The 69,975-nt window shown below is 43.1% G+C and overlaps 6 protein-coding genes across 6 annotated transcripts; all 6 read right to left on the bottom strand.

Moving 5' to 3' along the window:
* Positions 1 to 5,696: 5,696 nt before the first annotated feature.
* Positions 5,697 to 14,774, bottom strand: trim45 (tripartite motif containing 45). The gene is made up of 8 exons (XM_069663413.1): positions 14,296 to 14,774; positions 13,587 to 13,875; positions 13,131 to 13,276; positions 12,459 to 12,775; positions 9,143 to 9,272; positions 7,359 to 7,473; positions 6,912 to 7,038; positions 5,697 to 6,513 (listed from the first exon to the last, which is right to left on the bottom strand). Exons 1-8 carry the CDS (start codon positions 14,772 to 14,774, stop codon positions 6,359 to 6,361), a joined length of 1,758 nt encoding a protein of 585 aa, XP_069519514.1. The 3' UTR covers positions 5,697 to 6,358.
* A 991-nt stretch (positions 14,775 to 15,765) lies between these two features.
* On the bottom strand, positions 15,766 to 20,216 carry vtcn1 (V-set domain containing T cell activation inhibitor 1). The gene is made up of 5 exons (XM_069663730.1): positions 20,050 to 20,216; positions 18,535 to 18,599; positions 17,853 to 18,212; positions 16,903 to 17,154; positions 15,766 to 15,965 (listed from the first exon to the last, which is right to left on the bottom strand). The coding sequence occupies exons 1-5, from the start codon at positions 20,079 to 20,081 to the stop codon at positions 15,853 to 15,855; spliced, it is 822 nt and encodes a 273-aa protein (XP_069519831.1). The 5' UTR covers positions 20,082 to 20,216; the 3' UTR covers positions 15,766 to 15,852.
* Positions 20,217 to 25,890: 5,674 nt separating this feature from the next.
* On the bottom strand, positions 25,891 to 30,587 carry LOC138592746 (C-type lectin domain family 4 member E-like). Its single transcript, XM_069663617.1, has 6 exons — positions 30,214 to 30,587; positions 30,028 to 30,126; positions 29,046 to 29,201; positions 28,500 to 28,642; positions 27,400 to 27,503; positions 25,891 to 27,095 (listed from the first exon to the last, which is right to left on the bottom strand). The coding sequence occupies exons 1-6, from the start codon at positions 30,281 to 30,283 to the stop codon at positions 26,945 to 26,947; spliced, it is 723 nt and encodes a 240-aa protein (XP_069519718.1). The 5' UTR covers positions 30,284 to 30,587; the 3' UTR covers positions 25,891 to 26,944.
* A 2,823-nt stretch (positions 30,588 to 33,410) lies between these two features.
* LOC138592728 (C-type lectin domain family 4 member E-like) lies at positions 33,411 to 38,273 on the bottom strand. The gene is made up of 6 exons (XM_069663593.1): positions 38,167 to 38,273; positions 37,981 to 38,079; positions 36,942 to 37,097; positions 36,396 to 36,538; positions 35,301 to 35,404; positions 33,411 to 35,005 (listed from the first exon to the last, which is right to left on the bottom strand). Exons 1-6 carry the CDS (start codon positions 38,234 to 38,236, stop codon positions 34,855 to 34,857), a joined length of 723 nt encoding a protein of 240 aa, XP_069519694.1. The 5' UTR covers positions 38,237 to 38,273; the 3' UTR covers positions 33,411 to 34,854.
* Positions 38,274 to 41,421: 3,148 nt separating this feature from the next.
* On the bottom strand, positions 41,422 to 46,204 carry LOC138592516 (CD209 antigen-like protein C). The gene is made up of 6 exons (XM_069663344.1): positions 46,101 to 46,204; positions 45,915 to 46,013; positions 44,926 to 45,081; positions 44,380 to 44,522; positions 43,280 to 43,383; positions 41,422 to 42,957 (listed from the first exon to the last, which is right to left on the bottom strand). The coding sequence occupies exons 1-6, from the start codon at positions 46,168 to 46,170 to the stop codon at positions 42,810 to 42,812; spliced, it is 720 nt and encodes a 239-aa protein (XP_069519445.1). The 5' UTR covers positions 46,171 to 46,204; the 3' UTR covers positions 41,422 to 42,809.
* Positions 46,205 to 57,262: 11,058 nt separating this feature from the next.
* Positions 57,263 to 60,092, bottom strand: LOC138592580 (C-type lectin domain family 4 member E-like). Its single transcript, XM_069663412.1, has 5 exons — positions 60,077 to 60,092; positions 59,680 to 59,835; positions 59,112 to 59,254; positions 58,012 to 58,115; positions 57,263 to 57,719 (listed from the first exon to the last, which is right to left on the bottom strand). The coding sequence occupies exons 1-5, from the start codon at positions 60,090 to 60,092 to the stop codon at positions 57,557 to 57,559; spliced, it is 582 nt and encodes a 193-aa protein (XP_069519513.1). The 3' UTR covers positions 57,263 to 57,556.
* Between the last annotated feature and the right edge of the window lie 9,883 nt (positions 60,093 to 69,975).

Below are 69,975 nucleotides of genomic sequence, written 5' to 3'. Positions count from 1 at the left end.
GCAGCCGATCTGTTCCTGAGTAGCAGAGTAGAGGAGGAACGGCGAGAGGAGACGTAACTAAAACAATCACTACAGTCATTGAAGTTTCCATATCTGTGAACGTTAACCTCAGACCAACACAAGAAGCTGTTCTGCTGTTAAACACGCTGGCGTGCGGGATCCTTGCTGTTTTTTTTGGTAAGTTAAGTGCATGTTTTGGTTAGCGGAAGTGGTTACGGCTGCTTCACTCGCCGATGTCTACTGCGCAACTCATCGCAAGATGGCAGCGCCTGTCACAGGGGCTATTTTGGCTTCATTTTCGTACAATGAGAGCAGATGGAGACGCGTCATCCATCTTTATAAACAGACATTGGTTTTTAGGGAAGAAAAAAAGTGTCTCTCGGTCCATAGAAGACAAAAATACAAGAGCATAAAAGAGACAAACTTTAAAATATAGCATCCATATAAAATCTTAACGTCGCTATCAGTCATCCATTTTCAAAAAAGACAGCAAAGTCGCACTCTGCATCCACAAAAGGAGACTATAAGTGACGATAAATGTATTCTTTCACAACAATCATATATCAAAGTGACATTTTACATTCAGAATTTATAGTCGGGGAAAGGTTATTACTGACGCTGAGTGAGTGGATCGTAGTAAATGGTTCAGTAACTTTTTAAAGTAACAAAGAAAATGTGTTGCAGTTTTTCACATGTAGCTTCTCCCACCATTGTTACCATCCCTTACAAAGCATCCTCACTGATTTCATGTGTCTGTAATCAGTTTAAACGTCCTCTCTGAAAAGCGAGCTCCTCATATTGCTCCATCAGCAGCGTGCCCGTCAACTCCGACTCCAAACAAACAAGCTTCACCGGCTTTTAACAACTGCTCCACTTTCCAGTGGGAGCTGGTTAGCCTCCATTTAGAGCCCAGTAAGTATATTACTGCCATGACTGTGGCCTAACCTCTTTGTCTATAATCAGGTTACACTGTGTTCAACCTGAACGACCTGCAGACTCTGAGCCTGATGATCGCACAGAAACTTCCTCTGAAGAGCGATGTGATCTTAAAGGACACAAACACTCATATTCTTCTGATTTTAAAAGCTTTTCTGTGTCAGCAGCTGCAGGATCGAGACCCGACCGTGAAGAAGGATAACAATGGAGTGGCCTTTTGTCAGAGCTTCGATGCTCCGGGTGACTAAAGTCTTAAGTGCTGGAGGGTTTCGCCTCATGTGTTACATAACTCACTCTGCAAACTAGAATATATGTGATGAATTATTGACGCTAATTTTAACAAATCAACATGAATTATTCACAAATCGACACACAGAGGATTCTGTAACAGTGAGCTTATAGAGACATCTTTAGCAGAGTGCACTTAGGGTGACCTTCAATGTACAGTATGAGTGTGTGTGTGTGTGTGTGTGTGTGTGTGTGTGTCCTGTCTTGACAATGATAGAGTCTGTTCTGTTCTCTTGCAGCGTGGAGATAAAGTGTCTCTCAGAGACGGATGTCAGGTGGTGTCACAACACTGGTTTTGAGGTGACACGATGCTGTAGGGCTGCAGGGTGGCACAGTGGTTAGCTTACAGCTAGAAGGCTCCAGGTTGGAATCCCGGTTTGGACGTAGTGGGCCTTTCTGTGTGGAGTTTGCAGGTTCTCAACGAGCATGCGTGGGTTCCCTCCGGGTACTCCGGCTTCCTCCCGCAGTCCAAAGACATGCTTGTTAGGCTCGTTGGGGACTCTAAAATGCCCGTAGGTGTGAGTGTGAGCGTGAAAGGTTGTCTGTCTCTATGTGTCACCCCTGTGATCGACTGCTGACCTGTCCAGGTGTAACCCTGCCTCTCACCCAATGACAGCTGGGATAGGCTCCAGCCCCCCCGCGACCCTGAACAGGATAAGCGGTATAGATAATAGATGGATGGATGATGCTGTGGTAGGTTACAGCATCTTCGCCGTCTCTGTGTTTTTGTCTGGGTTTGAGGATCTTTCTTTATTATTTTCTAATGATAGGAAGAAAGCACTTCTAAGTTTTACCTTATGTTTAAATTATCTTTGGATTTTTTTCAGGGAACGTTTGAGAGAAAATCAATACTTCGTCACTTTATTTAAGTTAAAGGGTCAGTTCGCCGATTTCCAACCTCAGTCCTATCATGCTGTTATGTGGAGCTAATACCATTACGGTAGAAAAAAATGCAGTTTCGCTCTGTGCCTTTGGAGGACGCAAACCGCTTCTCCATTGGGCCCTGGAAAACCTCCGCCAGACAACGTAGAACATGTCATCTGGTGGAGGCCAGGGAGACCGTGAAACGACACTTCCTCAATCTAGGACGCCCGCCTCCGATGTCATGTCTCGTTCAGAATCGTCAGGTTTGACATGTAGACTGCAGACCTGAAGAATTTCTAGACGATCCACCGGAATATTCTCGACGTAATTCGGATTCTGTACCGCTCTGAGCCGTTGCCTGCAGCAGAAACGTTAGTATTTCACTCCAGCGTCTCTCGCCGGGCTGTTCCTTTCAGAGGGAGGGGCGCAATGCACGCTGGGTATTGTATGAATGTAGAATGGGTGAAACCACGAGCTGTTTGTACAACTTTCTCCACAGCTATGGCGCCAATTTCAAATATTATTGCTTCTATCGATTACAGAGAACACCAGCTTTGACTGACAGGGGCTTTTTCCAGGGATGAATTGCTCCTTTTTCCACCACATGTTCATGTCACCTTACCTTGCTCCTGATATGTTACTATTATGATCATACTCATATACATACTCTACTTGTGTCGTCTGTAATCCCCTCAACATGTTTTGTCAGTGCAAATTGAAAACTGTAAATAAAACACATAAAACTTGAAGATGAAATGTTGTCACCTGGTTTGAATCCTCTCCCCTCCTTCCTCTCTCTTCCCTGTTGGGACGATGTGAGCCCAATTCAGGCTCCGCTGCAGCTGAACTTTCTATAACTCTCTGTGGACAATCGTGACAGACAAACCGTGAAAACATAAAAAGCACCAAATGTGAAAGATTAAACGTTAGGAAAGACGTCTCCGGCTTGTGAGACAATATTGTATCGTGATCGTTGCTTCTCTCAATTACAAGCTACATTGGTCGAGGGCTCAATGGCGGGTGAAGGAGGTTTATGAGGTCTGGCATAAGTCCCCCTCTCTGGGGTGAGCATCCTGCCATTTGCAGTGAGCAGTCATTGTTCAATTTGGCGTGTGTGTGCGTGTGTGTGTGTGTGTGTGCGTGTGTGTTAGGGGGCTTAGTTCTTACAGGATTGAGTTCACTGAGGGAAGAGAGGGAAGTGAGAAATCAATAATAAAGGCAGGTTTTGAACCACTCCATCATCTTTAACCCACATCTGCCCTCACGTAATGGACGTTAGAAGTGTGTGTGTGTGTTTGTGTGTGTGTCTTTTCCTATACTGACCTCCGATTCCCGACGTACCCGAACGACGGAGTGCAAATCACTCACTTCTAATTAGCTGTAACTGAACAATCACTGTGTTTGATTAAGCCCCGTCACCACGCTCACACCGCTGATGTCACTTCCTCTTCTGACGGCTTTAAGTGGAACACGTCCCCATCCATCAAACATTCATATGAAGGGAGTCAATCCTACACCGCTTAAGACGTTCTCCATCACGATGCAGTATTCATCAGGAGGCTCTTAGCAGGGGACGGCTGCGGTAAAGACGGCTGATGATGAACGATTTGTAGGAACAAGCAGGGAGAACGTGATGCTACAGGCAGAGCGGGCATGATCATGAGTGGAGGGGGAGAACACAGGAAGAAAGAAGCTCTCTCCTGCCACCTGGTGGTCTGGAGAGGCTTGTTGCCGTGTGCTTGGAGAGTTCACTTCACTGAGAATCTTAGAAGAGGAAAAAAGGCAACTATAAACATTCAAGGTAAGAGGCTCTGAGATTAAGTGTGTTTATTGTGATTGTACAGGCTTTAAAGATTATTCATCAGTACACTTGGTGAGTAGAAACAGCAGCAACAATCTCACAGTGTTAGAAAAGACATCCTGAAGATATTGGACCACAAAATAATTAGATCAGTCCTCGTGTCAAGTATTTGCATAGGCCTGTTTAACAATCAATCTAACATAGTAAATAAAATGCATAAAATGGCTCATTGCGAGTTCTATATTTGTAGTTTTAAATCAGCGCTCTTAGAGGAGGCCGACTGCACCTGTTGGGTCACTGTGGTAAAGGCCGTGACACCAGCAGGCGTTGCTGAATAAACAGTAAAAAGCACTGATGAGTTGAGTCTTTACGTGTGCAGAACAAAACAATAATATTTTTCACATTATAAACAATTTTAAAATAGTCCAGTGTGAATTTACGGTCAGTGTTTTCTACCAGAACTAATCTCTCTTGGATCTGGTAATATTCAGGATTGGCTGTGTGAACGCACCTCCATATCGTCAGTGTAACTATGGAAACACAAGTGTTGACAAACAGCTTTTGTCCTGAATAATTGATATTGATTGCTTTTGAATCATTAACAGCAAACTGTACCTTTATTCAGGTATGACCATGAGAAGAATCATCTACAGCAAATATGCAGTATTTATGTGTTAGTATGGAGTAATTCTAAGTGGAGAATTATTAATAGTTTGTTAATTATTACATACAGACAAATTGTTTTTAATACTTCTATAAACACAAAAATGATCGAGTTTCAGTTACGTGTTAATATAAAGTGATTATTTTGTTTTTAAAAAGTAATAACCTACAGTGAACAAAAAGAGGAGACGTGATGCGTTATGATAAAGTAATGATCAGCGTGGACTGGTTACAAAGATTGTTCAGCATCACGATTGTTTTTGAGGCACGATACAGTATATTTCCAAAACATTTTCCATGATCGAAGCATTGAAAAAAAAACAAAAAGTTCATCAGTGTTATGACTCTTCTTGTTTTGCATTCAGGATAAACTGTGGAACGCAGGTTTCAGCACTTTTGACATTAAAAGCAGCTTTAAGGTTGGAGGATGGCTGGTGAATAAAAAGTGTAAAAATTAAGACGTGGACATCGCCACTGTGACGACATCCGTTGGGTTTTGGACGTCTGTTATGAAGCCTTGAGTTTATCACTTCCGACTGCGCTATCTGGGTTAATGGGAGCAGGAAGTGACCAGATTTCGACAGGAGGGTGGAGCTTAAGGGGAGCGAGGTTTGTTGTCATTTGTAAGGACGCAGGCTACGAAGGATGCATCTTTAGTAGCCTGACGTCTGGACTACTCAGGATTTCCTGTTTGCGTCACCAGCTGTTCCCGCACTTCCTCTTGCATCCACAAACACCGCTCCTGTCGCCTAGCAACAGCTTGCTAGCCGGCTAACTAGCTAGCATAACCAATGTCACTTAACCTAACCTTATATTTTAGATATAAGGTAAGATAATATGTTTCAAGGCCTCTTTCATTTTGTTTAACATTTGTATCTCTAGCTATTTGATTGAGTTGAAACCAAAAACGTACGTTTAACGTGCTTTCCTCGGCCGCTATCTCGTTTGAATAGGACGTTAGGTGACACAAAGATGCACCCGATGGCTCCTGCGTGGCCCAGGAAAAGGAGGACGCATTTGTAGGAACCTTCGGACCTTCAACACGCCGCTGTGACACAATCAGTCCTCAAATACATCCTTCGAAGGATGCAGCCTGTGTTATTAAATTGGTTGCTAATTTCGGCTTTCAAAAAAAGGTAAAAAAAAAAAACTGAGTGAAAAGATTAAGAGCTGACCTCTCACAGAGTGTTTTAGTTCAATTCAAACACTAACATTTTCAGGTCTCTGTGGTAGCACGTTAGCAGACCCAGCTGTCGTCTATTTTACTTTAAATTAAACCATAATTAACAAATTGAACATCACACTGTATTGAATAAGACTTAAAACTAGAGATTGAGACTATAAACGGACTAAGAAAATGTTTACAGAGGCCATTTTTGCTTTTGATTCCAAACAATCGGACTTATTTTTGCAACCAGTGGAGCTGCCCCCTGCTGGCCATAAGAGAGAGTGCAGGTTTAAGGCAATGAGGTTTTGTCTTTTTGCATAAAAAACAGTAAACTGGGCCACATAATATTTAGCCCAAACTTCTGTGTATGTCTTGTATTTATTTCAGTCTCTTATCAGGCTCAAACTAACCCGACAGTTACCTGAACATCCGGCGGAGTTGAAGTGAGACAGAGACTTTGATGACCTGCTTCAGTCACTCCGTCCTCAGAGCTTCTCTTTCCTCGTCTGACCTTTTCAAGTCTGTCTGAGATTTACACCAAAAATCTCCAGCTTATCCTCCCCCGCTGCTCTAACCTTTCTGTTGCTGTCATCTGTGTCTGACTTGCACCATCCTCTCAGCCTCGTGTGTGTGTCACCTCACAGCTCCACGGTCCGCAGGTGACCGCGAGGCGAGACTGCAGCCAACACGCTCTGAGGCAAACACTCGGACTGCTCCACGGTGTTGCCACAACACGACCAGTGGGGCTTCCCCGGGTGTCCTTTATGACCGTGACCGCAGCCTTTGAATCCTCCTGCAGACAGACAGACAGGAGAGAGACAGACAGGCAGAGCTCAGGAACAACTCTGGGGTTTTAAAGTCCTTCCTTCCTTTCCGTCGTGATTTTTTATCCTGGGCTAAGAAAAGCTCTCTCTCTCTCTCTCTCTCTGTGTTCTTCTCATGAACATGAGCTTAAATATGACTGCACATACAGAGTAAAGAGATTGTACTCCTGCACAATATCAATCTATTTCTCTCAATCCACCTAAAAAACAAAGAATAAAGTGTTTTTCCTGGATCCAAATTGTTCCTCCACCTGTTCCCTGCCACTACCCTCTTGAAGACAAAGCCTTCCCTGTTTGTTGTTTGTTCCCTGTGATAAACTGAATGAAAACTGTCTGAGCAGACATTTGTGAGACGTCTTCTGTGTACCTGGCATGGTTCCCGCGCAGCCACAGCGAGCCTCTTTGGCTCCTCCACTGGAGCAGAAGGAGCAGCAGTGAAACGTCCCGCTGTGACGCCTCAGCTTCCTCTTCACAGTCAGAGTAAACGGAGAACCCTGCAGGAGCGAGTCAGACAGACACACACAGGCCTACATTCAATAAAAACAGAGAGGTCATTACTCCGGATGTCAGTCTTTACTCAGCGGGCATCCCTGTAGTTAAATCAGAGCTGTCGTAGAAAGCCTGTTTAATTTGTTTTTGCCTGCAGTTAATCTGGTTTTTGATATCAGGATGATGATAGCAGCCCTGAGGCGCTACGCTGTGAGCTGCTAGCAACACCACGGCTCAGTCCTACATCACATTTAACTCTCTAATCATGCTTAGCTGCAGAACATGATTTATGCATCTTAAAATATTTTGCTGGTTGGTTTTGTACCTTGACATGTTGGGCTTTGACACAAACCCACACTGAGTAGACTCCTGCCTCTTCAGGTGTGTATGAGACGCTGTACGATCCATCGCTGTTGTCAACCACCGTCGTCACTACCGTGCTAAATGTACACAGAACAAACTAATATCTTACCTCTCACAAAAATACCAGTTCATGTTAGAGCATTTATTTCTTGCATTTTTAATCAAATTTCCTTCACACAACTCATCGCACACTCTGCGAATCACTTAAACAAACAAGTCTTCCTGCAGTTTCTTTTTGTCATCATCACTTTCTGATTCTGAATCAGCTGATTCTTAGTTTGAGGAGGATTTATCCAGAGATTCAAAACCAGAGACAACCAGAGATCCAAGCTCAACTCCTTTCGCTTTACTGGCAGAAAAACAATATGCATAATACACATATTTTCAGGCATTAACATGCGATCAGTCTCTCCAATGCTGATCACTTTCAGAGTCTGAGAGTCTGAGTTTGGAATGCTAAATTAAAACACTTTTCAGGTTGAAGAACAATCAATCTCAGAACCCGTCAGCTATAGTCTGACGATAAAGCCTCTGGGAACAACGGCGAACATGTCGGGTGTGTCCGGTTTAGCCAGCGTTTAGCGATAAGGACTTCCAGTCAAGATGTCCTTCTCGGTGCGCTGCATTGTTTACAGTCCAGTTAGCAGCTCGAGAAGCGACCGCGTGTTCAGATCAAAGTGAAGTGAAATTCTCCCTCCAGATATGTCTGCTAAATAAACGCTGTCATCTCTCGGTTCGTCCCATCCCCTGGAGGAGCGCCCGTTCATCTGTCTGTGCTGAGTCTCAGTCTCACTGTAAACAGTAAGTTACACAGAGGCTGCACTCTGGCTTACTGCAGCGGGATGAAGCCCAAACAGAAACAGATTTTCTTGTGATCGACTTTAATTAACGGCTCTTCAGTTTGCTGAAAGAACAACATCATGATGCAGATTAGGAACAACATGAAGCTTTGTCAGGTCTGTCCTCAAGAGGAGAAAACTACATTAACGTGAGACGTTTGTTGAACGGAGGGCGGAGCCCTCGGATGCATTCGAGGAAGTCAGGAAATCTAAACGCTGAATGGCTTTTGTGACACCGCATCAAGAGAATTTATCTCAAGTTCAACGGATTGTTAGCTGTTAGCATGCAGATGTCCGTTTATAGAGATTAATAAGAAGCTCAATCGTTGTCAGATGACGCTGATGGGAGCCGGGATGTCTGCTTTCGCTCTCCACACTGACAGTTGTTTCTGCATAAGCCGCAGCCAGCTGATACGCGATTGGTCAATACTACTCAGACTACAAACCACAAACAGAAACCTGAACACTTCCAGTACTAAAAATCCGGTCGCGTGCCGACAGATTCTACATTTCTATGTAAAGACAGATTAAATAATACTAAATCAAAGTTGAAGGGAAAACAAAACATGACAATAATTTATTTATGTGTTCAACAATGTCTATAAAAGGTTCCGGCTCCTTCAGTTAGAGAGACAGAAATATCTCAGTCCCCAGCTGCTGAGTGTTCTGTGACCCGCCCTGAACAGCTGTGAGGCTGACGGTGAAATAAACTGACTCTCACTTTCAGAACCTAAAACAGGATCAACCCTCACTGTGACCCCTGAATATAGCACAAACAGAGCCATCACTTCCTTCTCCATGACACTTCCTCAAAACGAGACCTGGCCTGCTGCCCGTTCCTTCCTGCTCGGTGAACCAGAGTAACCTCAGGAAGCTTAAATATGGACGCAGAAGGCCAAACACTCACCTGTTCTTCTTCTCCTTGTGAACGATGCTGACCAGGACGTTCTCTCCTCCTCGGGCCAGCTGCTCCCCGGCTGAGTCTCTGCACACCAGGGTGAAGTGGCCCCGCTGACCCTCCCTGCCCTTCTGCAGACCTGTGAGCAGAGGGTTAGAGGTCACAATGATGCACCAACAAAGACATATACAGAGAAGCCCTTACTATATTTGTCGACCTATATTTTTGGGCCTATCACAGATATATTAGTTTTCCAACATGTGCCGATATGAAAGCTGTTATTACAGTTAAATATGCAGAAAACAATGCTTGACATGATTTAGAAATTGTGTTAGCACGTACAGAGTGCTCTGCCTGCATAGCATACCATATTCTCAGCACTGTCTGCACATGTAGCAGAGCACCAAATGGTAGCTTACACTAGAAAGGGTTTACAATGTGTTCTATAATGTTAAAAAAAAGCAGCATTCCAAGTACCTTTATATATTTTTGTGCAAAATCGATGGACAATCGTCCCAGAAAAGTTCTATTTTTATTCCAGTTCAAAAATTAAATATATCAGCTGCTAACAGGAAATCTGTGAGCGTTTACCTTCTAAAATCTGCATCAAACTGGTGTCAAAAATCCTATATCAGTTAATACATCAATGCACAAGAAACTCACACACATGCACAAAACACATTTTAAAGTGCTAATCTCGCGGATCTCAGTTTCATTCTCTTTGGCGCCACCTATGGCGATAAACGGTAATTGCAGGAGCACACTTCCCAGATATCCAGACAGTGCTGCATGTGTGACGTCCACGGTCGGCTCCGGTTGTAACTCTTGATTTTCCTGGCTGACGGTCGCTTTCCTTTTCAGACTGTTTGCTTCATCTGAGCGTCGAGTTTGTTTCTTTTTCTTTGGATTTTCACTTCTTGTTGAAGTTATATCTGTAGTCATCCATCTTTTCTTTGTTTGTTCAGCCATAGTAGATTACTGTTTACTCACAACACTTGCAGAGAGCGGAAAAGCAGCCGCTTAGCTCCGCCTACCCTCTCTGGCAGACCAACCACTGCTGGCTGATGGAAAACGTGTCACTAACTGGGCGCCGCTTGTGATTTTTTCCACGAAAGTCGCCACAGACACCCAGTCTGTAATACTGCAGATGCAAAGGCTTTCATCAGTGGGCCATAGGCTCAATCACCATTGTGCTACTGTGCTACAAAGTTGTCTCTCCAGGTTTAACTGATTCTGCACAGTTGCATCACATTAATGAGACACAAAATGAAGACACTCCTTACACACGTCTTGTGCCCCTAAAGGCTACAAACACACACAATCTCACACCCTCAAAACTCCCCCTAAGAATGCTTAAGCCACTTCCTCTACACACATGGTGTCGCAGTCAGTTTCAGTGCGACTCCAGGCACAGCTGAGCTTCAGTGCAGCTGAAATCATTATTTAGTGTTTCATTAAACTTGTTCTGTTTGGAGCTTCAGGGACACAAACGCTGAAGATATTCATCAGCTGTTGTGGCGTTGTTGTCGTGTGAATCATTTGTGCTTCTCTCAGTGATGAATGCTGCTTTGCATTGTCATGTCAGACTCTATTAGCCGATCGATAAGTAACGATCCGACGCTGTTTTCACCTGTTATGACTCAGTGTTTTGCAGGAGCTGCAGGGGGATCTGCCTGGATGCTGTTGGAGTACACCTTCATCATTTCAGAGTCACTGACTTCATATTAGTATTGCACAGCAGGAGGAGGAACCTGACATCTAACCAGCCAAATTAGCTGAAAACACTTGTCAGATTTAGATATTTAATATACAAAAGAGGACTTTTTCTTTACATTTAGGCTTCTTTTAATCAAACAGAACCTGGCACAGTTATTAGCACTCCATAAAAACCTCCTTCTGCTGCTATAATTACTATAATTTGCCCCACTTGTTCTATTATTACTGTTAATGTTACTAATAGGTGTGAATTATCTGTGAATATTTCTGTGTTCTTGCTAATGCGGGTAACTCAGCAGCTGTCCCCGTTACAGACGCAGCTGTTGTGGCCACGTTTCACCATCGCTGTGCAGCCTTGTGGTCCAAATCCTCCTCTTATCAAACACACACACGCACACACAGAGGGGATAATCGTCCATAAGCCTGCGTGAATTCTGCTTTCTAAGAGTCAACACAGAAATCTAGGCTTTATCTGCACCCTTAAATGAAAGAGTCACAAGATGTGGTCGACGGAGACGGGAGCAACAAACAACTTAAAGGTAGAAAAAGCAGCAGGGTTCAGCAGATGAAGTGACACTGAGAGTTGACAAATCCTCAGTCTACATAAAAAGGAGAAGTTATAACCACACGTAACCACAATAAAACACAAAAAGGAAGTGTGGATTTATATAGAAGTTCACCGAAAGGTGAGGGGACCCAAACAAACACTTGACACAATGCCAGGACTGTAATTTAGTCAAACACGACGACAATGGAGATGTAAGTTCTTATTTGCTGAGGTTTTTTATCCCTGCACAGGTAAACACGACTGATTCTTTCACAGAGACAAGCTGCTGCAAATCTCTGCCGGCTCTGAGTGTGAGAGAGAAACAACATGACTAAAACACCTTGATGTGACAGAAAATGTGCATCTCAATTTCCAACAGCCCAAAGTTACGTCTTCAAACTGCCCAGTTGTTCAATGTGTTTGTGTGTTTTTCTTCCACTGTTAAACACCGGAGGGTGAACTACATGTCTGCCCTCTTTGTCTTTTGTCTTGTAGACACATGCACCTATCTTTGACCTCCCTCTTTTACAGTGTCTGTTTGTGTTTGTGTGCATGCTTCGTTTATGTGTAAACAACCCCTCTTTGCACCGCCTCCAGGCCTGCTCAGTCACCTCAACATTCCTTCAGTCCCGCAGGAATCTCTGCCTTTGAACCAGCAGGAAGGTAACAATAGTGTTTAACTGCTCCGGGAGAACTCAGTCGTCACCGTCCTCCTCCCCTCCCCCAAATCCTTCCCCCCTCAGCCTGCCTGCAACTTCTCCCACAGGGGGATCTAGAAATAGTGCTGGTATTCTTTTAGAGCTAAATAGCACGAATAACTATGTATAGAAAAACAGATGTTCTGGGGCTCCAAAGCATCCACAGCTTTTGAGATGAAAACATAACTGTAATGATGATACACATGGGTACTGTTATGAAGAGGAAGAGGAAGTAGATCAGCAAGTAACAGGACAACACTGAAGTTATTCTTCATGTTTTTTGGGGGAAAGTTTCATGGGATTTGTTTACAGTATAAAAATCAGAACACATTATCCTGACATGACTGTTACTTGGCTGGTTTACCTTCCCCTTCGATGGTGCACTTGCTGAGATCCACTGTCTTCGAGTTGATCACCCCGACCACCGGGTATCCCTCCACATCCCCCGCCGGCTCTCCGGGCAGGAAGCTGATGCTGCTGCCGTCATCGGGGGCGACAGTGGCCGGGTGGGGGTCGTAGCTGTTCTCTGCCAGGCTGGTCAGTCTCCTCAGAGTCACTCCTTTGGCGCTGAGGATCTCAGCGTCCGAGCCGCAGCTCAGCAGTCTCTCTGCAAAGTCCACACTGCCGCCGACATCCAGGAGAGCCTGCTGCAGCTGCGCCCTCTGCAGGTGGAGCTGGTTTCTGATGGACAAGGATGATGTGACTATAAGAAGCGTAACAAATGTACTCTTCACACTTGATATAAGGAAGTAGAATTATTATTATTTTTTTTTTAAGATTTTTTTGTTATTTCATTCCTGCACAGGGAGGTCAGAGGTCAGGTCTGCAAAACAATCCTGAATCAGAATCAGTAAAAACTACGCAAACCAAAGGGGTTTCCAATCAGTCTCAAACTACCCAGAGTGAGAGTTGCAAGTGTCAAGAATGAATGACTTCTGGCTTATTCCTGGTCCGTGCTTAAACTTCATTCATTTCCCAAAGAGTGTTCATAATATTACTCGGCATTCTTCATAGTAACTGTGCTGTTGGTTCGTACCTGCGTTGGACACGGAGCTCCTCCAGGCGACGCAGCAGAGACACACAGTGAGCTTCCACAGCGCTGGCGTACGCTCGTGCAAACGCCCTCACCTCACTCGCTGTTGCATCCACCCGTGCCTGCAAAGCCTCCTGGGATAAGTCCACCTGTAACAGAGTGGCAAGAAAGAAGTCTAAGAAGAGTCTTACTTTTAGATATTTCGGGGTGCAACAATAAAATAAGTAATAGATACAAACAGTTATAGAGTTGTTTCTGTAGATTGCTTCAGCTGTCAGTTATTCTACCTTGCAAGTACCAGGATTTGCTTATCTACAACAAACATTACATTGTTGTTTTCAAAGTGCAAGAATTACAGTTTAAGGGTGTGAAGAAGCCTAAAGGGGAGATTAAAACTTGACACAATATTATCGCCATGAAACCCAAATTTGTGCAACTTCAAAAGTGACTTTGTTAAACCTTCTCCAGTGAGTCCTTCAGACGCTCCAGGCGAGGTTGCAGGCGCACAGTGACCAGCTCTCGGATGCGGTCTCCATGGCGATCGATGACATCTCTGGTAGGGCAGCAGCGGTGGTCTCGATGCAGAGTGGCGGCACACTCCAGGCAGACGGGCAGGTCGCACGGCTGACAGAAGAGCCGGAGCTCCTGGCCCGGGTGCAGGGAGCAGAGGACGGGGCGGCAGAGACGACCACGAGACTTCAGCTCCTCCAGACGCTGAATGGAGTGAGAGGCTGTTCGCTTCTGACGCCTGCAGACAGGAGAGAACAGATACAGATACTTACATTACAATACGTCAGACTAGAGACTCAGTAACTCTGATTGGATGAGTGCAGCTGTCACCTGCTAAGACAAGAGAATACAAATGACCAGAACACATAAGGAAAATGAAACAGTGCGTTGTCCACATACTTTATAAATGTTTACATTTATAGTTTGGCAGAATTGTTCCCTGAACTTTCCTGTCAATTAAGCTTTAACTGTATATGTAATTTAATGTATTTGTTAACTTGAAGGAGGAATAAAATAAAAGTGAACAGAAACCCGCCTTTTAAGCATGTCATCATAAAAACAACACAACAAAACTTGACAATGAATGATTAAAATCAAATAAAAAAAGCATAGAATAAAAAGTTAAGTAAAGTATAGAATAGAATAGAACAAATCGTACCTGTGTGCCTGGCAGCAGAACTCGCACAGGTTGACGCAGCACACCTCACAGCGGCTCTCTGCGCCTCCTTCCCCGCACAGGTCGCATCCCAGCGGGCCGTCCGTCACCAGGGTCTCCAGGAACACTTCATCCAGAGCCAGGTGGTCGGTGCTCAGCCCCTGAGGTCCGGACGGAGGGAGGTCCACCTCGGAGTCACATTCCGGACAGAGAACCGTGACAGTCACGGTTGGTCGGTCCTTCTCCACCGTTTCCCCTGTCTTATTCTCCGGTGAGTCCCTGCGCGAGGACACCGAGAATGGCTCCAGCTGGCCGATACAGTCCGAGCAGAAGGTGTGCAGACACGGGAGGATTTTCGGGTCCCGGTACAGGCGTTTACACACGTTACAAACAGCTCTCGGGTTTACTAAGGTTCCGTTTTGTTCATGTTCTGCGTTTAACGTCGGCTGTTCCCCGTTTTTTGTGTGTTCGGGGTGCGACATTTTAAGTTTTTTGTGATTTCTGGTGCCGAAAACAACCCAATGACTGCCACCCTGAACCCACCGAGCCCCACAAACTTAATGAAAACTTCTGTTTAACTTCAACTTCTGCATAAAAAAAACCTTCATATGAAGCGAATCCTCTAGTTTTCTACATTGTGATGACAAAAACTGGTTTATTCCACCAAACGGTTCAAATCTTTTCGCAAGAAAAGTCCAATTTTCTTCGGGGAAAAGTATGTGCTGCGTTCAAAGCCCTGTGGGACATTTGACACCTCACTTCATATCAGACCAATAGGAGACTCTCGCTGACTTTTAGGGGTGGTCCAAAGACTTTCCAGGACTCTTTAATTCCAGTCTGGGACTATGACTGTCCCCATCTACTGGTAGGACAGACCTACATGGTTTTGTTTTACAAGATTAACGGACATATTTTTTTTCTGATGAGCAGATTTTGGTTTACACAAATATAGCTTTTCTGATGGCAGAAATAAACACTAATGCTGAGTTCAAGTTAAGATTTTCCACCCGTAAACGTGCACTAAATACGAGAAAAATCATTCACAGAGCACCTTGGTGAGAGTAAGTAGCCTATTATTTGCAACAAACGTGTTTTTTTTAGTATTTAAATGCATTATCTCCACTTTATAACAAATAAAATCCATACTATTTTTTAAACAACTCAATAATACATAAAATGGACCCCAGGCATTGTATTTAGAAATGTAACATTATGTTTCATTTAATGGTATTCTTCATTTATTCTTCTTCAGTTGTACAGAGAGAGAAATTGTGGAAAAGTCCGACTAATAATAATTTATAAATGTTTACTGACAAATAATCTGAATAGAGCCTTCATATAAAACACTTATTGTACGTGTGAGAAACTAAAAGGTGCTAAAGTTAACTGAGAAATGCATAACAACGTTGTTACATGGCATCAACATCCACTTTAAAATATATATAAAAACAAAAGAATGATAATTTACAGATTTTATATTATTTCAATAATTACTTCCATTAATTTCTAAAGAAAATTCAAAACATGCACAAACAAAGAGAGTGTACGTATGTGTGTGCATTAGGTGAAATAATAGATGTAGAGGACAATGGCCACAGTGCTCAGGTAAATAGACGCCAGCATGGACGATGCAGCGTTGAAGGTGAAGTACGTCCTCCCAAAAACTTGAGTGTCTGTAAAATATAAATGTGATTAAATATTAATTGGACAAATGCAAATCTGTTTAATGTAACTTTAATTTATTTGTTTGTTGTGCAGCATGACAAATGAAGTTATTCATGTACATCAGTGAATATAATCATATTTCATAATGAAGAAGTAAAAAAAACCCCACAAATCTAGAGCTGGTGTTTGGTTTGTATGTTCTGGGCTACCGTAGAGACACTGAGGACTCTATAGAGCTCACTCAAAGGTAAAAAAAACCCACAATAATTCTTATTTTCACATGATAATACACAAATAAACACATACTTCTGATCAGATCATCTTTAATCTTATACACTGGTCCTTCTACAAAAGAACAGAAAGCTGAGGCGGACATACTCTGACTTTTATAAAGCACGCCAGATAAGCAACTTTCAGTCCCAGTGTAAATCTGTAAAGTTTCCCATAATGCAACAAATCATTTCTCCCTGCATGCTTGGTAAGGATCCTTGGTATCCCAGATGTTGCATCTGAACTCGTATTTTGGGATCTGAATTTCGCCCACCGAATTTGAGTACCTACATTGTTTGAATTTTTCATAGCTTGAATTTTTGAACATTGAAAAATAAAAGTGAAATGAGTTATTGAAAATTTTAGAGTTAAATTCAGACACATAATTTCAATGCAAGAAAATTCAGTGCTTGAAATACAAAGGCTTTAAAATGTCAAAATCTGATGAGACAGATTTGCTTCCATAATTTTCACCTCTACATTCCAGTTGGTCCAAATTACTTTATCTTGACTATTAATGTACAAATAGCACATCTGAAAATAACCTCGATATGGGTTAGACATTGCAAAGCTCCTACAGACGTTTCAATGAGCCAACTAAACTTATTTTGAAAAGTATTGGGGTGCCCTCTGTAAATTCTAAGACATCGCAGACAAGTAATCGTACAAACATACCTGTTACAGTTGCTTTAGAGACAGCGATCACCAGCTCGTTTTCGATCCTGCAGATGTAGGTGTCGCTCATGTTGACCGGCTGCAGGGTGCTGACTACTCTGTAAATCCCTGCAGAGTTTTGCGTGAAGCTCGTGCTTCCTTTCAGAACGTTCCCATCAAGATCCGACCACGTCACGTTTGGTTTAGGGAACCACCTGTTCGCCTCCGCAGACAGGATGCCTTTTGAGAACTTAAACTTGGGGGCTGTAAAGGCTGAGACAGTAAAAATGGTAAGTAAAAATCATGAATCCATTGTGCAATGGGAATGTTCTACATTCAGTTTTCACATTGTGGAAAACAACTTTTCAAAAAGCCTTGAAAAAGGAATGTAAATTTCCAATCAATACTTTTAAAGAGAATAGATTGACTCAACAGTTGAGTGCTTCATCACTAGTAATGCTCTCCTCATCTTCCCCATAGCAATTACAAGCAATTGAATAAACTACTGATAACATACTATAGCTGCATTTCCACCAAAAGTAACCAGGACTTTTAGACCAAGGAGCTACTTTTCAAGGGTTTAAAAAGTTCCTCCAGCCCATTGACTGCATTTCCACTGAGGTCTAAAGACCCATTCTGACGTGTGAAAAAGTCTTCTGTAAGGGTCAACCAATTGGAAATGTTCAGTACTTTAATTCTCATCCCTGAAATCCCTGCAAAGTACCACTCCCTTGCAGGGACATTTTGGAGGTAAAATAAAGTCTCCATGACTGTACTGACACTGGTCCCTGCAGTGGGAACGCAGTAGTTCCTCCTAAAGTTCCTAGTCCATCCATAAACCATTCATCAAATGTTTGTATAGTTCCCATAAATGCTAAATATGGAGAGTAAAAGTAAAATGTTACCAAAGTTCTCTGTGTTTCATTTCAAAAGCAAACAGACAGTGAAACCTGAAAGACGAGTTGCCCTACCTGCTGTTCTGAGCTTAATGTTGACCGTCCCCGCGCCCTCAGAGGAGCTGATTCTGCACGTGTACTCCCCCACGTCGCTGCTCCTCACGTCCCGCAGCAGCAGGGAGGCGTTACCTGTGCCTACAGCCTCAGGGAACACCTGAGTCCTCCCTTTGAACTGTGAATTCTGGTCCACGAGATCGGGAGCTCCTTCCTGATAACGATAAACCAGTCCCTTCAGATCCTTCTTCTCCCAGGTGACCGAGACTTCTCTGAGTTGGGCGAGTTCAATTTTGACGTTGAGGTAGCAGCTGAGGATCACGTCCTCGCCAAGGTTGGCAATGGGCAGCGAGTTTGTGCTCGTCACCTCGGACGAGTTGTCTGTGTGATGATGAAAAATGAGAAGTGTTATTACCAAAACAAAATACCTGCAATGTGTATGTATTTTTTTCAACTTCCTTTCTCAAAGTTCCCCATTGATGCATCAACAGAAGTAGTTTATCTTGGATCATAATAGAACTACTGTAATTACACACACAAAACCACACAAACACTTGGTGGCATCTTGTCATACATACTAAGTATTAACCGCGTTCTAGTTTAGACAAACATAGAGAGGAGTGCTGATCACACACGTGTCCCCTCAGGCCTGGCAAGCCATCACTAATGATAACAGGATCTCATAAAGATAAACAGGTCTTACCTGAGAAAGCCAAGGCTAAGAGGAGAATGATGAGGGTGGCGAATAGGACGATGAGGACAATCATGCTACATATAAAGTAAAACACAAACACAGGAAGTTTAAGGAAGCAGACACAAAAGCAAGATTAAAATTATTATTTATTATTTATTTCCATCTATTTACAGTGTTTCTGGTTTATGTGTTTTTTTTGTTAAGGAGGCAGCTTTATGTGTGCTCCATTGGACTCCAAGACAAATTTTACAATGAAATTGTATCATACAATATCATATCATATTGCACGGTATCATATCATAATGTTTTGTGTTGTATCGTTTCCTATCTGTCACATCGCATCGTACCGTACCATATCACACTGTATCATATTGTACCGTATTGAACCGTACAATATCACACTGTACCGTATTGTACCGCATCATATGGTATGGTACCGTATTGTACCGTACCATATCACACTGTATCATATTGCACCGTACCATATCACACTGTATCATATTGCACCGTATCGTACCGTATCATATTGTATGGTATCGTACCGTATCACACCGTATCATATTGTACCGTACCGTATCACACCATATCATATTGTACCGTATTGTACCGTACCATAACACACTATACCATATTGTACCGTACCCTATCACACCATATCATAATGTACCGTATCGTACCGTACCATATCACATCACACTGAATCATATTGCACCGTATCGTACCGTATCATATTGTATGATACCGTATCACACCATATCATATCGTACCGTACCATATCACATCACACTGTATCATATAGTATCGTACCGTACTGTTTCGTGTCGTATCGTTTCCTATATATCACATCGCAGCGTGGTGCATCATACAGTATCGTATCGTTCATATCACATTGTATCTTACCGTACTGTACCGTATCACACCATATCATATTGTATCGTATCGTATTGCTTTGTGTCATATTTTTTTCTTTGTCATATTGTATGGTACCGTACATGGTATTTTACATTGGATAATTTTTATCAAGTTGGGCCTGAGGTGTTATTTAAATGTACTTGTCTCTGACGTCTAGAGGGGACATTTGACTCTTCAAAGAAGCAAACAATTCATAAACAAACTTCTTTTTGGTAAGGGGGGACAAAAAAAAAAGGAAATTGTCAAGTAACATTGCACTTCACACACTACACAGCATCTTCTCTCCATGTATTTCATTTTCATCTTTATCTTCTTTTTCTCAAGTTGCTATTAACCTTTAATTTTGTGCATCCTATTTTATGTTTTTTTTAATCTCATCTTGATTTTATTATAAAGATGGTTCTATGTTAAATCTTTTCATTATTAGTTTTAATACTCTTCTTGTTTTTATGTTAATGTTTTTTTTCATATTCTAAAGCACTTTGAGGGCATTTGTGTATCACTATTACCATACTTGTGTAAATGTACTCCATTTCTTTATCCACTACAGATACCTCATTTTAGAATTTAATTACCATCAGAAGAGAACAAAATTAAACCTTTTTGTCATACCCGTAGAAGATGATTTGCCCAAGCGAAGCCATGGCTGCAGTCAAAACCTTCTGAGAATATAAATCTGATCCTGTAGCTTAAGTCAAAAGTCCTGTCATGCCATTCCTCCTAAATATCCATCGTTTCTTCAACAATAAGTCACACACATACTCCAGTTGACAGACCTTTTCCACCTTCACAGAATGACTGTATGCTGCCTATTTTGCCTTCCTCGCAGCACTTTTAACACAACACCATAAGTAAATATTACCTTTAAGGTGTGTGCTTCACACTTGTTGACATGTAGTCACATTAGTTATTTTATCTTATCAAAATAAAGGTGCAAACTACTAAGTTACTAAAGACTTAAGACTTAAAACTAAAAGGCTCTTATTTTGGTGTTTAATATACTGTAAAAAACAAAAACAAAAAAACAATACTATATACTAAGTGACTTTGAAATATAGTATTGGCTGCTGCTAGCATTTAATGAAGAAAATTAGTATACGTAAAGGCAAAATAATGTTAAATACCCTGCGTTTCCTCCCAGAATTTACTCAAGGTGGGGAAAAAATGAAAATGTGCTTAGGTGGAAGAGCAGAACAAATGCTTTTGCCTCAGCTCTGTCATGTCTCGTCATTTCCCTTTAGTTAAGTTACCGTTTTTGTCTCGTTGTTTCATGTTTTGTCATTTCCTGTTTTATTTTGAAAGTAACTCTGTTCCCTCTTGTTTCAGATCACTTTACTTCCTGCCCCTGTGTTTCCCGCGTCTGGCGATTGTCTGTCCCCTCCCTAATCGGTTTCACCTGTCATTCCCTTCCTCATGTTTAAATTGTGGCGTCTCCCTTTGTTCTGTGCCAGTTCGTACTTGTCTTCATGTCAGTCGTCCCAGCAATTCCCTTGATCCTTGATCCATGTTCCATGTTCCTGTTCATGTTCCAAGTCAGATCGGTGAGAGTTCTAGTTTAGATAGATTATTTTTGTTTCTGCGTTTTTGCCAGTATTGAGATTTTCTTTATTTATTTAGTATAGATTTCCTCTTTTGAGTGATTTTCATTTCCTTATTAGATTAGGTATTTCTTTTCTAGGTTAGAGTTTTCCTCTTTTTAGAGTGATTTTCATTCTTTATCAGAGTTAGGTATTTTGTTTCTAGATTAGAGTTTTCCTCTATTTAAAGAGTGATTTTTCTTATGAGATTTTCGGTTATCAGAAGTCAGGTTTTGATATCAGGGTGAGTTCAGGCTTTCTTGTTATTTCTTGTGTTTTGATCTTTGAATTTATGGTAAATAAATATTTGTTATTTACTTTGATTCCTAGTCTGTTGTCGTGCTTTTGGGTTCAAAATTGTCAATGCAGATCATTACAAGCTCTACACTGAAATGTAAATTACTTTGGGGAAATTGCCCCTACAACTCGTGCAATATTCAGTTACACAGGTACTAATACATGTCTTAAGCAGCCATAGAAAGTTACACAACTTAATAAAATATGCATAACATCTTCTGTAACAGTGGATGATCTATAGAGGTGAAGGGCGTTCCCTGGCCAATATCTTGCATTTCAAACAAGGCAGTTAGCTCTAACCCTGTCATATAAATTAGGATAGATAAGTCCATTAGTCTACTTCTAGTTAAATTTGACCAGAATTGTCATAGTTTAAATAATAGAATTGCCAATATATATGAAAAAAAGTTGCTCAACTCCTGGATTTGGTGCAATCAGGTTTTACTGGAAATAAGCTGATATGAACTGAGATGACTCCTCAGACACATTTCATAACCACAGATACATTTTGCCAACCTCAAGGCTCGAGTGACAAAAGTGTGGACATTTACAGAAGACCACTGGAGTTCTACAATTTGACCATGTGAAAATAAGAGGTAGAAAAATTCTGCTAACCTCAAGGCTGCATGTGACAGAAGTGTCGACATATAAAAAAGATGATGTGAGATGTGAAAATAAGCGGTCGTATGTACTTTATTTCAGTTTCTAAAGAATCATGGGAAAAAACAACATGATCCGCCCGACAGCAGGAGAAAATTAGCTTTAAGCTTACTTTGGTACAACATTTACCATTTAAAAGAAATATTTTAGGGAATGTGGTGAATTTGTCTCACTCGAGTGTGCATTAAAAATAGCTGGAAGCAAGAGGTGGTTAGCTTAGCTTAGCATAACGTCTTGAAGCTAAGGGAAATATTGTGTAATAGCTTAATAGTCAATAGACTCGATAGCTGTGTCCCAATCCAGTGGCTGCAGCCTTCGAAGGAGGCGTTCTACATCATTTGTAGCCTGCGTAGGCCGCTAAAGCCAAACTGAAATGAGACGGTCTGGTCTGAGGATTTCCTGTTCCCGCCCTTACCCTTGCATCAGCAAACGCCTCTCCTGTCGCCTAGCAACAGGTAGCTAGTGGGCTAACTAGCTAGCATAACGTATCCGACGGAGTTGAAACCAAACATTTTTACATTTGAAAGTGTATTCCTCGGCCGCTTAAGAGTCCGCCATCTTGTTTGAATTTGGTGCAATGAATTTGGGGATACGTTGGGCCGTGAAGGATGCACCCGATGAATCCTTCCATGGCCCGGGCAAAGGACCCATTTGTCGGGCGCATCTAGAGGAGCCTTCGAATCGGGACAGCCTTTGACGCGCTGTTGTGACGAAATTGGCCTTCAAATATGCCCATCGAAGGCTTCTGCCCCTGGATTGGGACTGAGTTTAAAAGAAGTTGTCAGCCACCTTTAAGTCACCTATTACCGCTATGAAGCCTCGAGGTTGGCATTTTGGCCGTTGCAAAGACAGTATTTAGATGAGAGGGTGGAACTGGGGAGGAGCGACCGGTTAGCAAATGCTATGTTATCCGCTATCTGCTAATGTTAGCGCTAGTTTGGTTTGCAGATTGCATCCAACATGTTAACCATGAGACTGTATTCGTATTCTCTGAAGCCCAACTTTATCCACCAGTGAGAATGAGGGGATCAAGATGTAAGCATATGCTAGGTTATCAGTTAATGCTAGTCCGAGCGTGGTTATCAAGGTGAGACCATAAACTCATTAGAAAAATGTTCAATACTTTCTCATCTATAACTGTACGATAAGATTTATTTTTGCAAGCCGCGAAGATATCATTGCTTTTTAAATTAAAGATACTGTCAGCCATGATTCTTAGATTTTTTGTGAACCCCTTTTCCCACCAATTGGAAAACGCATTTTTGGTCAAAATGAGGACCTAAATTGTCTTGGAATATCCTCCCCAGTTTTATTAAGAAGTGAAAGCATGGGGCCATCATAATGAAAGTGCTGAGGGTTGGCAAATTGTGGTTAAACAATGACACACTGATTGCTGCCCAATTTTATTTCACCTATGGGTGAAATATTGACACCTTCTCACTCTGCAGCTGTATGAGAGAGCATCGCACCCACATCTATGGAAAGAATCTTCTCCAGAGGAATTAAAGAAGATCGTTAAGAGCTGGAGCAGCCTTGCAACAGAGTATCTTACACCTCAGTCTGACTTCTGATATCTTCAGCCAGCATGCCTCCTTTTTTGCACGATTTTCCTCAAAGACTCGTCACAATTCTAACAAAGGCTGTGGGTACATTCCTGCTGGTATTCATCCTCTACATTCTGCAATACATATTTGACATGAAATATGTTTGCTCGTGCAAACCAGGCGTACACTGGAAGGGATTACTGTACATCTTTGTCCCTCCTTTGGTCCTCACCTGGGTTCTCAACATCACTGAGCCCTTCCACCAAAGCAGGATTTTTTCCCCCTGGCGTCATCATCGTTGCCACACTGTCTCCTGGATTTGCTGTTTTTGTAAGTTGGTCTCGGACTTTGTCATAATGATGACTTTATGGCTGGCTGCTATTCTGTTTGATGGAGACCTTTACTTGTGCCTGAAGACAAACCTGAACTCCGACCAGACAAGAATACCTTGCAAGGACAATCTGACCTACGAGGAGAAACGCATTGAAAATGATTATAAGACTGAATCACTTGTAAGTATCAATATGCAGCAATAGAGCATGTAACTAAAAGTTTCAAGAAAAGTTAAGATTTTAATATGTTACGAATGAGATACTGGTACATCCAAGAATGTCCAGGCAGGTGCTAGAAACCTTCACTTTACTGAGAAAAGAACATTTGCTTGACTGTGTTCTTGCTCAGATTCACAATTCATTGATCATGCTGAAGTTCCATGAGTGTGAAATATAAGTAGGTTTGCAGATTTTTAGTTTAAAACCTGTAGTTCATAAACCGTTTCATAAACTGTTTCAAACAAACAAATGTAAACTTTTAACTCTTTACTTTCTGGTAGTGTTATTCTGCCCATGCCCTTTGTCTTGAAGTAAATGTGTGGGAACATTCTTTCCACTTCTCCTCTTCGTTGGCAAGAGATGCTTTACCGCTAGAAATGGGAAACCACTAAAATGTTGTGCTTTACTCTCCATTCATATTAAACAAATGAAACCCTTTTGTTTCTTTTCCAGAATTACGGCCTCATCGCCATGGGCTCCCTCGTTTTTGTTTGGTGCATTGGTAAATGCATAAGCCTCTGTTATGTCACAATCAAGAGATACAAAATGGTTTGCTGGTGCAAACAGGAGGCCCTTCCTTACTACAGAGTGGTTTATTTAGACCTTCTGGAGGAGCATGTGAGTAGCCATTTAAAAGACGAGCTATCAAAAATTGCAAAGAAAAGAGCGGAGGCAATCTGTAGGCCCTTCCTCGGAGCCATTGGGGACCGTGAGCAGAGATCAAACGACAACGGTGAGGTCAGGCACGATGAAAGAAACACAGCTTTGGAGCCGTGGTTGACTATTTCAGCCTCTGATCTCTACTTGACCGAACTGAAGAAAGAAGAGTCAGAGACGTTACAGGAACTTTCAGTTGAAGGATGGACTCCAAACAGTCGGATGTGATATTACTGACTGCAATTTAGAAATCTTTCTTAATCCTGGACTATTTCATGGAGAAGAAATGTGCTTGTGCATTATTTACTCTCAGATGTACGTCGATTATTTTAATGTGTGTCAGCCAAGGTGTAGGTCAGTGTGACCGAGGAAACAAAAGGACTATTTGTTAATACAGTATTATTGACATGACATCTCTGAAGCTGTGCTAACCTCAAAGTATTTATGTCATAACCCTCAGAAATGGAAGTAAAAGACTCTCCCAGTTATCCGACTGTGTCAAGGTGACTGTCTCTGAAGATAGAAGGCTGAATCAAAGAACCACAGTACCATCTGGTGGCTTTAATGGGTAAAAGAAGGTGCAGAGTACAGAATACTTTCATATCTCTTGAAAGTTTTATAAATGGTTAAAAAAAAGAAAAAGAGTTTACTGAAAGTTACGTGCATGCATTTTGAGTGTTTAACAGTTGTTATCAATATTAGTCCTTTCCACAGACGTTCCAATGTTTGGAGGGTATTTTTGTGTTTTGAGGCACAGTCACTTCCCAACCTGGTGTGTCCCTTTTTATACAACTTAATTTTGACTATAAGTTGATGACTGAATCCTGTTAATGACCCATTTGAATGAATGTGGGTCCGTAAAGTAGAAACACTGTGATCTTGTGCTGTGTCGTTCGTGAAGGATTTGTTCGAAGCGTCAGATTGGTCGCATTATTGGAACAACCCGGTATGAGTTAATGGTATTAACTGAACATTTCAGTGGATAAACCTTTTGGATTAGTCTTTTTAATACTTATAATATTTACACTGATAAGGGATTCCATTTCCCATCACTATTGTGATCACTTATTTTTAATGTCAACAATGCTGATCACAGTGTAAGGTCATTTTCTATTGATTAGATTGATGTCTCAATTCAGCATCAGAGGAAATACTGTTGGTGTAAGAAACACCTTTGGTATACAAGTATATACTGTATGGTATTATTAAGGAAAATGAATAAAGCTTCACTTTGATGATGGTTTCAGCACAAGGCACAGAAAAGGGCCTGGGAGAAAAGACAAGCCAGTCCAGCATCTGTGGGATGTGCTGGACAAACAAGTCCGGTCGTTGGAGGCCCCACCTCGCAACTTACAGGACTCAAAGGATCTGCTGCTAACGTCTTGGTGCCAGATACCTCAGCACACCTTCAGAGGTCTAGTTGAGTCCATGCCTGGACGGGGCAGGGCTGTTTAGGTGGCAAAAGGGGAGCTTCACAATATTGACCGGCGATCATAATGTTATGGCTGATCAGTGTATAAAAGAAGTACCAATAGCTCCAAGTTTAGTAGCTGCAACATCAGATTTTGACTTTGGTGCTTGAACTTTTGTACTTTTACCAGAAGTATTTCAACACTGGTGCTACTTTTTCTTTCGTGCGAGGTGTGAGTACATCTATAAATGGTCACACTCAATACCACTACAATGTGTTAACATGGTGTTTTCGTCACACGTGGCTAAGGCTGAAAAAGGTGCTAAACTCCTCCCTTGAACCCCCTAAAGATGTTACAAAGATTGTGAGAGCTTCTCTAGTTTTGTTTATCTATCATATTAACAATATAAAATATATTAGATATTAATAATTATGATGTATTTTTATGGATTTAGATACAACTTTATTTTGCATAATGAGTTCTTCACTTTTGGTATATAGCCAGTACTTTTACATAGGTCAGATTTGCTTGTATTCTTTGTAAATAAATGATCTGAGTGCTTCTGTCACTGCTGGTAGTGATCAGCACAAGTCAGACACATGATGGCTTCCTGTGGTAAATTTTCACAATAAAACATTTTGATTTGGGGTAAAAAAGTCAGATTATAATTTCCTGGCCTCAAACACTTTGCATGTTGACTTAGACGTTCTGTTTTTTCTCTCAGGATGATAAAACAATATGAAAGCTCTTCATGTAATCATATCTAACATTGTAAACATGTTTACAAATGGATTCATTCATTTCTAAACTTATTTCTCACAGATCCATTTCATAGAGGCATCACATCGTACATCATTCCAGTTTTCCTCAAGTTTCCGGTTAGTTTTTAAGTGCGCACAGTCTTCTTCACCCCATCGTGGATCTCCACCTCCATTATCAGGCTGCATGCTCTCCCAGAATCTACATGTTTAACAAGAAGGTGAATTGTTACAGGATTCTCCCACCCATATAACAATAATATGAATAATAATAATAATAATAATAATAATAATGCGCTCTCAGTTTTTCCAGTAAATTTGCATGTGGAAGAAAATGTGACGTTTTGCCTCCTTTGACTCGACTGACCAAAACGTTTTTGTTAGAAATACGTTATAGTTTGATTTAGATAAGAATTATTTACCTAGTCATATAAAAAGTAGCCTGGTTACGTACAGAAATATTTGTCTATGAGCCTGAATTCAACCCAAGTCACTGTGTGCCTTACTTCAGAGTCAGCGGGGTGTCATCCGTCCACTTCCAGGTGCCCTCATTGTCTCTGTCACTCAAACCAATCCAAGTGTCCTGTTTGATAGTTTTACTGAGGAATTCCTGTTGAAGGTAAAGAAAGAGAGCGGTATCACTATTTAACTTTTAACCATATTAAATGTACATTTAAAACAAAATGTTCTTCTTCATTGATAGAATTAATGGGGGAAGACAAGCGGCAAAGGGCAAATGTGGGAGTCGAGCATCGGAGACTGTCGCCTCTGTGTAGGTGCCGTCGATTTAGCCACAGAGCCAAAGCAGCATTAATCTGATAATAATTCTCTTAAAAACATTGCAAAATCAAATAATTTATTAATTATTAAACAGTCATCATGTCATGTAACCTGTCAAACTTATGTGTCATGTCCGCCCGTTAGTTTTCTTTTATTTTTCCTCCTGTTTCATGTCTGATTTCCTGTTTTATTTTGAAATCCCTCACCTCTGTCTCTGTTCCAGGTCTGTGTCCTGCCCCTCCCCCGTCGTGTGCTCACCTGCTCCTGATTGTGCTCTCCCCAGCTGTGTCTCATCAGCCCCATTACCTCTTGTATTTTACCCCCTGTCTCGTTGCCAGTTCGTTTGTACCTCCGTGTCGCGTTCCAGCTTCCTGTTTCCTAGCTCTTGTTTTTTGACTATTGATCCGACCCTGTTTTGCCCTCTGACCTTGTCTTTATCTGCCTCACGTTTTTGGATACCTCTGCCTGATCTGACTGCTCATCTGTGTACTGAACCCTGTGTGACATGAAACCGTTTCTGAATTTGGATCACCGTCTGTGTGTTTGCAATTGAGTCCTTCCTCTTGGTCCCCGGTTCATGACAGTATGTCATGATTGGTATTAACTAAATTAACATCAAAGCAACAGACATTGTGACAGATGTGATTAAACAGAACTCGAAATGCATTTAAAGCAAAAAAGCAATTCATAGAAAGAGAAAAAAAAAAGATAATAGAATAAAGCAATAAAAAACGGTGAGAAGGTTTTGAGAAGACGGTAACACAGCCAAAAGTTAGTCTCAGAGGGCATCCTCTACAGACTTGGATGAGGAAAACTTTCACATTACCTGTTCTTCAGAACTGTCTATGATCACCAGATCTGCTTCTCTGTCACTGCAGTCTTGTCGGCTTTCTTCCCAAGAACTGGACTGAGTGGAGAAGAGATAACAGGAACAACGAAACATTTCCCATCCTGAAGGACACGTTTTCTCTGTAAAATATGTCAAAGACAAGACATTAAAGAGCAGACGAGACGGTAAACAGTGAATCCAAACAGCCGTAACACGGAGAAAAAACTATAATCAGAACAAATACCAGGTGTTTAATACCAGGTGCAAACAGGGCCTTTTAGTTGGTCCTTGGAAATTACGTTATAAAGAAGATGTATTGCAGTCAGAGAGAGTGGCCACATTTAAAACAAAGCCATCAAATATTAACTGCATTTTGGTCATAAAATAAATTACATTCAGAGGCAAACTGACTGAAAGTATAGTTTACAGAAGTGAGACTTTTAATATTGGTGTCATGTTCTCTGAATAACGCCGCTGCGGTCGGTCTCGATCTTATCTCTAACAGACAGCTGTGTGCAGGAGCCACACAGGCCGAGCACTCACTCTGTCCGGACAAACTCTGAAGCCTTTCCAGCTTTTTAGTCGTTTCCGTGAGGCTGACATTCAGCAGGTCCCTCTGTTTCGTCAGGGAGGACAGCTGGTCATCGCTGGCCTGGAGACGCTCGGTTAGATTGGAGGATTCTGCAGATAAATGATGTGCTGAAAGAAAACAAAGACGAATGTTTGTTAAACAGAACAAAGCTCATGCATCCAAAGAGAGATGTGGACTTAAGTTTCTTTTGCCTGGTTGAATGATATGATATCACATCTCAAAGGCTGAAATTAAACTCTGTCATGGCTGTAGTTTAATGACGTATCAGTGGATTGAATCAGACTCTGCTGCCGTGCCATTGTAATACATTTGCTCATCTCATGACACGACAACCTGCACCTGAGTTCAAAGACGGCAACCTGAACAAAGTATCCAGAGCCGTATAGACAGAGAGTCGCGTCAGTGGAGGTCCAATGTGCTCCATGACCTGTCATTGCGATGTTGCAATCGTCTCAGTCAGTCAGTCAGTCAGTCAGTCAGTCACATACAAACCCATGTGTAGGGCTGACCCTGACGGTCGCCCAAAAACACACATCCAACTGAAAATAATTTCTATTATTTTGTGCAACATGTATAAAAAAACACAATACTCATGTGCAATAATACTTTCTAAGTCCAACCATTTTGTGCACGGTATTGTATTTTCTGTATAACTGAAAATGTTTGTGTTAATTTTTGTTGAGCACTGTGTGCTTCGTCTCTTTTCTATTTGCTGCAGTGTAACACTGAAAATGAATAATTTAATACATTTTTTTTAATCTAGCGCTTTTCATCACTTAAAAAATGCCCCGTTGTGGGATCAACAAGGGTTTATCTATTCTTTTCTATCCCCAACTCTCTTCTCCCAACATGTCCCGTCTCTTTTCAGCTGTCCTATAAATAAAGGCGAAACAGCCCAACAAATTATCTCTTTAAAAAAAAAGACAAACTCACAGTAGATGCAGAGGCCGATGACCGCAGCCAGCAGGAGAACACTCAGCAGCCCCAGAAAGAGAAGAGCTCCATGTAATCTCCTCTTTGAACTTGTCGGACCTGACGACAGACAGGAGCCTATAGGACCACTAATAGTGACAGATAATCATAAACATTTCTCAGCTCAGTCTCACTGAACACTCTAACCTGTCTGATATGTCGAAGGTGTTGCGTCGACGGGTTTTTCAAATTCAACATTGGCGTAGATTTCCTCCATCGCTCAGAAGGATTCCAGCTGTTTCCCTTCAGGTCAGCTCTGCAGCGTGGACGCCGTTTGAATGATAAAAAACGTCTTCTGGTTTCATGTTCTCTTTTTTTTTCAACTTACGAGGAAGTCACAAGTTTCAGAGGTGATGGTAAAATCATGCATAATAGTGAAATACAGAAACCAAAAGGACTGCATGTGTTTAATTATTGCATGTCTGTGTATTTGTAGTTACATGAACAGCGGTCAGTACCGACCAAAAGTTCGATCCCGAGTTACCTCTGTACAGGAGGTACTGGTCCAGCTCTCCGTTGAAAGGGTCAGATCTTTAGTCTGGAGAGTATTACCCTAATAGTGTAACTAAGGATGATTAAGCTGGTAGCGAGGAAATTCGTCTACCTTTTAACTACCTACATCCGAGCAGCTACCCTGCTTCCTCTGACACTTCACTCAGTAGAATAGCACTCGTACTGAGAGTCGGTGCCAGCCACGCCCGTTAACGGCAGCTTTTCTCTAATCGATCTTAGCACTTGTTATATGCGAGAACGTTTTTTTTTATGGCTTGTGAACTTCAAACAAGTTCTCGTTATGCTGAGTCATTCTGACTCCTCAATATTTCCCAAACTCAAACCTCTTGCTGTGGTAGGCTTCATGTCTTGCATGAGGCCTATCTCCTACTTTTTCCTTCGGCCTGGAGTGTGACTTCAGCCTCTTGACAGGTCCAAGTGTAGCAGCATAGAAATATATTTATTTCTTTATGCAGTGTGCGGCTGCAATTAATGGAGCGCCACTGTTGGCCAATCATTGAACTAGGGGGAAGCATTTAAGCAGCGACTTCCCCCCTGCCTCTCTCTTTTGCACTCCTGTTTGTCAGGAGCGACTGGTGTGCCCCTGGCGCGTGTGTGTCTCTCTCCGGGTTGCTGTGGTGAGATGCCGGTAGCTGCCTGGGTCTCTCTTCTGCCCTCCTCTCGTGTGTGTGGGTCTGCTGCTGCTGAGAGGTGAAGTTGAACGGAGCGGCTGTAATTATTTCGCCGCTATACGTCACCATCAGCTGACGAGGAAACACTGCTGCTTTGTGTTCGAGGATCCTACTGACTGTTCGGAAGTTGTTTGGTTGTCCGTCTCTTGCCCTGCATGCTGCTCGTCTAGCCACCTGCTAGAGTTGGCTGCTTCACCTCCTCCTTCAGAGGGAGACGGACGCCAGCCACACCGCTTTATATCATTTAATGGACATTTTAATGGTGTGATCGTGTGGTGGGGATTTATATCCCTTTTCGTTTAGATTAATTTGTATAAGTGTACTCCTGTTGTTTGATTATTTTGATTTAGTTAGATTACCTGTTCCTTAGTTCCTTTATTTGAATTTGGGTAGTTTGTGGGTTTTCCTTTGGGTGTGAACTTAAGTTGTTTGTTTTTGTTTCATTTGGGTAGTTAATTTGTATAGTTTGTTTAATTTGTAACCTACCGATTAATTAGTATAGTTTTGTTATATTGTTTGTTTTATTGTTTCAATTTCACTAAACGTGTTATTCCTTTTCAGTTGCTGAGGGCCGGTGGTGGTACTGGTGATCCGGGTGGCGGTATCCCCCCCCCCTTTGTGTGCTGTGCTCCCCTGGGATTTAGTTACTTCACCATCGTGTGTCACGTGTGCCTGGGTGATTTGTTTGGTTTGTTTTGGTGGATCCCTCCCCCCTTCACTAGTCCCTCGTCCATCTGGTAAGCCTCAGCACCTGATTAGGTCTTTCTTTCTTTACGTCTCCCCCCCTTTTTGTGTGAATGGTGTGTTTTAAGTACTTTTAAAGAAACTGATTACAAAATAAAGTATTTGTATTGTAAGCATTTGAACCACGTCTCTGGCCTCCTGAGTATCCGAATCTGTGTGTCCTAAGTGTGGGTTAACTAAATACTTCTCTGGGTGAAACTCCCACAGTGGCGTTGTCTGGCAACTAAATATTGATCTTCAAATATTGAACAATTGATCTGATAACCGTAATATCATCACAGAAATTGTTCCAATGCGCTTCCACTCGCTGTCACTGCCACACAAGGAAGGAAAACCAATGTGTGTATATATTAATGGACGACGCGTCTCCATCTGATCCCATTTTACGAAAATGATGCCAAAATAGCTCCCCTGATAGGCGCTGCCATCTTGCAATGTTGACGTCATTTGGAGCCAGAGTCTGCGCAGAAGAGATCGGCGGGTGAAGCAGCCGTAGCCACTACGCTAACCAAAACACACACTTAATTTACCGAAAAAACAGCAAGGATCCCGCTCGCCGGCGTGATTAACAGCAGAACAGCTTCTCTGTGTTGGTCTGAGGTTAACGTTCACAGGTATGGAAACTTCAATGACTGTAGTGATCGTTTTAGTTACGTCTCCTCTCGCCGTTCGTCCTCCACTCTTCTAATCCGGAACTGATCGGCTGCAGGAGCTGGATTGGTCAACAGAGCTGTCAATCATCATTTTTTACAGCATCAAATAACTAATTAAAAGTAAACTTGTCAGAAAATGAACATTTGAACGTAAATCAGCATGATAATAACTAGCTATAATGACAGAAACCATGTTAAAAATCTATTTGACGTGTATTTTGATTTTATAGTTCGGCTCATGTCCCATCTGTTAACGTGGAGGAGGCGGGCTTTATGACCTATACTGCAGCCAGTCAGCAGGGGGCGCTCGAAATGTTTTTGCTCATGTCGTCCATCTTTTTCTACAGTCTATGAGGAAAACCAGTAAACCAGCGACAGGTTCATGGGCGGCCAAGGCTCACTGATGCACAGGGGGAGCGAAGGCTGGACCGCGTGGTCCGATCAAACACAAGAGCTACTGCAGCTCAAACTGCTGAAAAAGTGAATGCTGGTTCTGATGGAAAGGTGTCAGAACACACAGTGCATCGAGAGGCGGGCGAAACCCTGGACTGATTGTGGGCGGAAGCCGGAGTACCCGGAGGGAACCCACACATGCACAGGGAGAACATGCAAACTCCACACAGAAACATCACTATGTCCACACTGGGATTCGAACCAGGAGCCTTCGAGCTGTGAGGCGACAGCGCTAACTCCTCAAACAGGAACATTTAGCAGGAAATTAAATGTTTTTTTATTTTATTCAGCAAACAATTGCGTCATTAAAGATATATTTTTAAGACCCCGCAGATATCTTCTATCTACTGGAAACAAGGACGTGAAACTAACATTTTATTTGAGACAAACATATTATTGCATTTATTTTTATAATCCAGAAATATATACCAAAAAATAATAACAAATAATGTATTTAGATTTAGACATGGACTGTAATAACATCGAGGCATGAAAATTCAGAACACTTGGACCACTAACTGCAAAATATTCATTAAGCTGAACGGATCACCTGAGGAGGCCAAAGTATTGGTCGTCAGAGATATTGAGGATCTGGATAAATACCAATGACCAACATGAACAGGACCATAAATAAGGTAACAAGCAACTATACACACAACCATGACACGCACTGAAAGAAATCACTCAGCTACATCTGGAAACACCTTTGGTATACAAGTATATACTGTATGGTATTATTAAGGAAAATGAATAAAGCTTCACTTTGATGATGGTTTCAGCACAAGGCACAGAAAAGAGCCTGGGAGAAAAGACAAGCCAGTCCAGCATCTGTGGGATGTGCTGGACAAACAAGTCCGGTCGTTGGAGGCCCCACCTCGCAACTTACAGGACTCAAAGGATCTGCTGCTAACGTCTTGGTGCCAGATACCTCAGCACACCTTCAGAGGTCTAGTTGAGTCCATGCCTGGACGGGGCAGGGCTGTTTAGGTGGCAAAAGGGGAGCTTCACAATATTGACCGGCGATCATAATGTTATGGCTGATCAGTGTATAAAAGAAGTACCAATAGCTCCAAGTTTAGTAGCTGCAACATCAGATTTTGACTTTGGTGCTTGAACTTTTGTACTTTTACCAGAAGTATTTCAACACTGGTGCTACTTTTTCTTTCGTGCGAGGTGTGAGTACATCTATAAATGGTCACACTCGATACCACTACAATGTGTTAACACGGTGTTTTCGTCACACGTGGCTAAGGCTGAAAAAGGTGCTAAACTCCTCCCTTGAACCCCCTAAAGATGTTACAAAGATTGTGAGAGCTTCTCTAGTTTTGTTTATCTATCATATTAACAATATAAAATATATTAGATATTAATAATTATGATGCATTTTTATGGATTTAGATACAACTTTATTTTGCATAATGAGTTCTTCACTTTTGGTATATAGCCAGTACTTTTACATAGGTCAGATTTGCTTGTATTCTTTGTAAATAAATGATCAGAGTGCTTCTGTCACTGCTGGTAGTGATCAGCACAAGTCAGACACATGATGGCTTCCTGTGGTAAATTTTCACAATAAAACATTTTGATTTGGGGTAAAAAAAGTCAGATTATAATTTCCTGGCCTCAAACACTTTGCATGTTGACTTAGACGCTCTGTTTTTTCTCTCAGGATGATAAAACAATATGAAAGCTCTTCATGTAATCATATCTAACATTGTAAACATGTTTACAAATGGATTCATTCATTTCTAAACTTATTTCTCACAGATCCATTTCATAGAGGCATCACATCGTCGATCATTCCAGTTTCCCTCAAGTTTCTCGTTAGTTATGATATGCACACAGTCTTCTTCACCCCATCGTGGATCTCCATCTCCATTATCAGGCTGCTTGCTCCACCAGAATCTACATGTTTAACAAGAAGGTGAATTGTTACAGGATTCTCCCACCCATATAACAATAATAATAATAATGATAATAATAATAATGCGCTCTCAGTTTTTCCAGTAAATTTGCATGTGGAAGAAAATGTGACGTTTTGCCTCCTTTGACTCGATTGACCAAAACGTTTTTGTTAGAAATACGTTATAGTTTGATTTAGATAAGAATTATTTACCTAGTCATATAAAAAGTAGCCTGGTTACGTACAGAAATATTTGTCTATGAGCCTGAATTCAACCCAAGTCACTGTGTGCCTTACTTCAGAGTCAGCGGGGTGTCATCCGTCCACTTCCAGGTGCCCTCATTGTCTCTGTCACTCAAACCAATCCAAGTGTCCTGTTTGATAGTTTTACTGAGGAATTCCTGTTGAAGGTAAAGAAAGAGAGCGGTATCACTATTTAACTTTTAACCATATTAAATGTACATTTAAAACAAAATGTTCTTCTTCATTGATAGAATTAATGGGACAGGCGGCAAAGGGCCAATGTGGGAGTCGAGCATCGGAGACTGTCGCCTCTGTGTAGGTGCCGTCAATTTAGCCACAGAGCCAAAGCAGCATTAATCTGATAATAATTCTCTTAAAAACATTGCAAAATCAAATAATTTATTAATTATTAAACAGTCATCATGTCATGTAACCTGTCAAACTTATGTGTCATGTCCGCCCGTTAGTTTTCTTTTATTTTTCCTCCTGTTTCATGTCTGATTTCCTGTTTTATTTTGAAATCCCTCACCTCTGTCTCTGTTCCAGGTCTGTGTCCTGCCCCTCCCCCGTCGTGTGCTCACCTGCTCCTGATTGTGCTCTCCCCAGCTGTGTCTCATCAGCCCCATTACCTCTTGTATTTTACCCCCTGTCTCGTTGCCAGTTCGTTTGTACCTCCGTGTCGCGTTCCAGCTTCCTGTTTCCTAGCTCTTGTTATTTGACTATTGATCCGACCCTGTTTTGCCCTCTGACCTTGTCTTTATCTGCTTCACGTTTTTGGATACCTCTGCCTGATCTGACTGCTCATCTGTGTACTGAACCCTATGTGACAGGAAACCGTTTCTGAATTTGGATCACCGTCTGTGTGTTTGCAATTGAGTCCTTCCTCTTGGTCCCCGGTTCATGACAGTATGTCATGATTGGTATTAACTAAATTAACATCAAAGCAACAGACATTGTGACAGATGTGATTAAACAGAACTCGAAATGCATTTAAAGCAAAAAAGCAATTCATAGAAAGAGAAAAAAAAAAGATAATAGAATAAAGCAATAAAAGACGGTGAGAAGGTTTTGAGAAGACGGTAACACAGCCAAAAGTTAGTCTCAGAGGGCATCCTCTACAGACTTGGATGAGGAAAACTTTCACATTACCTGTTCTTCAGAACTGTCTATGATCACCAGATCTGCTTCTCTGTCTCTGCAGTCTTGTCGGCTTTCTTCCCAAGAACTGGACTGAGTGGAGAAGAGATAACAGGAACAACGAAACATTTTCCATCCTGAAGGACACGTTTTCTCTGTAAAATATGTCAAAGACAAGACATTAAAGAGCAGACGAGACGGTAAACAGTGAATCCAAACAGCCGTAACACAGAGAAAAAACTATAATCAGAACAAATACCAGGTGTTTAATACCAGGTGCAAACAGGGCCTTTTAGTTGGTCCTTGGAAATTACGTTATAAAGAAGATGTATTGCAGTCAGAGAGAGTGGCCACATTTAAAACAAAGCCATCGAACATTAACTGCATTTTGGTCATAAAATAAATTACATTCAGAGGCAAACTGACTGAAAGTATAGTTTACAGAAGTGAGACTTTTAATATTGGTGTCATGTTCTCTGAATAACGCCGCTGTGGTCGGTCTCGATCTTATAGCTAACAGACAGCTGTGTGCAGAAGCCACACAGGCCGAGCACTCACTCTGTCCGGACAAACTCTGAAGCCTTTCCAGCTCTTTAGTCGTTTCCATGAGGCTGACATTCAGCAGGTCCCTCTGTTTAATCAGGGAGGACAGCTGGTCATCGCTGGCCTGGAGACGCTCGGTTAGATTGGAGGATTCTGCAGATAAATGATGTACTGAAAGAAAACAAAGACGAATGTTTGTTAAACAGAACAAAGCTCATGCATCCAAAGAGAGATGTGGACTTAAGTTTCTTTTGCCTGGTTGAATTATTTTATAATTGTGTCCTAAGGTTATGAAAGATGTTGATGAATCAATTGATGTTTTATGCATATGCAGAAATATCACATCTCAAAGGCTGAAATTAAACTCTGTCATGGCTGTAGTTTAATGACGTATCAGTGGATTGAATCAGACTCTGCTGCCGTGCCATTGTAATACATTTGCTCATCTCATGACACGACAACCTGCACCTGAGTTCAAAGACGGCAACCTGAACAAAGTATCCAGAGCCGTATAGACAGAGAGTCGCGTCAGTGGAGGTCCAATGTGCTCCATGACCTGTCATTGCGATGTTGCAATCGTCTCAGTCAGTCAGTCAGTCAGTCACATACAAACCCATGTGTAGGGCTGACCCTGACGGTCGCCCAAAAACACACATCCAACTGAAAATAATTTCTATTATTTTGTGCAACATGTATAAAAAAACACAATACTCATGTGCAATAATACTTTCTAAGTCCAACCATTTTGTGCACGGTATTGTATTTTCTGTATAACTGAAAATGTTTGTGTTAATTTTTGTTGAGCACTGTGTGCTTCGTCTCTTTTCTATTTGCTGCAGTGTAACACTGAAAATGAATAATTTAATACATTTTTTTTAATCTAGCACTTTTCATCACTTAAAAATTGCCCCGTTGTGGGATCAACAAGGGTTTATCTATTCTTTTCTATCCCCAACTCTCTTCTCCCAACATGTCCCGTCTCTTTTCAGCTGTCCTATAAATAAAGGCGAAACAGCCCAACAAATTATCTCTTTAAAAAAAAAGACAAACTCACAGTAGATGCAGAGGCCGATGACCGCAGCCAGCAGGAGAACACTCAGCAGCCCCAGAAAGAGAAGAGCTCCATGTAATCTCCTCTTTGAACTTGTCGGACCTGACGACAGACAGGAGCCTATAGGACCACTAATAGTGACAGATAATCATAAACATTTCTCAGCTCAGTCTCACTGAACACTCTTACCTGTCTGATATGTCGAAGGTGTTGCGTCGACGGGTTTTTCAAATTCAACATTGGCGTAGATTTCCTCCATCGCTCAGAAGGATTCCAGCTGTTTCCCTTCAGGTCAGCTCTGCAGCGTGGACGCCGTTTGAATGATAAAAAACGTCTTCTGGTTTCCTGTTCTCTTTTTTTTTCAACTTACGAGGAAGTCACAAGTTTCAGAGGTGATGGTAAAATCATGCATAATAGTGAAATACAGAAACCAAAAGGACTGCATGTGTTTAATTATTGCATGTCTGTGTATTTGTAGTTACATGAACAGCGGTCAGTACCGACCAAAAGTTAGATCCCGAGTTACCCCTGTACAGGAGGTACTGGTCCAGCTCTCCGTTGAAAGGGTCAGATCTTTAGTCTGGAGAGTATTACCCTAATAGTGTAACTAAGGATGATTAAGCTGGTAGCGAGGAAATTCGTCTACCTTTTAACTACCTACATCCGAGCAGCTACCCTGCTTCCTCTGACACTTCACTCAGTAGAATAGCACTCGTACTGAGAGTCAGTGCCAGCCACGCCCGTTAACGGCAGCTTTTCTCTAATCGATCTTAGCACTTGTTATATGCGAGAACGTTTTTTTTTTATGGCTTGTGAACTTCAAACAAGTTCTCGTTATGCTGAGTCATTCTGACTCCTCAATATTTCCCAAACTCAAACCTCTTGCTGTGGTAGGCTTCATGTCTTGCATGAGGCCTATCTCCTACTTTTTCCTTAGGCCTGGAGTGTGACTTCAGCCTCTTGACAGTTCCAAGTGTAGCAGCATAGAAATATATTTATTTCTTTATGCAGTGTGCGGCTGCAATTAATGGAGCGCCACTGTTGGCCAATCATTGAACTAGGGGGAAGCATTTAAGCAGCGACTTCCCCCCTGCCTCTCTCTTTTGCACTCCTGTTTGTCAGGAGCGACTGGTGTGCCCCTGGCGCGTGTGTGTCTCTCTCCGGGTTGCTGTGGTGAGATGCCGGTAGCTGCCTGGGTCTCTCTTCTGCCCTCCTCTCGTGTGTGTGGGTCTGCTGCTGCTGAGAGGTGAAGTTGAACGGAGCGGCTGTAATTATTTCGCCGCTATACGTCACCATCAGCTGACGAGGAAACACTGCTGCTTTGTGTTCGAGGATCCTACTGACTGTTCGGAAGTTGTTTGGTTGTCCGTCTCTTGCCCTGCATGCTGCTCGTCTGGCCACCTGCTAGAGTTGGCTGCTTCACCTCCTCCTTCAGAGGGAGACGGACGCCAGCCACACCTCTTTATATCATTTAATGGACATTTTAATGGTGTGATCGTGTGGTGGGGATTTATATCCCTTTTCGTTTAGATTAATTTGTATAAGTGTACTCCTGTTGTTTGATTATTTTGATTTAGTTGGATTACCTGTTCCTTAGTTCCTTTATTTGAATTTGGGTAGTTTGTGGGTTTTCCTTTGGGTGTGAACTTAAGTTGTTTGTTTTTGTTTCATTTGGGTAGTTAATTTGTATAGTTTGTTTAATTTGTAACCTACCGATTAATTAGTATAGTTTTGTTATTGTTTGTTTTATTGTTTCAATTTCACTAAACGTGTTATTCCTTTTCAGTTGCTGAGGGCCGGTGGTGGTACTGGTGATCCGGGTGGCGGTATCCCCCCCCCCTTTGTGTGCTGTGCTCCCCTGGGATTTAGTTACTTCACCATCGTGTGTCACGTGTGCCTGGGTGATTTGTTTGGTTTGTTTTGGTGGATCCCTCCCCCCTTCACTAGTCCCTCGTCCATCTGGTAAGCCTCAGCACCTGATTAGGTCTTTCTTTCTTTACGTCTCCCCCCCTTTTTGTGTGAATGGTGTGTTTTAAGTACTTTTAAAGAAACTGATTACAAAATAAAGTATTTGTATTGTAAGCATTTGAACCACGTCTCTGGCCTCCTGAGTATCCGAATCTGTGTGTCCTAAGTGTGGGTTAACTAAATACTTCTCTGGGTGAAACTCCCACAGTGGCGTTGTCTGGCAACTAAATATTGATCTTCAAATATTGAACAATTGATCTGATAACCGTAATATCATCACAGAAATTGTTCCAATGCGCTTCCACTCGCTGTCACTGCCACACAAGGAAGGAAAACCAATGTCTGTATATATTAATGGACGACGCGTCTCCATCTGATCCCATTTTACGAAAATGATGCCAAAATAGCTCCCCTGATAGGCGCTGCCATCTTGCAATGTTGACGTCATTTGGAGCCAGAGTCTGCGCAGAAGAGATCGGCGGGTGAAGCAGCCGTAGCCACTACGCTAACCAAAACACACACTTAATTTACCGAAAAAACAGCAAGGATCCCGCTCGCCGGCGTGATTAACAGCAGAACAGCTTCTCTGTGTTGGTCTGAGGTTAACGTTCACAGGTATGGAAACTTCAATGACTGTAGTGATCGTTTTAGTTACGTCTCCTCTCGCCGTTCGTCCTCCACTCTTCTAATCCGGAACTGATCGGCTGCAGGAGCTGGATTGGTCAACAGAGCTGTCAATCATCATTTTTTACAGCATCAAATAACTAATTAAAAGTAAACTTGTCAGAAAATTAACATTTGAACGTAAATCAGCATGATAATAACTAGCTATAATGACAGAAACCATGTTAAAAATCTATTTGACGTGTATTTTGATTTTATAGTTCGGCTCATGTCCCATCTGTTAACATGGAGGAGGCGGGCTTTATGACCTATACTGCAGCCAGTCAGCAGGGGGCGCTCGAAATGTTTTTGCTCATGTCGTCCATCTTTTTCTACAGTCTGAGGAAAACCAGTAAACCAGCGACAGGTTCATGGGCGGCCAAGGCTCACTGATGCACAGGGGGAGCGAAGGCTGGACCGCGTGGTCCGATCAAACACAAGAGCTACTGCAGCTCAAACTGCTGAAAAAGTGAATGCTGGTTCTGATGGAAAGGTGTCAGAACACACAGTGCATCGAGAGGCGGGCGAAACCCTGGACTGATTGTGGGCGGAAGCCGGAGTACCCGGAGGGAACCCACACATGCACAGGGAGAACATGCAAACTCCACACAGAAACATCGCTATGTCCACACTGGGATTCGAACCAGGAGCCTTCGAGCTGTGAGGCGACAGCGCTAACTCCTCAAACAAGAACATTTAGCAGGAAATTAAATGTTTTTTTATTTTATTTTATTCAGCAAACAATTGCGTCATTAAAGATATATTTTTAAGGCCCCGAAGATATCTTCTATCTACTGGGAACAAGGACGTGAAACTAACATTTTATTTGAGACAAACATATTATTGCATTTATTTTTATAATCCAGAAATATATAACAAAAAATAATCACAAATAATGTATTTAGATTTAGACATGGACTGTAATAACATCGAGGCATGAAAATTCAGAACACTTGGACCACTAACTGCAAAATATTCATTAAGCTGAACGGATCACCTGAGGAGGCCAAAGTATTGGTCGTCAGAGATATTGAGGATCTGGATAAATACCAATGACCAACATGAACAGGACCATAAATAAGGTAACAAGCAACTATACACACAACCATGACACGCACTGAAAGAAATCACTCAGCTACATCTGGAAACACCTTTGGTATACAAGTATATACTGTATGGTATTATTAAGGAAAATGAATAAAGCTTCACTTTGATGATGGTTTCAGCACAAGGCACAGAAAAGAGCCTGGGAGAAAAGACAAGCCAGTCCAGCATCTGTGGGATGTGCTGGACAAACAAGTCCGGTCGTTGGAGGCCCCACCTCGCAACTTACAGGACTCAAAGGATCTGCTGCTAACGTCTTGGTGCCAGATACCTCAGCACACCTTCAGAGGTCTAGTTGAGTCCATGCCTGGACGGGGCAGGGCTGTTTAGGTGGCAAAAGGGGAGCTTCACAATATTGACCGGCGATCATAATGTTATGGCTGATCAGTGTATAAAAGAAGTACCAATAGCTCCAAGTTTAGTAGCTGCAACATCAGATTTTGACTTTGGTGCTTGAACTTTTGTACTTTTACCAGAAGTATTTCAACACTGGTGCTACTTTTTCTTTCGTGCGAGGTGTGAGTACATCTATAAATGGTCACACTCGATACCACTACAATGTGTTAACACGGTGTTTTCGTCACACGTGGCTAAGGCTGAAAAAGGTGCTAAACTCCTCCCTTGAACCCCCTAAAGATGTTACAAAGATTGTGAGAGCTTCTCTAGTTTTGTTTATCTATCATATTAACAATATAAAATATATTAGATATTAATAATTATGATGTATTTTTATGGATTTAGATACAACTTTATTTTGCATAATGAGTTCTTCACTTTTGGTATATAGCCAGTACTTTTACATAGGTCAGATTTGCTTGTATTCTTTGTAAATAAATGATCTGAGTGCTTCTGTCACTGCTGGTAGTGATCAGCACAAGTCAGACACATGATGGCTTCCTGTGGTAAATTTTCACAATAAAACATTTTGATTTGGGGTAAAAAAAGTCAGATTATAATTTCCTGGCCTCAAACACTTTGCATGTTGACTTAGACGCTCTGTTTTTTCTCTCAGGATGATAAAACAATATGAAAGCTCTTCATGTAATCATATCCAACATTGTAAACATGTTTACAAATGGATTCATCCATTTCTAAACTTATTTCTCACAGATCCATTTCATAGAGACATTACATGGTCGATCATTCCAGCTATCACGTTTCCGGTTTCTTATGATATGCACACAGTCTTCTTCACCCCATCGTCGTTCTACACCTCCATTATCAGGCTGCGTGTTCCACCAGAATCTACATGTTTAACAAGAAGGCGAACTGTTACAGGATTCTCCCACCCATATAACAATAATAATAATAATAATAATAATAATAATAATGATAATAATGATAATAATAATAATGCGCTCTCAGTTTTTCCAGTAAATTTGCATGTGGAAGAAAATGTGACGTTTTGCCTCCTTTGACTCGATTGACCAAAACGTTTTTGTTAGAAATACGTTATAGTTTGATTTAGATAAGAATTATTTACCTAGTCATATAAAAAGTAGCCTGGTTACATACAGAAATATTTGTCTATGAGCCTGAATTCAACCCAAGTCACTGTGTGCCTTACTTCAGAGTCAGCGGGGTGTCATCCATCCACTTCCAGGTGCCCTCATTGTCTCTGTCACTCAAACCAATCCAAGAGTCCTGTTTGATAGTTTTACTGAGGAATTCCTGTTGAAGGTAAAGAAAGAGAGCGGTATCACTATTTAACTTTTAACCATATTAAATGTACATTTAAAACAAAATGTTCTTCTTCATTGATAGAATTAATGGGGGAAGACAGGCGGCAAAGGGCAAATGTGGGAGTCGAGCATCGGAGACTGTCGCCTCTGTGTAGGTGCTGTCGATTTAGCCACAGAGCCAAAGCAGCATTAATCTGATAATAATTCTCTTAAAAACATTGCAAAATCAAATAATTTATTAATTATTAAACAGTCATCATGTCATGTAACCACTCAAACTTATGTGTCATGTCCGCCCGTTAGTTTTCTTTTATTTTTCCTCCTGTTTCATGTCTGATTTCCTGTTTTATTTTGAAATCCCTCACCTCTGTCTCTGTTCCAGGTCTGTGTCCTGCCCCTCCCCCGTCGTGTGCTCACCTGCTCCTGATTGTGCTCTCCCCAGCTGTGTCTCATCAGCCCCATTACCTCTTGTATTTTACCCCCTGTCTCGTTGCCAGTTCGTTTGTACCTCCGTGTCGCGTTCCAGCTTCCTGTTTCCTAGCTCTTGTTATTCGACTATTGATCCGACCCTGTTTTGCCCTCTGACCTTGTCTTTATCTGCCTCACGTTTTTGGATACCTCTGCCTGATCTGACTGCTCATCTGTGTACTGAACCCTGTGTGACATGAAACCGTTTCTGAATTTGGATCACCGTCTGTGTGTTTGCAATTGAGTCCTTCCTCTTGGTCCCCGGTTCATGACAGTATGTCATGATTGGTATTAACTAAATTAACATCAAAGCAACAGACATTGTGACAGATGTGATTAAACAGAACTCGAAATGCATTTAAAGCAAAAAAGCAATTCATAGAAAGAGAAAAAAAAAAGATAATAGAATAAAGCAATAAAAGACGGTGAGAAGGTTTTGAGAAGACGGTAACACAGCCAAAAGTTAGTCTCAGAGGGCATCCTCTACAGACTTGGATGAGGAAAACTTTCACATTACCTGTTCTTCAGAACTGTCTATGATCACCAGATCTGCTTCTCTGTCTCTGCAGTCTTGTCGGCTTTCTTCCCAAGAACTGGACTGAGTGGAGAAGAGATAACAGGCACAACGAAACATTTCCCATCCTGAAGGACACGTTTTCTCTGTAAAATATGTCAAAGACAAGACATTAAAGAGCAGACGAGACGGTAAACAGTGAATCCAAACAGCCGTAACACAGAGAAAAAACTATAATCAGAACAAATACCAGGTGTTTAATACCAGGTGCAAACAGGGCCTTTTAGTTGGTCCTTGGAAATTACGTTATAAAGAAGATGTATTGCAGTCAGAGAGAGTGGCCACATTTAAAACAAAGCCATCGAACATTAACTGCATTTTGGTCATAAAATAAATTACATTCAGAGGCAAACTGACTGAAAGTATAGTTTACAGAAGTGAGACTTTTAATATTGGTTTCATGTTCTCTAAATAACGCCGCTGTGGTCGGTCTCGATCTTATAGCTAACAGACAGCTGTGTGCAGAAGCCACACAGGCCGAGCACTCACTCTGTCCGGACAAACTCTGAAGCCTTTCCAGCTTTTTAGTCGTTTCCATGAGGCTGACATTCAGCAGGTCCCTCTGTTTCGTCAGGGAGGACAGCTGGTCATCGCTGGCCTGGAGACGCTCGGTTAGATTGGAGGATTCTGCAGATAAATGATGTGCTGAAAGAAAACAAAGATGTATGTTTGTTAAACAGAACAAAGCTCATGCATCCAAAGAGAGATGTGGACTTAAGTTTCTTTTGCTTGGTTGAATTATTTTATAATTGTGTCCTAAGGTTATGAAAGATGTTGATGAATCAATTGATGTTTTATGCATATGAAGAAATATCACATCTCAAAGGCTGAAATTAAACTCTGTCATGGCTGTAATTTAATGACGTATCAGTGGATTGAATCAGACTCTGCTGCTGTGCCATTGTAATACATTTGCTCATCTCATGACACGACAACCTGCACCTGAGTTCAAAGACGGCAACCTGAACAAAGTATCCAGAGCCGTATAGACAGAGAGTCGCGTCAGTGGAGGTCCAATGTGCTCCATGATCTGTCATTGCGATGTTGCAATCGTCTCAGTCAGTCAGTCAGTCACATACAAACCTGTGTGTAGGGCTGACCCTGACGGTCGCCCAAAAACACACATCCAACTGAAAATAATTTCTATTATTTTGTGCAACATGTATAAAAAAATAAAATAAATTCTGTATAACTGGAAATGTTTCATTAGTGTTTAATTTTTGTTGAGCACTGTGTGCTTCGTCTCTTTTCTATTTGCTGCAGTGTAACACTGAAAATGAATAATTTAATACATTTTTTTTAATCTAGCACTTTTCATCACTTAAAAATTGCCCCGTTGTGGGATCAACAAGGGTTTATCTATTCTTTTCTATCCCCAACTCTCTTCTCCCAACATGTCCTGTCTCTTTTCAGCTGTCCTATAAATAAAGGCGAAACAGCCCAACAAATTATCTCTTTAAAAAAAAAGACAAACTCACAGTAGATGCAGAGGCCGATGACCGCAGCCAGCAGGAGAACACTCAGCAGCCCCAGAAAGAGAAGAGCTCCATGTAATCTCCTCTTTGAACTTGTCGGACCTGACAACAGACAGGAGCCTATAGGACCACTAATAGTGACAGATAATCATAAACATTTCTCAGCTCAGTCTCACTGAACACTCTTACCTGTCTGATATGTCAAAGGTGTTGCGTCGACGGGTTTTTCAAAATCAACATTGGCGTAGATTTCCTCCATCGCTCAGAAGGATTCCAGCTGTTTCCCTTCAGGTCAGCTCTGCAGCGTGGATGCCGTTTGAATGATAAAAAACGTCTTCTGGTTTCATGTTCTCTTTTTTTTCAACTAACGAGGAAGTCACAAGTTTCAGAGGTGATGGTAAAATCATGCCCAATAGTGAAACACAGAAACCAAAAGGACTGCATGTGTTTAATTATTGCATGTCTGTGTATTTGTAGTTACATGAACAGGTATACAAGTCCTTTTCAATTTACAGTTTTCCAATGACCTTGTTGGAATAGATACGCTGTTCAGATGGTCGTTTTAGGAAGACTGAATAATGTGAAAACTAGTTGAGTTGGCCACCTTAAATAACCTCCACAAAGGACTGGGGTACTATGACAACACCTCAGGGAGGTTTTTAGATTATTGGAAATCTTTTCGTCTTTTCTTTTCTTCCCGGTCTGCAGCGGTCAGTACCGACCAAAAGTTAGATCCCGAGTTACCCCTGTACAGGAGGTACTGGTCCAGCTCTCCGTTGAAAGGGTCAGATCTTTAGTCTGGAGAGTATTACCCTAATAGTGTAACTAAGGATGATTAAGCTGGTAGCGAGGAAATTCGTCTACCTTCTAACTACCTACATCCGAGCAGCTACCCTGCTTCCTCTGACACTTCACTCAGTAGAATAGCACTCGTACTGAGAGTCAGTGCCAGCCACGCCCGTTAACGGCAGCTTTTCTCTAATCGATCTTGGCACTTGTTATATGCGAGAAGGTTTTTTTTATGGCTTGTGAACTTCAAACAAAAGGGTAATGAACATAAGGAAACCTATAAAGACCTTTTAGAAAGATGTAAACACGCTATACCATGGACCAACGTGAGGAGGAAAAACCAAAGTCCAGAGTCTTCTCTTTAATTACAGTTTTATAAACTTGATTTAATATTTATTGCAGAATTTAGCAGGGAAGCATGCACATTAGATTTAAAGATTGATTCATAAACCTTATCTAATTTGATATTAATATTCGTCCGAGACGTCCACCTCCATCCCCTCATCCCCGACTGTAGGGAATGCGTCGTCCGCGTCAGAGAGGGGGTTATTGTTGCACCCATCATCAGCGTTGGACTCATCATCCGATGGTTCTGAGCGATGGGATGGCCCGGGGGGTGGAGTCCGTGGTCTGGGGATATAACTGGTTCTGGTGGGTTGATCGGGGTGACGCTGATGAAAGTCCCTGATGAGGTGGTGATCCAATATGTGTCTGGCAGGGACCCAGGATCTCTCCTCGGGGCCGTATCCCTCCCAGTCCACCAGGTATTGGAGGCCCCTCCCACGTCGGCGGGACTGCAGGAGATGGCGGACCGTGTAGGTGAGGCCTCCGTCGATGAAACGAGGAGGTGGAAGAGGTGGGACGGCGGGGACCAGGGCACTCTCTCGGACCGGCTTGATCCTGGAGACGTGGAATGTGGGATGGACGCGCATATATCTGGGGAGTTTGAGTCTCACCGCTGCCGGGTTGATGATCTTGACCACCTCGAAAGGACCAATGAAGCGGGGGGCCAGCTTCTTTGACTCCACCCTCAGGGGAAGGTCACGGGTGGAGAGCCAAACCTTTTGACCTAGCTGATATTCTGGAGCCTGGGAGCGGTGGCGGTTGGAGGCAGAGGCATAGCGACCAGCGGCTTTGAGGAGGGCAGCTCGAGCTCGGATCCAGGTCCTACGGCAGCGGCGGATGAAGGCCTGGACGGATGGACAGGAAGTCTCTCTCTCTAGGGTTGGGAACAGAGGTGGCTGGTAGCCGTATACGCACTGGAAGGGAGAGAGACCAGTGGCAGAACTGGTCAGGGTGTTGTGGGAGTATTCCACTCACAGGAGCTGTTCGGACCAAGACGATGGGGATTGTGATGTCATGCAGCGGAGTGCCGTCTCCATCTCCTGATTCTTGCGCTCCGTCTGGCCGTTAGACTGGGGATGGTATCCTGATGAGAGACTGACGGTGGCCCCCAGGAGCGAGCAGAATTCTCTCCAGAAAACAGAGGCGAACTGGGGGCCCCGATCAGAAACCACATCCACTGGGATGCCATGGAGACGGACCACATGTCTCAGCAACAATTTAGCAGTCCCCTTGGCTGAAGGGAGCTTGGGCAGGGGCACGAAGTGGGCCATCTTGCTAAACCGGTCCACAACCGTCACAATGGTGGTGTTGCCGCTGGATGGTGGTAGACCGGTGACGAAGTCCACGGAGATGTGTGACCAAGGACGATGAGGTACTGGTAGTGGGTGCAGAAGACCAGCAGGAGCTTGGAGCGTAGGTTTGTGTTGGTTGCAGGTGGGGCAGGCGTTGACGAAGCTCCGAGTATCCTCCACCAGAGTGGACCACCAGAAGCGACGCTGTACGACCTTCTTAGTCCGCTGGATCCCAGGGTGGCAGGTGAGTTTGGAGCTGTGAGCCCACTGGAGGACCTCGGACCGGAGGACCTCGGACCGGAGGTCCTCGGACCGGAGGTCAGGTGGAACAAACAGGCGTTCTGGTGGACAGGAACTGGTCCTGGATGGCAGCTCTGACCCTTTCCTCCACCTCCCAGGTAAGTGTGGCGATGAGACGTGAGGCTGGAAGAATGGTATTGGGTTCACCAGCCTCCCTCTCCTCCTCCTGGAACTGCCGAGACAAGGCATCAGGCTTGACGTTGCGGGACCCCGGCCGATATGAGAGAGAGAAGTTGAATCTGGTCAGGAAGAGTGACCACCGGGCCTGGCGGGAGTTCAGTCTCTTGGCTGACTGGATGTACTCAAGGTTCTTGTGATCTGTCCACACCAGGAACGGCAGTTTGGTCCCCTCTAACCAGTGTCGCCACTCCTCCAGAGCCAACTTCACTGCTAGTAACTCTCTGTTACCAATATCATAGTTTCTCTCGGCCTGTGTCAACCGCCTGGAGAAGAAGGCGCAGGGGTGTAGCTTCTGGTCGATGGCGGCCCTCTGAGACAGAACAGCCCCAAATCCCACGTCGGAGGCGTCCACTTCGACCACGAACTGTCGTTCGGTGTCAGGCATTATGAGGATGGGGGCCGTCGTAAAACGTGTCTTCAGGGACCGGAAAGCCTCATTGGCGGCCGAAGACCACCGGAAGGGCACCTTGGAGGAGGTGAGGGCCGTGAGGGGGGCCGCCGCCATGCTGTACCCTCTGATGAACCTCCGGTAAAAGTTGGCGAAGCCCAGAAAACGCTGAAGCTGCTTACGGGAGTCTGGAGTGGGCCAGGAGGTGACAGCGGAGACCTTGGCAGAGTCCATCTGGACGGTCCCCCTCCCTATGACGTACCCCAGGAAGGAGATGGATGGAACATGGAATTCACACTTCTCAGCCTTGACGAAGAGTGAATTCTCCAGGAGACGTTGGAGAACCCTCTGGACATGGTGAATGTGTTCGTCCTTGGATCGGGAGAAGATCAGGATGTCATCAAGGTAGACGAAAACAAACTTGTTAAGCATGTCTCTGAGTACGTCGTTAACAAGGGCCTGGAAGACGGCAGGAGCATTAGTGAGACCAAAAGGCATCACCAGGTACTCATAGTGGCCGGTGGGGGTGTTGAACGCCGTCTTCCATTCGTCTCCCTCTCGGATCCGGACCAGGTGGTAAGCGTTACGTAGATCGAGTTTGGTGAAGACTGTAGCTCCCTCCAGGAGCTCGAATGCTGAGGCGATGAGGGGCAGGGGATAACGGTTTTTCACCGTAATGTCATTCAGTCCTCGATAGTCGATACAGGGGCGGAGCGTCTTGTCCTTTTTTGCCACAAAGAAGAAGCCCGCCCCTGCCGGAGATGACGAGGGTCGGATGATGCCTGCGGCCAAAGAGTCATTCATGTAGGTGTCCATGGCCCCTCTCTCAGAGGCGGAAATGGAGTACAGGCGGCCTCTGGGGGGAGCAAAACCGGGCTGGAGGTCGATGGCGCAGTCGTAGGGTCTATGCGGGGGAAGAGAGGTTGCTTTGGCTTTGCTGAAGACCTCTCGAAAGTCTAGGTATTCAGCGGGGACCCCCGACATATCTGGAGCAGGACTGGAACAGGTAGATGACTGGGAAGCGGTGGCTTGCTTTAGACAGACCTGATGACAAGTAGGGCTCCAACCCAGGATCGCCCCCGTGGTCCAGTCTATGTGTGGGTTATGACGTCGAAGCCAGGGGAATCCCAGGAGGAGTAGGTGACGAGGAGAGGACAGGATGTGAAACTGGATAGTCTCGTGGTGGTTGCCAGACAGGAGCATGTGGATGGGCACCGTCTGGTGGGTGACAGTCCCCAGGAGGTGACCATCCAGGGCATTGGCAGGAACAGGAACTGGCAGGCGAATTCGACCGACGCCTAGCTGAAGTGCTAGGTCGTCGTCGATGATGTTAGCGTCTGAAGCAGAGTCTATGAGTGTGGCAAGAGTCTGAGAGCCTTGGGGTAGCAGCAGTCGGACCTGGCACAGGGGACGTGAGATTGAGGAGGGTTTAGATGTGTGCCTCACCGGGACCTCCTCCCTCACCGGTGAGCCTGACCTTTTGCCGGACACCTGGAAATGAATGGGCTCAGAATCCCTCCTCGGTGTGCTGGCGGGCGGAGTTGAGGACCTGGGAGTTCGGTGGTGAAGGCGTTGAAGGAGGAGCAAGCAGGCGTGTGGCGTTCCCACTCGGCTGTTCCCCACAGCCGAGCGCGACCTGTCAGGCTATTGATCGTGAATGCCACCTTAGCTGCCTCGGAGGCGAAGGTGTGGGGTTGCAGAGCAAAGAGGATTGAACAGTTTGTGATGAATGGATTGCAACCCTCTGGGTCCCCGGCGTAGTGTTCCGGGACTCCCACTCGAGCCTCTAAGGCCAGACCAGGATATGCCGGAGCTGGTGGAGGAGGATGACTCGGAGGAGCTGGCGGAGAGATGGACTGGGCGAGGGTCGCGGTGAGTTGTTGAACCTGGGCGGATAGCGTGGCTAGCGCTTGCTCTTGGTTAGCTGCCGCTAACTGAATGTTAGCCGTGGTGGAGGCTAACATCGCCTCTTGATGCTGGAGCTGGGTCTCCACCCGGTCTAGGCGAGCCAGTGGATCGGGGCTGTGCGCTGGGTCCATTCTTTTGGCCAGATTGTACTCCTTCAGAGGGAGACGGACGCCAGCCACACCGCTTTATATCATTTAATGGACATTTTAATGGTGTGATCGTGTGGTGGGGATTTATATCCCTTTTTCGTTTAGATTAATTTGTATAAGTGTACTCCTGTTGTTTGATTATTTTGATTTAGTTAGATTACCTGTTCCTTAGTTCCTTTATTTGAATTTGGGTAGTTTGTGGGTTTTCCTTTGGGTGTGAACTTAAGTTGTTTGTTTTTGTTTCATTTGGGTAGTTAATTTGTATAGTTTGTTTAATTTGTAACCTACCGATTAATTAGTATAGTTTTGTTATATTGTTTGTTTTATTGTTTCAATTTCACTAAACGTGTTATTTTCAGTTGCTGAGGGCCGGTGGTGGTACTGGTGATCCGGGTGGCGGTATCCCCCCCCCTTTGTGTGCTGTGCTCCCCTGGGATTTAGTTACTTCACCATCGTGTGTCACGTGTGCCTGGGTGATTTGTTTGGTTTGTTTTGGTGGATCCCTCCCCCCTTCACTAGTCCCTCGTCCATCTGGTAAGCCTCAGCACCTGATTAGGTCTTTCTTTATTTTCCTCTCCCCCCCTTTTTGTGTGAATGGTGTGTTTTAAGTACTTTTAAAGAAACTGATTACAAAATAAAGTATTTGTATTGTAAGCATTTGAACCACGTCTCTGGCCTCCTGAGTATCCGAATCTGTGTGTCCTAAGTGTGGGTTAACTAAATACTTCTCTGGGTGAAACTCCCACAGTGGCGTTGTCTGGCAACTAAATATTGATCTTCAAATATTGAACAATTGATCTGATAACCGTAATATCATCAGACAGATATTGTTCCAATGCGCTTCCACTCGCTGTCACTGCCACACAAGGAAGGAAAACCAATGTGTGTATATATTAATGGACGACGCGTCTCCATCTGATCCCATTTTACGAAAATGATGCCAAAATAGCTCCCCTGACAGTCGCTGCCATCTTGCGATGGTGACGTCATTTGGAGCCAGAGTCTGCGCAGTAGAGATCGGCGGGTCTCCTCTCGCCGTTCGTCCTCCACTCTCCTAATCCGGAACTGATCGGCTGCAGGAGCCGGATTGGTCAACAGAGCTGTCAATCATCATTTTTACAGCATCAAATAACTAATTAAAAGTAAACTTGTCAGAAAATGAACACTTGGACGTAAATCAGCATGATAATTACTAGCTATAATGACAGAAACCATGTTTGAGAAAAATCTATTTGACGTGTATTTTGATTTTATAGTTTGGCTCATGTCCCATCTGTTAACATGGAGGAGGCGGGCTTTATGACCTATACTGCAGCCAGTCAGCAGGGGGCGCTCGAAATGTTTTTGCTCATGTCGTCCATCTTTTTCTACAGTCTGAGGAAAACCAGTAAACCAGCGACAGGTTCATGGGCGGCCAAGGCTCACTGATGCACAGGGGGAGCGAAGGCTGGACCGCGTGGTCCGATGAAACACAAGAGCTACTGCAGCTCAAACTGCTGAAAAAGTGAATGCTGGTTCTGATGGAAAGGTGTCAGAACACACAGTGCATCGAGAGGCGGGCGAAACCCTGGACTGATTGTGGGCGGAAGCCGGAGTACCCGGAGGGAACCCACACATGCACAGGGAGAACATGCAAACTCCACACAGAAACATCACTATGTCCACACTGGGATTCGAACCAGGAGCCTTCGAGCTGTGAGGCGACAGCGCTAACTCCTCAAACAAGAACATTTAGCAGGAAATTAAATGGGTTTTTTTTTTATTCAGTAAACAATTGGACATGGACTATAATAACATCGAGGCATGCCACCCTCTGCCCAGGAGGAACGCCAGCGACAAACCAGCTATCGTCATCAGGTTTGTTAATAGGAAACACAAGACCGCACTGTTAAAACAAGGAAGAAAGCTTAAAGGATCCAACGTCTTCATGAATGATCATCTGACCAAACACAACGCCGACAGAGCTGGAAAGGTGTGCTACTTGAAGAAACAGAGGAAAATTCAGAACACTTGGACCACTAACTGCAAAATATTCATTAAGCTGAACGGATCACCTGAGGAGGCCAAAGTATTGGTCGTCAGAGATATTGAGGATCTGGATAAATACCAATGACCAACATGAACAGGACCATAAATAAGGTAACAAGCAACTATACACACAACCATGACACGCACTGAAAGAAATCACTCAGCTACATCTGGAAACAACAGCCACATAACTCAGAGGATCAAGGAACAAGACCAACAGGTACTGAAATCATTTGATTACACTGATCATAAAACACAGGATTTGGAAAATGAAATAGACCCAGACAATAATTTCTTCTCTTTCATCATCAACAACTGCCGCTATTATACTGATGAGCAGTACAGCCGGAGCATAAAGACAGATGGAAAATGTTCAATTATCCACTTCAATAACAGAAGCATGTCTGCAAATTTCAATCTCATCAAGGAGTATTTACACCAGTTCTCACAACCATTCAGCATCATTGCCATATCTGAAACCTGGATCCATAATGAAAAGGGCATGGACTTTGAGTTGGAGGGTTATGAACTCAGGTACATAAACAGTCAAAACAAAGGTGGAGGAGGAGTGGCCATGTATGTGGACAAGGCTATGAAATTCAAGGTGATCGACAGTATGACAACAGTGATTGATAACATACTGGAATGTATAACAATTGAAATCTGCAAAGAAAAAACTAAAAATGTAATCATTAGTTGTATATATAGAACACCGGGCTCTAGTATTGAGGTCTTTACAGACTGGATGGAGGAAATATTTTCAAAGAAGAGTCACAAAACTATTTTCATTTGTGGAGATTTCAATATTGACCTGGGGTCCGTTTCACAAAGCAGGTTCAACAAACTCTGAGTCTAACCCTGAACTCTGAGTCGATCTACTCTGAGATAGGAAACTCTGAGTTTTCGGTTTCAGAACAGCTGATCAGAGTTAGTTCAATCAACTCTGAGTAGGTTCACCCGGAGTTAAGTGCGTGCACGCTGACTATAAAAAGCCAGCATTAATGGAGCCCCGACACCACGATTCACCATGGCAACGGTACACAAAAAGAGGTCCTCCTACGTCACACCAGTGGAGCTCGAAATCCTCACGCGGACGTTCAGCGAATACGAGCATGTTTTTAGAAAAACAAAGTAACACGGCTGCAGCTGCAAAAGAGAGAGAAGCGGCGTGGGAAGAAACTGCTGCTCGAGTTAATGCGCGAGTTTAAACTGGTCTATTTATTTAATACTTAAACACGACCGGAAGCTAAAATTTATATTAATTTAGGAGCAATGCAGCGGGAGAAAAAAACATACATGGAAGCACTTCAATCATATTTTAAATATTAAACTAATGAAATATCATTCAGTGGCTGTTTTAATGCGCATTAGCTTTATCCCTAACATGATGCTGACTTCACATACATTATAATTTATGTTGATTAAACTGAATGTGTTAGTTTATAAATAAAAAAATTCCAATAACTTAAGGTGTCTTATTTGAGTGCTCTCGGCAGTGGTGTTGGAAAATCTAAAAATGATGACTTTGACACAGATTTGTCTTTTGATTTTTTTTATCATAATTATAAAAGACTTTTGCAAAGGGATCAGAGCAGCACAGAGACGCAACGTTTCTTCTTTTAATTCGGTAACCGCTTAAACACACGCGTGAGACGGGCTGAAAGAATGAGGAAGTCGAATTGATAGAATATAACAGAATATAAGAGAATATAAAACCGAATCGGTTTTATATTCTAGAGGGAGGAGACAGAGCGAAACTCTGAGTTTCCTGAAGAAAACCTGCTCGCGACCAGGTTAGGTTCATAGAGTCTGTTACTACGGTAACTGACCGAGAGCTTAAGTTACCTCCCTTTGTGAAACGGAAAACTCAGAGTTTCCCCCATTTCAGGGTTAACAGACTCAGAGTTTTCAATAAACCTGCTTTGTGAAACGGACCCCTGTTGACCAGTATGATATTGACCAGACCCAGCAGACTCACATCGCACTGTGCCACTCTTATTGACAATATATTCACTAACGACATAGAAAACAATACAATAAGTGGACTATTAATAAATGATATCAGCGACCACCTGCCAGTGTTCACAGTTTATGACAGAAACTATAAGAATAATAGGCCTGACAAAATAAAACAATTCAGACGGGTAAGATCAGAGGATTCGATGAATGCTTTAAAAGATGACTTACTGGCACAGAACTGGGATGAAATATATCTAAAAAAAGACATTAATGGTGCGTATGAGGAATTCCTAAGAGTATTCACATTATTATACAATAAAAACTGCCCAATAAGACAATATAGTAGAAAACATAAATACACAGAATGTCCATGGATCACGAAAGGTTCACAAAATGCTTGTAAAAAGAAAAATACATTGTACAGAGATTTCATAAAGCAGAAAACTAAAGAGGCAGAGAATAGATATAAAGAATATAAAAATAAATTAATTAATATTATAAAGACTGCCAAGAAAGAATACTATAAGAAAATATTAGACAACAACAAAAACAATATTTAAAGGAATATGGAACATACTGAATACTATTATAAAAAATGGGTCAAGACAAATAAGTTATCCTACATACTTTGTTGACAATGATAAGGAAGAGTAGAACATGGATGCTGTGGCCGACAGCTTTAATCAATACTTTGTAAATGTTGGACCTGATTTAGCAGGAAAAATCCCTGATCCAGGAACAAATGAAGGAAAATCTGGAAAACTTGATAAAGAGAAATCCCTGCTCAATGTTCATCACAGCAGCGGATGAAAGGGAAATTGTTGATACTGTTAGGAAATGTAAGAGCAAAAAATCTTCTGATTGTGATGACATTGATATGTCGGTATTAAAAAAGGTAACTGAGGGAATTTCAAAACCATTCACATACATATGTAACTTATCGTTCCAAACTGGTATATTTCCAAGCAAAATGAAAACAGCAAAAGTCATACCTCTGTACAAATCTGGTAACAAACACCGCTTCACAAACTACAGACCTGTCTCACTACTACCACAATTCTTTTTTTCATTTTTCAACAACCGACTGGACAAATTCATTGATAAACACAAACTACTTAGTGACAGCCAATATGGGTTCAGAGCTAACAGATCAACATCAATGGCTTTATTAGATTCAATTGAAGAAATCACAAACTCTATAGACCAAAAGAAACATGCGATTGGGATATTCATCGATTTAAAAAAAAAAGCATTCGACACAATAAATCACGACATATTAATAAAAAAACTGGAACGTTACGGCATCAGGGGTATAGTTTTAAACTGGATTAAAAGTTACTTAAGCAACAGGCAACAGTTTGTGAAGTTTGGAGAGTGTTGCTCCTCATGTTTGGACATCACTTGTTGTGTCCCCCAGGGGTCAGTGTTGGGGCCTAATTTATTCAACAACAGTTTGAATGATGAGCTCAAGGGATGTCCAAACATAAACCAATTCAAAAAGAGGTATAAGGATATGATTTTCACAAGGTACAGGGATGAAGGTGTCTGATTATAACCAGGTGTTTGTTTACTGTTAATTAATTGGTTTGTTATTTATATACATTTATATCGATAATGAATTCATATTTTTGGTTACAATAAATAATTATGTAAACAATGACGTTATATATTTGATGTATGAACATATTAGTAATATATTTGTATTAACACTATATATATAGGTAAGTTTAGGTAAATAATTATTGAGATTTATATATAAGGAAGCTGGAAAATAATTGAAAAATGACTTATGGAGAGGGGGTGGGATTAAATAAGTTTGTACTTCTTCCCACTCCCTTTCGGATGTGTATACAGAGTCATCAACTATTCGACAATCTGTTACTGCGTTATGCTTTCTATTTGTGTAGTTATTGTTTTCTGTATGACCTGTTGTTGTTCGAAATAAATCTAATCCAATCCAATCCAATTTTGCATAATGAGTTCTTCACTTTTGGTATATAGCCAGTACTTTTACATAGGTCAGATTTGCTTGTATTCTTGTATTCTTTGTAAATAAATGATCCGAGTGCTTCTGTCACTGCTGGTAGTGATCAGCACAAGTCAGACACATGGAGGCTTCCTGTGGTAAATTTTCACAATAAAAAATTTTGATTTGGGGTAAAAAAAGTCAGATTATAATTTCCTGGCCTCAAACACTTTGCATGTTGACTTAGACGCTCTGTTTTTTCTCTCAGGATGATAAAACAATATGAAAGCTCTTCATGTAATCATATCTAACATTGTAAACAGGTTTACAAATGGATTCATTCATTTCCAAACGCATTTCTCACAGATCCATTTCATAGAGACATCACATCGTCGATCATTCCAGTTTCCCTCAAGTTTCTCGTTAGTTATGATATGCACACAGTCTTCTTCACCCCATCGTGGATCTCCATCTCCATTATCAGGCTGCTTGCTCCACCAGAATCTACATGTTTAACAAGAAGGTGAATTGTTACAGGATTCTCCCACCCATATAACAATAATAATAATAATAATAATAATAATGCGCTCTCAGTTTTTCCAGTAAATATGCATGTGGAAGAAAATGTGACGTTTTGCCTCCTTTGACTCGATTGACCAAAACGTTTTTGTTAGAAATACGTTATAGTTTGATTTAGATAAGAATTATTTACCTAGTCATATAAAAAGTAGCCTGGTTACGTACAGAAATATTTGTCTATGAGCCTGAATTCAACCCAAGTCACTGTGTGCCTTACTTCAGAGTCAGCGGGGTGTCATCCGTCCACTTCCAGGTGCCCTCATTGTCTCTGTCACTCAAACCAATCCAAGTGTCCTGTTTGATAGTTTTACTGAGGAATTCCTGTTGAATGTAAAGAAAGAGAGCGGTATCACTATTTAACTTTTAACCATATTAAATGTACATTTAAAACAAAATGTTCTTCTTCATTGATAGAATTAATGGGGGAAGACAGGCGGCAAAGGGCCAATGTGGGAGTCGAGCATCGGAGACTGTCGCCTCTGTGTAGGTGCCGTCGATTTAGCCACAGAGCCAAAGCAGCATTAATCTGATAATAATTCTCTTAAAAACATTGCAAAATCAAATAATTTATTAATTATTAAACAGTCATCATGTCATGTAACCTCTCAAACTTATGTGTCATGTCCGCCCGTTAGTTTTCTTTTATTTTTCCTCCTGTTTCATGTCTGATTTCCTGTTTTATTTTGAAATCCCTCACCTCTGTCTCTGTTCCAGGTCTGTGTCCTGCCCCTCCCCCGTCGTGTGCTCACCTGCTCCTGATTGTGCTCTCCCCAGCTGTGTCTCATCAGCCCCATTACCTCTTGTATTTTACCCCCTGTCTCGTTGCCAGTTCGTTTGTACCTCCGTGTCGCGTTCCAGCTTCCTGTTTCCTAGCTCTTGTTATTTGACTATTGATCCGACCCTGTTTTGCCCTCTGACCTTGTCTTTATCTGCCTCGCGTTTTTGGATACCTTTGCCTGATCTGACTGCTCATCTGTGTACTGAACCCTGTGTGACATGAAACCATTTCTGAATTTGGATCACCGTCTGTGTGTTTGCAATTGAGTCCTTCCTCTTGGTCCCCGGTTCATGACAGTATGTCATGATTGGTATTAACTAAATTAACATCAAAGCAACAGACATTGTGACAGATGTGATTAAACAGAACTCGAAATGCATTTAAAACAAAAAAGCAATTCATAGAAAGAGAAAAAAAAAAGATAATAGAATAAAGCAATAAAAAACGGTGAGAAGGTTTTGAGAAGACGGTAACACAACCAAAAGTTAGTCTCAGAGGGCATCCTCTACAGACTTGGATGAGGAAAACTTTCACATTACCTGTTCTTCAGAACTGTCTATGATCACCAGATCTGCTCCTTTGCCTCTGCAGTCTCGTCGGCTTTCTTCCCAAGAACTGGACTGAGTGGAGAAGAGATAACAGGAACAACGAAACATTTTCCATCCTGAAGGACACGTTTTCTCTGTAAAATATGTCAAAGACAAGACATTAAAGAGCAGACGAGACGGTAAACAGTGAATCCAAACAGCCGTAACACAGAGAAAAAACTATAATCAGAACAAATACCAGGTGTTTAATACCAGGTGCAAACAGGGCCTTTTAGTTGGTCCTTGGAAATTACGTTATAAAGAAGATGTATTGCAGTCAGTGAGAGTGGCCACATTTAAAACAAAGCCATCGAATATTAACTGCATTTTGGTCATAAAATAAATTACATTCAGAGGCAAACTGACTGAAAGTATAGTTTACAGAAGTGAGACTTTTAATATTGGTGTCATGTTCTCTGAATAACGCCGCTGTGGTCGGTCTCGATCTTATCGCTAACAGACAGCTGTGTGCAGAAGCCACACAGGCCGAGCACAGAAGCCACACAGGCCGAGCACTCACTCTGTCCGGACAAACTCTGAAGCCTTTCCAGCTCTTTAGTCATTTCCGTGAGGCTGACATTCAGCAGGTCCCTCTGTTTAGTCAGGGAGGACAGCTGGTCATCGCTGGCCTGGAGACGCTCGGTTAGATTGGAGGATTCTGCAGATAAATGATGTACTGAAAGAAAACAAAGACGAATGTTTGTTAAACAGAACAAAGCTCATGCATCCAAAGAGAGATATGGACTTAAGTTTCTTTTGCTTGGTTGAATTATTTTATAATTGTGTCCAAAGGTTATGAAAGATGTTGATGAATCAATTGATGTTTTATGCATATGCAGAAATATCACATCTCAAAGGCTGAAATTAATCTCTGTCATGGCTGTAGTTTAATGACGTATCAATGGATTGAATCAGACTCTGCTGCCGTGCCATTGTAATACATTTGCTCATCTCATGACACGACAACCTGCACCTGAGTTTAAAGACGGAAACCTGAACAAAGTATCCAGAGCCGTATAGACAGAGAGTCGCGTCAGTGGAGGTCCAATATACTCCATGATCTGTCATTGCGATGTTGCAAGCCACACAGGCCGAGCACTCACTCTGTCCGGACAAACTCTGAAGCCTTTCCAGCTCTTTAGTCGTTTCCGTGAGGCTGACATTCAGCAGGTCCCTCTGTTTAGTCAGGGAGGACAGCTGGTCATCGCTGGCCTGGAGACGCTCGGTTAGATTGGAGGATTCTGCAGATAAATGATGTACTGAAAGAAAACAAAGACGAATGTTTGTGAAACAGAACAAAGCTCATGCATCCAAAGAGAGATGTGGACTTAAGTTTCTTTTGCTTGGTTGAATGATTTTATAATTGTGTCCTAAGGTTATGAAAGATGTTGATGAATCAATTGATGTTTTATGCATATGAAGAAATATCACATCTCAAATGCTGAAATTAATCTCTGTCATGGCTGTAGTTTAATGACGTATCAGTGGATTGAATCAGACTCTGCTGCTGTGCCATTGTAATACATTTGCTCATCTCATGACACGACAACCTGCACCTGAGTTCAAAGACGGCAACCTGAACAAAGTATCCAGAGCCATATAGACAGAGAGTCGCGTCAGTGGAGGTCCAATGTGCTCCATGACCTGTCATTGCGATGTTGCAATCGTCTCAGTCAGTCAGTCAGTCAGTCACATACAAACCCGTGTGTAGGGCTGACCCTGACGGTCGCCCAAAAACACACATCCAACTGAAAATAATTTCTATTATTTTGTGCAACATGTATAAAAAAATAAAATAAATTCTGTATAACTGAAAATGTTTCATTAGTGTTTAATTTTTGTTGAGCACTGTGTGCTTCGTCTCTTTTCTATTTGCTGCAGTGTAACACTGAAAATGAATAATTTAATACATTTTTTTAATCTAGCACTTTTCATCACTTAAAAATTGCCCCGTTGTGGGATCAACAAGGGTTTATCTATTCTTTTCTATCCCCAACTCTCTTCTCCCAACATGTCCCGTCTCTTTTCAGCTGTCTTATAAATAAAGGCGAAACAGCCCAACAAATTATCTCTCTTTTCTCAAAAAAAGACAAACTCACAGTAGATGCAGAGGCCGATGACCGCAGCCAGCAGGAGAACACTCAGCAGCCCCAGAAAGAGAAGAACTCCATGTAATCTCCTCTTTGAACTTGTCGGACCTGACGACAGACAGGAGCCTATAGGACCACTAATAGTGACAGATAATCATAAACATTTCTCAGCTCAGTCTCACTGAACACTCTAACCTGTCTGATATGTCGAAGGTGTTGCGTCAACGGGTTTTTCATATTCAATATTGGCGTAGATTTCCTCCATCGCTCAGAAGGATTCCAGCTGTTTCCCTTCAGGTCAGCTCTGCAGCGTGGATGCCGTTTGAATGATAAAAAACGTCTTCTGGTTTCATGTTCTCTTTTTTTTTCAACTTACGAGGAAGTCACAAGTTTCAGAGGTGATGGTAAAATCATGCATAATAGTGAAACACAGAAACCAAAAGGACTGCATGTGTTTAATTATTGCATGTCTGTGTATTTGTAGTTACATGAACAGGTATACAAGTCCTTTTCAATTTACAGTTTTCCAATGACCTTGTTGGAATAGATACGCTGTTCAGATGCTCGTTTTAGGAAGACTGAATAATGTGAAAACTAGTTGAGTTGGCCACCTTAAATAACCTCCACAAAGGACTGGGGTACTATGACAACACCTCAGGGAGGTTTTTAGATTATTGGAAATCTTTTCGTCTTTTCTTTTCTTCCCGGTCTGCAGCGGTCAGTACCGACCAAAAGTTCGATCCCGAGTTACCTCTGTACAGGAGGTACTGGTCCAGCTCTCCGTTGAAAGGGTCAGATCTTTAGTCTGGAGAGTATTACCCTAATAGTGTAACTAAGGATGATTAAGCTGGTAGCGAGGAAATTCGTCTACCTTCTAACTACCTACATCCGAGCAGCTACCCTGCTTCCTCTGACACTTCACTCAGTAGAATAGCACTCGTACTGAGAGTCGGTGCCAGCCACGCCCGTTAACGGCAGCTTTTCTCTAATCGATCTTGGCACTTGTTATATGCGAGAACTGTCATGGCCAAGAAAGCTGGCGGTGTTTAAATGTCTTGTGTCTATGTTGTCTTATGGTTTCCTGCTTTATTTTGAAATTCTACTCTCCTCTCGTTTCAGGTAACTTGCCCTGCCCCTTGTGTTTTTCCCGCCAGTCTGATTGTCTTCCCTGCCCTGATTGTTTCCACCTGTTCCCCATTACCCTGTGTATATATGGTCTGTGTCTCCCTTTGTCTGTTACCAGTTCGTCTTGTCTCGTGTGCCAGTAAACCAGCTCCGTGCCGTCATCACTTCAGGAATTGTCAGCATTTGCTCCATGCCCGTCTTGTCAGGTTTTGTACTTTTATTTTGATACTTTGTCAAGCCCTTGGTTTTGTTAGTAGGTTTTCCTCCTTGTGAGTGATTTTCTGTTGTTCTTTAATAGTGACCTTTTTCCTCCTTGTGAGTGATTTTCTGTTGCACTTTAATAATTAAAGATTTGTTTATTTTCTACCTTTGCCTCCTGAGTCGTGCATTTGGGTTCAAGTCCTTGTTCAGTTGTGACAGTACGAACTGGCCAGTATGAACCCAGCCGACTCAGATCAACTGACTACAGCCATTCGCTCCCAAGGCGCCCGCCTGAACCAGCAGGAGGAGCAGATGTCCTCTCTGCATCGTGGAGTGAAGGAGCTGGCGAACTGTCAGGAGGAATTCAAAGCTGCCATGTCCACCCATGTGAACCTCCTGTCAGCCCAGGTACAAGAGATCCACTCTCTCCTCACAAAGAATCCCCCCCCTCCTGCCACAGAAGCCACACCGTCTCCAGCGGCTGCTGGAGCATTGTCGGTCCTGGTTCCCCCTGCCACAGCCCTTCCTCTGTCTGCACCAGAGAAGTTCTCCGGTGAGTCTGGAAAGTGCCGTGCTTTCATCGTTGACTGTGAAATGTATTATGAACACCTGCCATCAGCATTTCCCACAGAACGGTCCAAGGTGGCGTTCATGGTTTCCCATCTCACCGGGAGAGCGAAGGCATGGGCTACGGCTGAGTGGTCTCGTGGTTCGTCAATCTGTGGGTCCCTCAATGAATTCATAGAGGCTCTGAGGGGAGCTTTTGATCCAACCTCATCCGACCGAGAGAAAGCTTGTGCACTGAGTAACATCAAACAAGGTATGGACTCAGTTTGTGGTTATGCCATCCGCTTTCGGACCCTAGCCACTGACAGTGGATGGAACTCCACGGCTCTTTATGATGTCTTTCTTAAAGGACTCTCTGACCAGATTCAAGATTTGTTAGTGCCTCTGGACCTACCATCTTCCCTAGACGCTATCATAACTCTAGCCATAAGAACTGACAACCGTTTACAGGAGCGCAAACAGAACCGCAACCAGATGACATCTTTGGCTGGTCGCCATCGAACCCATACTGCATCTTCTACAGCCACTTGGCAGAGCCCTACACGCTTCCCTCCACCGGCTCCTCGGCAGGAGGAACCCATGCAGCTGGGACAAGCCAAACTGTCAACAGAGGAGCGTCGTCGCCGTCTGCAGGAAGGACGGTGCTTCTATTGTGGGCAGCAAGGTCATCTCCTCGCCACGTGTCCAGCAAAAGGGCAGGCTCGCCAGTAGTCGGGAGGGTACTGGTGAGCCGTTTCTCCTCCTCTGAATTCCCTCCCCGAGCCTTATCGGATATCAAGGTAAAACATCACGACACCACGATTTCTCTTGGGGTGCTCATTGACTCAGGGGCTGATGAGAGTCTCATTGACTGGGATTTTGCCCAAAAACTTTATTTGAACACTGAACAATTATCCCAGCCATTAGAGGCCAGTGCTCTTGACGGGAGCTTGATATTTAAAGTGACTCATAAGACTGAACCTCTCGAAGTCATTGTAGGTGACCACCATGAACTCATGTGTTTTCACTTGTTTCATTCTACCCAGTACCCTCTTATTCTGGGCTTCCCGTGGTTAAAGGAACATAACCCACACATTGACTGGAGTACTGGGAAAGTTTGAACTGGGCTGAGGGTTGTACAAAGAAGTGTTTTAAGTCATGTCCTGATTTGAGTATGAAACCTGTATTTAACACTGTCTCTGTTCATCCTGACACAGACCCTGAACCCCCTGACCTGATATCAGTTCCGAAATGTTACCATGAGCTGGGGGAAGTTTTTGCAAAAGTAAGGCTACTTCTCTTCCTCCTCACAGACCTTATGATTGCCCCATTGACTTGATCCCTGGGGCCCCTATTCCTAGAGGTAGACTGTATTCAATCTCTGGCCCTGAAAGGGAGGCCATGACGGCATATATTGAGTCGTCATTAAAGGCTGGCCTTATTCGCCCCTCTTCATCTCCGGCAGGGGCAGGGTTCTTTTTTGTGGGGAAAAAAGATGGGTCCCTCAGACCTTGCATTGACTATGGGCCACTTAATGACATCACTATTAAAAATCGGTATCCTCTGCCACTCATGTCATCTGCCTTTGATCAGCTTCAACAAGCAAAGATTTTTACCAAATTGGACCTGAGAAATGCTTATCACCTGGTTCGTATCAGAGAGGGGGATGAATGGAAGACAGGCTTTAATACACCTAGTGGTCATTATGAATACCTAGTTATGCCATTTGGTTTAACCAATGCTCCTGCGGTGTTCCAAGCCATGATCAATGATGTTCTGAGAGACTTCCTGAACCACTTTGTCTATGTTTACTTGGATGACATCTTGATCTATTCCCCAGACTCGGACTCTCATGTTGGCCATGTACGCCAGGTCCTCCAAAGGTTGCTGGAGAACCAGTTGTATGTTAAAGCTGAAAAGAGTGAGTTTCATGCCGGCACTGTATCTTTCCTTGGCTTCATCATAGCCCCTGGAAAGATGCAAATGGATCCGGCTAAAGTTAGCGCTGTGGCTCAGTGGCCTACACCTGATAGCCGCAAAAAGGTTCAGCAATTCTTGGGATTTGCTAACTTTTACAGGCGGTTTATCAGAAACTTCAGCGCCATAGCAGCACCTCTCCATGCCCTCACATCTCCACAGACTCCGTTCCAGTGGTCCCCTCAAGCTGAGGAGGCCTTCCAGCAGCTTAAGACACGCTTCACCACCGCCCCCATCCTCACAGTTCCTGATCCCAGCCGACAGTTCGTGGTGGAGGTGGATGCCTCCAATGATGGGGCAGGAGCGGTCCTCTCCCAACGCTCTGAGAAGGACAACAAGCTTCACCCCTGTGCCTTCCTGTCTCGGAGGCTTTCGCCGGCTGAGAGGAATTACGATGTTGGGAATCGTGAGTTGCTGGCTGTCAAAATGGCTCTGGAGGAGTGGAGACATTGGCTAGAGGGGGCGCAGAATCCTTTTGTTGTATGGACTGACCATAAAAATTTGGAATACATTCGCAAAGCTAAAAGACTGAACTCCCGTCAAGCCAGATGGACATTGTTTTTCAATCGTTTTAACTTTGTGCTGTCTTACAGGCCGGGGTCCCAGAACACGAAGTCCGACGCCTTGTCACGTCTGTTTGACCCCGAGCCTACTGCCAAGGAACCTGAGCCCATCCTACCACTGAACCGTGTGGTTGGAGCGGTGACTTGGCAAATAGAATCTGAGGTGAAGCAAGCTAATGGTGAGAACCCAACACCTAGTGGTTGTCCGGTGAATCGCTTGTTTGTCCCTGTTACTATGCGACCACAGGTGATCCATTGGGCTCACACCTCGCTACTCACCTGCCATCCAGGTGTCAAAAGAACCATGCACGCCATTTCCCAGAGGTTTTGGTGGTCCTCCATGGAGCAAGAGGTCCGGGAGTATGTGGAGGCATGCCCCATCTGCGCCCGCAACAAGACCTCCTCCGGAGCACGGATGGGTTTGCTGCAGCCACTCCCCATCCCTACTCGTCCTCGGGCTGAGATCTCTCTGGACTTCGTCACGGGGCTCCCGGTCTCTGAAGGTAACACCACTGTTCTCACAGTGGTGGATAGATTCTCTAAGATGACTCATTTCATTCCTTTGCCTAAGTTGCTCTCTGCCAAAGAGACAGCGGAAGTTATGATGACTCATGTGTTTCGTATCCATGGATTTCCTAAGGATATCGTGTCAGACCGGGGGCCCCAGTTCATCTCTAGATTCTGGAAGGAGTTCTGCAAACTCATTGGAGCCACCGTCAGCCTCACCTCTGGGTACCACCCAGAATCTAACGGCCAGACAGAACGTCTCAACCAAGAGTTGGAAACATGCCTTCGATGTCTGGTGTCACAGAACCCGGCTTCTTGGAGCAAGAACCTGGTGTGGGTGGAATACGCCCACAACTCCCTCCCCACCTCACCCACCGGTATGTCACCATTCCAGTGTGTCTTCGGTTACCAGCCCCCTCTCTTCTCTGAGGCAGAAAGGGAGATCACTGTTCCGTCAGCTCACGCCATGGTCCGGCGTTGCCACCGCATCTGGGCAGCCGCCCGCAAGGTCCTCCTACGCAGTGTGGACCGCATGAAGAGGGCTGCCGATCGGAGGCGCCGACCTGCTCCGGTGTACCAACCTGGCCAGAAAGTCTGGCTCTCTACACGGGACTTGCCTCTCCATGTTGTCTCCAGGAAACTGGCTCCACGGTTTGTGGGTCCATTTCCTGTGTCTAAGATCATCTGCCCCTCCTCTGTTCGTCTGCGTCTGCCTCGGTCCCTGAGAGTCCACCCAACCTTCCACGTCAGCCGGGTCAAACCAGTTAAGGAGAGCCCCATGGTTCCTGCAGCAAAACCCCCTCCACCCCCCCAGATGGTAGACGGTGGCCCAGTCTACTCGGTTAAGAAACTTCTTGCTGTGCGCAACAGGGGCCGGGGCAGGCAATTCCTGGTGGACTGGGAAGGTTACGGTCCTGAGGAACGTTCCTGGGTCCCCGCAAGCTTTATTGTGGACCCTGATCTCATCTCTGACTTTTACAACAGTCACCTTCAGAGGCCTGGTCCGTCAGGAGCCGTCCCTAGAGGGAGGGGTACTGTCATGGCCAAGAAAGCTGGCGGTGTTTAAATGTCTTGTGTCTATGTTGTCTTATGGTTTCCTGCTTTATTTTGAAATTCTACTCTCCTTTCGTTTCAGGTAACTTGCCCTGCCCCTTCTGTTTTTCCCGCCAGTCTGATTGTCTTCCCTGCCCTGATTGTTTCCACCTGTTCCCCATTACCCTGTGTATATATGGTCTGTGTCTCCCTTTGTCTGTTGCCAGTTCGTCTTGTCTCGTGTGCCAGTAAACCAGCTCTGTGCCGTCATCACTTCAGGAATTGTCAGCATTTGCTCAATGCCCGTCTTGTCAGGTTTTGTACTTTTATTTTGATACTTTGTCAAGCCCTTGGTTTTGTTAGTAGGTTTTCCTCCTTGTGAGTGATTTTCTGTTGCACTTTAATAATTAAAGATTTGTTTATTTTCTACTTTTGCCTCCTGAGTCGTGCATTTGGGTTCAAGTCCTTGTTCAGTTGTGACAAGAACGTTATTCAATATTTCCCAAACTCAAACCTCTTGCTGTGGTAGGCTTCATGTCTTGCATGAGGCCTATCTCCTACTTTTTCCTTAGGCCTGGAGTGTGACTTCAGCCTCTTGACAGGTCCAAGTGAAGCAGCATAGAAATATATTTATTTCTTTATGCAGTGTGCGGCTGCAATTAATGGAGCGCCACTGTTGGCCAATCATTGAACTAGGGGGAAGCATTTAAGCAGCGACTTCCCCCCTGCCTCTCTCTTTTGCACTCCTGTTTGTCACTTCCGGCTGCGACAGAGCGACTGGTGTGCCCCTGGCGCGTGTGTGTCTCTCTCCGGGTTGCTGTGGTGAGATGCCGGTAGCTGCCTGGGTCTCTCTTCTGCCCTCCTCTCGTGTGTGTGTGTGTGTGTGTGTGTGTGTGGGTCTGCTGCTGCTGAGAGGTGAAGTTGAACGGAGCGGCTGTAATTATTTCGCCGCTATACGTCACCATCAGCTGACGAGGAAACACTGCTGCTTTGTGTTCAAGGATCCTACTGACTGTTCGGAAGTTGTTTGGTTGTCCGTCTCTTGCCCTGCATGCTGCTCGTCTGGCCACCTGCTAGAGTTGGCTGCTTCACCTCCTCCTTCAGAGGGAGACGGACGCCAGCCACACCGCTTTATATCATTTAATGGACATTTTAATGGTGTGATCGTGTGGTGGGGATTTATATCCCTATTTCGTTTAGATTAATTTGTATAAGTGTACTCCTGTTGTTTGATTGTTTTGATTTAGTTGGATTACCTGTTCCTTAGTTCCTTTATTTGAATTTGGGTAGTTTGTGGGTTTTCCTTTGGGTGTGAACTTAAGTTGTTTGTTTTTGTTTCATTTGGGTAGTTAATTTGTATAGTTTGTTTAATTTGTAACCTACCGATTAATTAGTATAGTTTTGTTATATTGTTTGTTTTATTGTTTCAATTTCACTAAACGTGTTATTCCTTTTCAGTTGCTGAGGGCCGGTGGTGGTACTGGTGATCCGGGTGGCGGTATCCCCCCCCCCTTTGTGTGCTGTGCTCCCCTGGGATTTAGTTACTTCACCATCGTGTGTCACGTGTGCCTGGGTGATTTGTTTGGTTTGTTTTGGTGGATCCCTCCCCCCTTCACTAGTCCCTCGTCCATCTGGTAAGCCTCAGCACCTGATTAGGTCTTTCTTTCTTTACCTCTCCCCCCCTTTTTGTGTGAATGGTGTGTTTTAAGTACTTTTAAAGAAACTGATTACAAAATAAAGTATTTGTATTGTAAGCATTTGAACCACGTCTCTGGCCTCCTGAGTATCCGAATCTGTGTGTCCTAAGTGTGGGTTAACTAAATACTTCTCTGGGTGAAACTCCCACAGTGGCGTTGTCTGGCAACTAAATATTGATCTTCAAATATTGAACAATTGATCTGATAACCGTAATATCATCACAGATATTGTTCCAATGCGCTTCCACTCGCTGTCACTGCCACACAAGGAAGGAAAACCAATGTGTGTATATATTAATGGACGACGCGTCTCCATCTGATCCCATTTTACGAAAGTGATGCCAAAATAGCTCCCCTGATAGGCGCTGCCATCTTGCGATGGTGACGTCATTTGGAGCCAGAGTCTGCGAAGTAGAGATCGGCGGGTGAAGCGGCCGTAGCCACTACGCTAACCAAAACACACACTGAACCGAAAAAACAGCAAGGATCCCGCCCACCGGCGTGATTAACAGCAGAACAGCTTCTCTGTGTTGGTCTGAGGTTAACGTTCACAGGTATGGAAACTTCAATGACTGTAGTGATCGTTTTAGTTACGTCTCCTCTCGCCGTTCGTCCTCCACTCTCCTAATCCGGAACTGATCGGCTGCAGGAGCCGGATTGGTCAACAGAGCTGTCAATCATCATTTTTACAGCATCAAATAACTAATTAAAAGTAAACTTGTCAGAAAATGAACACTTGGACGTAAATCAGCATGATAATAACTAGCTATAATGACAGAAACCATGTTTGAGAAAAATCTATTTGACGTGTATTTTGATTTTATAGTTTGGCTCATGTCCCATCTGTTAACATGGAGGAGGCGGGCTTTATGACCTATTCTGCAGCCAGTCAGCAGGGGGTGCTCAATGTTTTTGCTCATGTCGTCCATCTTTTTCTACAGTCTGAGGAAAACCAGTAAACCAGCGACAGGTTCATGGGCGGCCAAGGCTCAGTGATGCACAGGGGGAGCGAAGGCTGGACCGCGTGGTCCGATCAAACACAAGAGCTACTGCAGCTCAAACTGCTGAAAAAGTGAAT

This window comes from Semicossyphus pulcher, unplaced genomic scaffold (genome assembly GCF_022749685.1).
Source record: "Semicossyphus pulcher isolate SPU_LCO1_2020_fin unplaced genomic scaffold, fSemPul1.0.p SCAF_15, whole genome shotgun sequence".
NCBI classification, from domain to species: domain Eukaryota; kingdom Metazoa; phylum Chordata; class Actinopteri; order Labriformes; family Labridae; genus Semicossyphus; species Semicossyphus pulcher.
Note: the sequence above shows the minus strand (reverse complement) of the source record. Positions and strands in the feature narration are given on the sequence as shown.

Coding starts and splice junctions, on each gene's coding strand:
- LOC138592516 (XM_069663344.1), bottom strand. CDS start 46,170: ATGGAGGAAATCTACGCCAATGTTGATTTTGAAAAACCCGTCGACGCA. Junction 46,014..46,100: donor ACCTTTGACATATCAGACAG/GTAAGAGTGTTC, acceptor GTCTGTTGTCAG/GTCCGACAAGTTCAAAGAGG. Junction 45,082..45,914: donor CATCGGCCTCTGCATCTACT/GTGAGTTTGTCT, acceptor GTTTTCTTTCAG/CACATCATTTATCTGCAGAA.
- LOC138592746 (XM_069663617.1), bottom strand. CDS start 30,283: ATGGAGGAAATCTACGCCAATGTTGAATTTGAAAAACCCGTCGACGCA. Junction 30,127..30,213: donor ACCTTCGACATATCAGACAG/GTTAGAGTGTTC, acceptor GTCTGTCGTCAG/GTCCGACAAGTTCAAAGAGG. Junction 27,096..27,399: donor GACACCCCGCTGACTCTGAA/GTAAGGCACACA, acceptor TTAAACATGTAG/ATTCTGGGAGAGCATGCAGC.
- LOC138592728 (XM_069663593.1), bottom strand. CDS start 38,236: ATGGAGGAAATCTACGCCAATGTTGAATTTGAAAAACCCGTCGACGCA. Junction 38,080..38,166: donor ACCTTCGACATATCAGACAG/GTAAGAGTGTTC, acceptor GTCTGTCGTCAG/GTCCGACAAGTTCAAAGAGG. Junction 37,098..37,980: donor CATCGGCCTCTGCATCTACT/GTGAGTTTGTCT, acceptor GTTTTCTTTCAG/TACATCATTTATCTGCAGAA.
- LOC138592580 (XM_069663412.1), bottom strand. Junction 58,116..59,111: donor TAGACAGTTCTGAAGAACAG/GTAATGTGAAAG, acceptor TACATTCAACAG/GAATTCCTCAGTAAAACTAT. Junction 57,720..58,011: donor GACACCCCGCTGACTCTGAA/GTAAGGCACACA, acceptor TTAAACATGTAG/ATTCTGGTGGAGCAAGCAGC.
- vtcn1 (XM_069663730.1), bottom strand. CDS start 20,081: ATGGCTTCGCTTGGGCAAATCATCTTCTACGG. Junction 18,213..18,534: donor CTTAGCCTTGGCTTTCTCAG/GTAAGACCTGTT, acceptor ATCATCACACAG/ACAACTCGTCCGAGGTGACG. Junction 15,966..16,902: donor CTCTAAAGCAACTGTAACAG/GTATGTTTGTAC, acceptor TATATTTTACAG/ACACTCAAGTTTTTGGGAGG.
- trim45 (XM_069663413.1), bottom strand. CDS start 14,774: ATGTCGCACCCCGAACACACAAAAAACGGGGAACAGCCGACGTTAAAC. Junction 7,474..9,142: donor CACAAGGAGAAGAAGAACAG/GTGAGTGTTTGG, acceptor GTGTACATTTAG/CACGGTAGTGACGACGGTGG. Junction 6,514..6,911: donor CTGCGCGGGAACCATGCCAG/GTACACAGAAGA, acceptor GTCTGTCTGCAG/GAGGATTCAAAGGCTGCGGT.